At 30.1% G+C, this 63,104-nt stretch overlaps 1 protein-coding gene across 1 annotated transcript; it reads left to right on the forward strand.

Moving 5' to 3' along the window:
- The first annotated feature begins 15,582 nt into the window (after nt 1–15,582).
- LOC111620262 (neuronal membrane glycoprotein M6-b-like) lies at nt 15,583–51,827 on the forward strand. The gene is made up of 7 exons (XM_023362157.1): nt 15,583–15,814; nt 25,582–25,750; nt 37,571–37,730; nt 43,400–43,556; nt 47,938–48,224; nt 51,409–51,474; nt 51,558–51,827. The coding sequence occupies exons 1-7, from the start codon at nt 15,730–15,732 to the stop codon at nt 51,684–51,686; spliced, it is 1,053 nt and encodes a 350-aa protein (XP_023217925.1). The 5' UTR covers nt 15,583–15,729; the 3' UTR covers nt 51,687–51,827.
- The last annotated feature ends 11,277 nt before the right edge of the window (nt 51,828–63,104 follow it).

The raw sequence follows: 63,104 nt of genomic DNA on the forward strand, positions 1-63,104 counted from the left end.
TATATATATATATATATTGCTTTAACAAATATTTAACTAACAAATAAATATAATAAAATGATAAATGTTATTAGAGATTAAGTGGAATACAATTAAAAATAGCTTGTATAAAAGGTCTTCAATTATAATTTACATATTAAAAATTCATAAGAGAACTAATATCAAATAAATATCAAACTAATAAACAACCTTGTGCTAATTCCGAAGGAAATACATTATAAAACTTTTAAATCATTTATTAGAAAATTATTTATTAGGATTGTTTGAAAATTTGAAAGAAGAATAATCTTGCTTATTCATTCTTTAAAAATATTATTGATAGAATTTTCATTCATTATATGCATTTTAAAAAGATATCAAAGTTTTTCGAAAAAATATTAGAAATGGTAAATATTTATTTATTTATTTTAAAAGTTAATTTTGCATGTTTTTCTCAATAGTTTAAAAATAAAAATTATGATTTAGACAATACAAATTTTCGAAATGTCGATACAAAAACATGCCAATATATTAGGTTTGTATCAATATAATCAACATACGAGTATTATGTAAAATTCAAAGAAATACTTGTGTATACGTATATACATATATACAAGTATATAAAAATGATTTTTAATCATATGTGGCTGAAATTTAAATAAATAAATATTTATTTATTTAGAGTTTAAGAATAATATTTTTAGTTATTTGTTTAAATTACATTATTTTTGTAAAATTGAATTAGTTTTTTTTATTATTAATTTTGTAAATTACTATTCACAAGATTAATAATATAAGAGATGTATTCAATCTAAAACCAAGTTTAAATCGTACGCATTAAACAAAATAACTCTTAACGATAACAAAAATATAATCAAAGACGACAAAAATTAATTCATATTAGAGATAAATACCTACATATTCTATGAAATACAAAGGACGAAAAACTATTAAATTTATGATTAGTCATAATCATTAATACAAATACACTATGCAATTATTTATATTTGCATAATACGTTCGCTCTTAAGTTCCATTAGAAAATGTTAAAATACATTACTGAATAAATAAATAAATAAATAAAATACATAAATAATGTATAATAAAGTGAAAATTGCATTTACTGGTCGCACACCATCGACTTCGGCATCTTAAGTAAGGCCGCCAGATCAGCCACAAGCGTGCCGCAAAAACTGTTCTCGATAAGTTTCTTTTTCATCTCAATTGTCGATATTATAGCTTTCCTCTTACACTTCACTGCTTCCACACACTTCTCGGATCCATGATTAATAAGTAAAAGTTATATTAGGTTGAACAGGTTTGTGCATATATTGAACAGCTGTAGTTACTTAACGTGAATATATGATTTAATTATAACAATTTTGAACTTGAACACATTATTGCTAATGTGATATTCAATTCCTTGTTTAGAAGCTTATTTTAAACTTTTTACTTTATATTTTGTTTGAATAAAAACTAGTTAAAATGTCTTCGGATAAAAATAATATCAGACATATTAAGCTTTGTGAGTTTCGGAAAGGATATAACATCATACACACAGTAAAAAAAAAAAGTAATGTGTAGAGGAAACATGCTCTTAAATTTCGAATGTCAAATGTTTAAAAAGTTCCGTTCGGAAAATTTTGAACTAAAGGATACAAAACATACGAGCAACCAAAAGCTGTCGACGAATAAATATTGCAGGAAGAAATTATTAAAAATCGACGAACAACACACAATACAGTATATATAACTAAACACACCAAAAATAAAGCGAAAAAGCACTGAAAACATGCGTAACGACGCCAGAGCGAGAGTGCACAACAGACTGCGTTTACCCTTGAGAGCATTTTTTTCACTCCAAAGCGAAGTTTTGTCAAATTTAGCGTTCGAATTTTGATTCGTTTGAAGTACGAGGTACCACTGTAATTACTGAAACCTTTAAAAATAATTCAAAATTAGAGTAAAACACGTAGGCTCTATATTTTGGAAAGAAAAATTTCAATAAAAAGTAAAAATTAATTTGTTTAAAGTGTTTTTGAATTATGTTTTAATTATTTCAGACTAAAGTTATTTAGAGAACAGAGATCCTTCATTAAATTAATTTTGAATTTCTAAATTTAATTATATTTTATTGTCATATAGTTTATTGTTAAAAAATCCAGCAGCGAGTTGTGTAACTTTTTTCGGAGAAAAACATTAAGATATATTAACACAACATTAAAATTGTTCGTAACATCATCTGTTATGAAAGTTTGTTAAAAAAAACATATTTTATTATTAATTATTATAAAATGACAAAGCTCTTAATTTTGAAGGTAAAGATGAATTTTATTTAAAAAAAAAAAAATAATAATAAAATATTGTAAATGCTAATGACGAGTAAAATCTTTATTAAGTCCCACCCCATTCCAGATATGACATGTAAACCCCTCTATCTACCCACCCCATCAACCTTTAACCACCGAAATTTAATATCATAAAACCTCTTATATACAAACTACCATGCCAAATTTCGTTTCTTAACCACGTTCTGAGATGTTAAACGAAATATACGCCAACACACCTACACACCTACATGCATATATACTAAACATGTCCACGGAATTTTTTCCTTTTTTTTACTTTTTGGGTTCGGGAGGTCTCAAAAGACCTGGAGGGTCAAATTTAACATTATTCCAATACTTTCCTGTATATTCATAAGCAGTGCCGTTACTAGGCAGGTGCAACAGGTCACCCGCACAGGGCCCACTTGGAAGGGGACCCAAATGCATGTATTTGTTTTATTATTTTTCCAAACCTAATTAATTAAGGAGCCTAAATGCAAATTCTTGCACAGGGCACAGGAATGGCTAGTTACGGCACTGTTCATAATTCGGAAAAGTAAATTTCTGTTGAAATTATGTATTCTGGAAGAGCTTTATTACTTTGTTCTTCTTTCAAGCTCTTTTCAACGTGTAAGCACTAAAAGAAAGTTTTTCGTATTCACCATGGGTATGGCAGGCCCATAATGAAGACATCGAAGATGCTCACAAGTGATAAGGGATAGGATCTGACATATGGTAAAAAATTCTTGGGGTTTCTCGGCCAGATTCTATTTCGAGTCCCCAGGGCGGTGGGTTAACCCACTGTTATTAATAGTGGATCCAGAAATCTTTATAGGGAGTGAAGAAAGGAAATAATATGCCTTACAAAGTTTTTTTCGAGGTTCCTGCCTTTACTCGAGAAAAATCCGCAGAAGGAGGATGCAGCTGCGTCCTGCCCGCTATCCCTAAATCTGCCTTTGACTATTAACTCCCATAAGAGTGGTGCATTTATTCTATATATATATATAAAAAAAAATAGTATTATCTTAATTTAATACAGCTGCATCTGCTAGAGATAGTTTTTAAATAAAATATTATCGTAGATAAAGTAAATATTCATAAATATTCGTAATAAACAAGAAAATTATTAGATATTTTTTAAAAACAATGGATTTTCTTGTATTTGCAAAGGAATCAAAGAATTCCTGTACTGCAAATTAATTCTATACATATAATAAAATTTGGTTTTAATGATTTTTAAACATTTAAATACTTGTTTTTCCCGATTTTATTTAATACATTATACCATAAAAATCTCTACTTCTCAATGAAGCAGTAATTATAGCCTCAAGTAAATAGATCTATAAAAAGTAATATCATCAACTGAATCCATACAAATCTATAAATAACGTATTCATAATATAAAAACAGATTTTGGATATTTTTAGAAATTCTATTTGACTTCATTTTGAAATGAATAATGATCAAATATACACGTGAATAAACTATAATGTTATGTCAATCAACTCTATATTTCAAGATTTTCAAAGCATAGAAATGTCAGAGATTTTTTTAAAAATCAAATATTTCATCAAAACAATTTTAAAAATATTTTAAATTTAAAATAATCTGCACAACTTGAATATTTTTTGAGGGAAAAAATAAACACTTAACACTAAAGTTTGTATGGTTCGTTTGACTAGAGTTTTCAGTTTAAAATTTTAATTTTAATTGATTCGTTTAACTCAATTAAAACTTTATTTTTTAAAAATCCATTTAGACTAAATATTATTAAATCATTATTACTAAATGCTATAAAAGTATTATATATTAAGATAAAAAATAAATTTATAGTTAAAATTTTAATGCGTATTCTATAATGTTTTATTTAAATAGTTTAAAGATTAAAAGTAAAGTATATTTTACAAAATGATCATAAAAACATTAAAAATTTTTCCATTATTTTAATGAATATTGGAAAACTAAAAATGTATTTTCAAGAAATAGGTTTTTTTCTTGTAAAAATTCTGAATTTCTTAAATATTTCTGAAAATTATAATTGGTTACTATCTAATTATAAAACAATAGTGAATAGATTTTTTTTCAAGTTATAAAATTTAAAAGAATATTAGCATTTTCTTACATTTCCTTAATAAGTTCATTATTATTACTTAATATAACTAACATTACATTTATATTACTAATATCTGAAACTTTGAAATAGCAGTTATTAGTTTATTTCCATGATTTAAAAGTGAAATTGCTTTTTTTCTTTTTTTTATAGTGAAAAACAGTTGTAATGAACTGTTTTTAGATATTTTCCATAATAAGTCCATGCTGACTAGTTAATACTTTTCCTTATGAAACTATTCAAAACGTATTATTTCTTTGAAATATCTAAATTCAGAAGGAATAAGATAATTATAAAGAGTATTCGTTATTTGACCCGTCAGGATTTTAAAATTAGAATACAAAAACCCTATCCAAAAATTTTCTTTACAACTTCTAAACATTTTGACCTATTCTATGTACTGTAATTATATTTTAAATAATTTTATTAAATTTAATTAAAAGTCAGATGGCTCATGTTTATTCCGACATAATTTTTAATTTATATATATTTTGGAAAAGAAACGTATTAATAAGTATTTTGTAATCAATGTAGTGCTATTTATATTTTGAAATTAATGTCTATCAATAAAAAATTTTATTTTTAGAAGTAATTAAACATTAATAGGAGAAATTATTTTTATAAAATTATGTTTCCAGATCATAAATGAAATTAAACGAACAGAAAATATCAGTAATTTACATAGCATAGCTTAACTTTTTCTTGTTTAATTTACATAATATAATTTGATAGGATTAAATTATTAACTCCAAATTTTCTGTATTTTTAATAGAAATAGTCGATCGTATTTCCTGTAATAGCGTAGAACAACTTAACTGTTTTTCAATATAATAGATAATATGCACTGAATCATCATACTATTATATTTATATATTTGAAAGAAATATTTAAAAAATTCTATAAAAACCTCATTACATATTATTTATACTTAATGTTAACAACAAAATTATCTGGCAATAATCATAATAATTTGTTTTTTTAATGTAAGAGTGTATATAGTATTTTTCTTATTTTTTACACCAATTTTTAATTATTTATCGAACGTAAATTTGAAATTTTCTTCACCATATATAGAAATTTTCTGGGATAATCTTTTATTTTTTTATTTTTTGTTAAATTTTTCTGCTTTATCTTGATTATAGTAATCAATAAAAGATATATAAATAATAGTTGGTCATCTTTCTACTCTCAACTTTTTTTCTTTCTAGTAATCAAAAGAAGAAGGATCGAGTACAGAGTTGAAGAAATTTTTTTTACTCTGACTTTGTACAGATAACAAACAAAATCAATAGGGCTTTTTTATGCATTATTTTTTAAAATTATATAACGTAAACTTAAAAATCTTTCTTACAATTCGAACATTAGCATCTTTAATAATTAAAATAAAAGAAATCATTCGTATTGTGGTCAAAGTCTTATTTCCGAGCTTTTGTTTAGCTAGTATAAGGATTAAAATTTATATGGAACAGCTAAGAAACGCACCGAAATCACGAAAATTGGTTTATTTTTTGATATTTACATCATATTTTAAGCTGACAGCATACTGTACATATTATAAGAAAACCCAAAGCAATAAGACAGTTGATTTTAACCATTAATAGACAAATTTGTTCAGTGAAAAGTGAAAAAAAAATAATTTTGCCTACTTTAAATATCATTAAGTTAACTATCTGCGAAATCTACATACAATATTTCTCAAATGAGAAATCTATAACAAGGGAAAGATTTTTCTCTTGCGTGAAAATAACAGATATAGTTTAGAAATAAATTATTACAAAATTTATGTAAAAATTTTATATTGAGTTTTTTTTCTATTAGTTTTTAAAGTATTAATTTCTGTTTTATCCAATTACTATTTTATCTCTGTTTACAATTATACTATTGGAAAAAAAAGCAATTGTTTCTTCCCTTGTAAAAATTCACAGTGATTCTTATATTTCTGATGTTGTTGAATTCAAATACGATAAACCGATCTTTCCAATAATCATAAGAAAGTAGTAGTTAAAAAAGTAAAAATTTTCTTCTTATTTCTTATTCTATTGACTCTATGAAAACTTTTTATCAAGTTGAGCTTAATTCGCTTGTGCCAACGATAGATCTGACACCTAGCGGTATTAGTGCAAACTACATAATGGTGGCTACTATGGGTATAAAGTCTGGGGTCTGTTAGAATTAGAAAATGTTCAACATACAATGGAAATAATAAATACAGTACTGCTATGTATATGGATGTATGTCTAAAGGTTCACCAAATTCAGTACATATGCACACATTCCCAAAAGATAACTTCAGTTTTATTTTCCACTTTTTTCGCAGTAATTTATCACTCCAGTTTCACCAACATCTAATTGTGCTGAGCTTAAACTTCCTTTATTTTCACAAACGTTTTCAACCTATCTAATATAGGCCATCGTCAGGTTTAATATTATAAATGTTCCAAAATGAAACGTACCGTTTTCAAATATTTTACATACAGTAGAGCGTCTTTTATCCGAATCAATTGGGAACTGGGGTTGTTCGGATAACTTATTTTTCGGATAACCAATTATGTACGAAAAAATATATTAATTTATCCCGTGTTGAAATTTTTCTCCGTTGCGTGTCGCTTCGCATTGAATTTTCGCCGATGTTAAGCCTAACGAAGACTATTGTATCGTTAAAAATTATATTACTAATATCTGAAACTTTGAAATAGCAGTTATTAGTTTATTTCCATGATTTAAAAGTGAAATTGCTTTTTTTCTTTTTTTTATAGTGAAAAACAGTTGTAATGAACTGTTTTTAGATATTTTCCATAATAAGTCCATGCTGACTAGTTAATACTTTTCCTTATGAAACTATTCAAAACGTATTATTTCTTTGAAATATCTAAATTCAGAAGGAATAAGATAATTATAAAGAGTATTCGTTATTTGACCCGTCAGGATTTTAAAATTAGAATACAAAAACCCTATCCNATTATTTTTTTATTTTGTACAAACAAAATAAATATATTGAAAAATATAAAGACAATAAAAAAATTATACTTCAGAAGTTAATTTAGTATCAAAAACGTAAAATATTTGAGTAGCCAAAGATTGCAGCACCACAGCACTTGTGAAAATTTAAATTTGCCGGCTGGAATTCCTTCGGATAACCGACGTTTAGAATAACCGACCTTCGGATAAACGACGCTCTACTGTATTTAAAATTCAAAAAAATAATTTAACTTTAAAATAAATTGAAAGAAGTGTGTATATTAAATAAAATAAAACTAACTAGAAAGAAACATAATTTAAGGGATTTTAAGTCCCATTCTTTTTACTATTATATATTTCCATGCTGTTGGAAGCGCATTAGCATCCCTAGCATTTAGGCAATGGTTTTTCATTTTACTTTTATAAATTTCCACCTTTTCCATATCTAACGCAACGAATGGAGAGTACACCGTTTTAATGACTTTCGCCTCTTCTCATTTTACAACCGCTCCTTCAGTCTGCGCTGTAACCGCTAATATTGTGTTGTTGTGTCCTTTATCTACGTTGTATCTATGTTCTCGCAGATGTACCACCAGGTTTCTTCTAGTCACACCTACATAATCTTTTTTGATTCCTAACTGTTGATTTTCAAATGGTATTTTATATACCTCAGCTGTCTCTTCCTTTTTTACAGTCTTTATTGTTCCGTAGCAAGCTATAGATATTGGATGTTCTTTTATAGATCATTCTCGAGTTTTTATAAGAAAAAGAGCACACAATATCTAGAGCTTGAATTTTAAATATGTAAAATATTCAAAAACGGTATGTTCCATTTTGGAACATTTATAATATTAAACCTGACGATGGCCCATATTATATTGGTTGGAAACGTTTGTGAAAATAAAAGAAGTTTAAGCTAAGCAAAATTAGGTTTTGGTAAAACCAGGGTTGTGGAGTCGGAGTCGGAGTCGTGGAGTTTTGATGTTTTAGCCGGAGTCGGAGTCGGAGTTGGAGTCGGTAGATTTTTACGCGACTCCACAGCCCCGGGTAAAACTGAAGTGAATTATTCGCTGAGAAAGAGGTGGATAGATATGAAGTTATCAGTTTTAGCATTTCCTCTCCTTCTACAAGACATCTTTCTTGATCACCCACATATTCTAAAATGTCACAAAGTGTAATCATCGTAACGTAAACAACTACGAAATCAAATAGGATTAATGTCGGACAAAACGTTTTGACTACAGAGAGAAAAGTTATTACAAAGACAACACACAAGTAACTCTCGTATGTTGTCAGGCGCTCTATACTCTTTGTGGCAGCTACTTTAGTCGACTCATACGCCACATATATTTACTGGCACAAGCGAATACTCTGTATGCAGCAAAAAAAAATTTTTGATTTATCAATTGAAAGTGGAAATCCCAGTTTACATTTCTTACATTGCTACGAAGAAGTCTTGGAGTATTTTCATTTATTTTCGTTGGTTCAGGTTTACAAACCAGGCTTTCCACGAATTATCTCATAACCGAAAAAGTGGGTCAAAATTTGGTTTTGCTTCGGTGTGAGTTATACGAATAATGGAGAGCTCCTTTTGCGTCCAAAAACAAAAGGCAAATGGCGAAAGTCATAAGTCCCTGTCGAAGATATATTAGATATCTTAATTTTTCCAATGATACGGTCTGGAAGAATAGTGGGTCCAGGAAATGGCCCTTACATCTTACACGACTTTCTTCTGCCTTTGAAGAATCTTCTTGAAAGAAATAGTCCAATTTGGAAGTAGTGGATAATTCTTTCACTAGGCACTCACATGTTCGCCATCAAACTAAAAAAACCAAAAATAGTTTAATTTACTGCTTAATTTAAGGAGCATTCAAGGGGAAGGTTAGTAATGTAACACTATTCCCATGGAAAATTGTAAAATAATAATAACAGTTCATTGGCTACCAGTGTTTGCCCATGAACTCGTTAATAGACATTTTTTAAACTTTGGAAGAATCATGAAATCTGAATTTGTAAAATTTACGTTATCAGGGCTGCAATACGTACTTTACTAACAAACAAAAAGAAAATCTGGTTATAATTCAAACGGGGATAATATCGAGAATATTCCTTACTAGCAGTCCCCGCCACGCCTTGTTGTGGCTCAAAATGTATCTATTATAAATGTATAACACTTCCCCCGTGGGGGAAAATTTTTCGAAAAATTTTTTCTTAGTGTACATTCTCTTGACGTACCCTATTAAAACGCAATCAAAAACGCAAAAACCCGCGTCTAAAATAGTATAATAGAAGCCAAGTTCTTCACAGTAAGCCTTAATCCTGTTCCTCTCTCCCGCGGGGGGAATATCGAAAAATCCCTTCTTAGTGTACATTCTGTTGACGTACTCTATTAAAACGCAATCAAAAATGCAAAAAACCGCATCTAAAATAGTATAAATAGAAGCAAAGTTCTTTTTAGGCTTACCGTAAAGAACTGTCCATCTCCCATGTTTAACGGAATAATATACAGCCCATGTCCACCCTGAAGTTCCATTCTAAATATTGGTGAAAGAATTTTTGAAATCGGATGAGTAGTTTCGGAGATTACCTGCTGCAAACAAACTAACATACATACAAACATTACTCTTTATAATATTAGTATAGATTTCATTATTGCTGAGGGTATGGCGGATTCAATAATTATAACCAGATCTTCACAATGCAATTGCTGCAAAATTTTTAGGCATATAAGACGAAAATATATAGCAGAAATTGCGAAAAAGCAACTGTTTTTCGGGCATCACCAAAAAATTGCAATTTAAACATATATGCTATGTTTCTCAGGAAAAGGTCCTCCTGGGATGACGTTGTAGATAAATACTGTAAGAAGAAAAGGAAATCTCCCATAGTGAAGAAACAGAGCCTGCTAAATCCTGTTAAGCTTCAGAAAGACAATAGTCTTAAACTCTGAGGCATAGAAGTGACTACATCCGTTAATAAAAAATATTTATCCCAAAAAATTGTCCGACAAAAAAATCGTCGGGCATCTTGCCCGACGAACAACGAAAAAAACGTAGAAAGAAAATAAAATTTAGTCCAAGCATAAAATGCTCTAGAAACGGAAATGTACCAAGAATTATTAAAAGTTACGAAAAAAACAACGAAAGAAAAATTTAGCAATGACTTTCATAACTTTCCCGGCTATTAAGAGATTTTATTTTAAAAGTAACTTATACTACTAATCATAATAAATAAAATTGTGTGGCGTCATCTGTTATAAGATTTTTTTAATAAAAATTTTTATAATATTAATTATTATAAAATGACGAAAGGATTAATGTTGAAGGTAGAGATTAGTTTTATAAAAAAAATGTAAATGCTAATAACAAGTAAAATCTTCATTAAGTTCTACCCCTCTGAAGATGTGACACGGCACTACTAAATGTTTCTATCTCCTCGACCTTTAACTACCAAAATTTAATAGCATCAATGCCCCTTATGTAGGTGGGCAAAATGCCGCAAAATCTGGATAAAACCAGAAAAATTAAACCGTTCAGACATGTACGAAAAACACATATTTAAATTTTGCAGTATTCGGGGCGTAAAGAAATACACAGAATACTGTATATTTTTGAAAACCAAGAGAACTACAGCCTTTTAAACTTGTAAAATTGTCTAAATCTCTTGAATAAGATCTTCTGCTAATGATTGAAATTATTGTGTAGCGGTTGGTAACCGAAATTTGTATAAAAGCGTATATTCTAGCTGGTTGAGTTGGACTATGTTTTTGTAAAACTTGTAAAACTGCCTGTTTTTTTTCTACTTCTTAAATAAAGTTTGAATTAAATTTCTTCTTCTTTCAACGTATTTTTTGGATGTCTAAATTACCTAATAAAAATGGACAAACATCTTTTCCGATGAAACTACTAAAAACCTGTTATTTCATGTATTAAAAGCGAACGAACCTCATAAACTGCATAAACACAAACTGACAAGTGAGTATGTTTACGATGTTTCTAAAACAAGTATAAACTTTTACTTAACACATTAGAAGTTACTATAAAAATTTAATTATTTCAGTTTTGTTAGCCCGAACAGCACTCTGCCACACCGTGCACCGTGAAAATCCGAATTCGAATCCCTCCAGAATTTATAATAGGTAGTGTTGTTTAGAAATTAATTTCTCATCTTTCACCCGCAATGGCTGAATATTGCGATTCTAGCCCATCTACTGTATACTGTAATAGGTAAAGCTCGATGGAAGAATGGTCAGAACAGAAAAGGCCTACCGTTCTGCGGCCTGGAGTTTGAGGCCGTGCCGCCGTGACAGACACCTTAGGAATTTTTCATAAGTGATGAAGGACGGATTTCGATAACTTCATCTCTCACCATTTAGCAACCTTCATTGTGAACCTAATCAACCAAGATGAATAGGATTAAAAAGCTATAGAGTTAAAAAATAAAAGTAAAAATAAGTGAAATCATAGTCATATAGCATTAACATACTTCACGTTAATCGATAACTGTTTAAAATGTTTTCAATAAATTATATAAATATTGAAATGCCATCACCTAATATTTAACGGTAATTTTAATTTGCCATGTTAGGATTATTTAGAATATTTTCATTTATCTACCGCTAGAGGTTGTTTGATCGTAGGAAGGGAGAATGTTTACAGCTGGGATACATATGTGATTTTAGCAATGAAAAACAACTTGTTGATTGATTCAACAACCACTTAATTTTCTTAGGCAAAAGTAATTCTTTAAAATTATGCAAATTTAATCGTTTACAATGTAATGTATATATATTTTAATTTATTTAATTTATTGATATTTGATGTAAACATGAAAGTAACGTAGAACACTCAAATAAACATATGAGAAAAAACATTTCTGACTAAAATATGGGTAAGATTTATTTTTACTTTTTATTATGTAAAAAATATTAAATGATATAAAATATATATGCTATTTTTGCGTTTTTTAAAAATATTATTAGCATATTTATACAGTTTTAATTGTTTATTTAATTACATACTTCATCATATAATTATTTAATAAGGACTATATTTAAAAAAAGTAAAGTATAATAGAATATATATTATCACTTATTGATCAAATATATGATTCATTTATGAAAAAAATTACTTTAATTATATTTAACAATAGTTGTTGCTGAAAGTGTCACTTGTAATTTGTTCAGTTGAATGAACATAGTTGCAGATGCACAGATCGTTACAGGTTGTTGACAAGAATTTATAATTATAAAGCTATTAATTTTTTCTTCTATTTTTCCACATAAATCAGTAGTGTTATAAACATATAAATAATGTATACATGAATTAAATCTTATAATTTAATTTAAATAAACTAATACTGGTAATAAGAATTTTTCAGTTGTTTTTTTAATGAAGATGAATTTTTTTTACAATTATTAAAGTTTAATGTTTTAAAATTAATTTAAACAGATCAGAATTATATAGCGCTATTTTTGTTGTTTTAATGATGATCTGTAAATGTAGAAAAATAACAAAGCTCAAAGTCAAGTTATTTTAAATAAATTTGTATTTAATACATTAAATATTATAGCTAAAATAATTTAAAAATGTGAAATATTGAATAATTAAGATATTAAACTAAATTTATACATAACGTAATTAATTATATGAATAAAATATAAGATATTTGTTGAATGATTAGAGAAAAAATTTTAAATTGCTGAATAATTTTTGTAACAATATTTTCAAATAAATGTCTAACTTTTAAGTTAAAAAAAGGTATTAAAAATAGAATAAATTAAATACTAATTATATACATACTTTGTTAGAATTAGTAGAATAAATATATATTAGTAACAAATTCAAGACATTCTAAATAAAATATTTTATTTAACATTGCTTGAAAAGTCTTTAAAAAATATTCAAATTATATTTTGGATATTTTTTAAAAAATATTCAAATTATATTTTGGATATTTTTTAAAGAATTAATTTTAATATAGTCTTTATTATTCAAAACTATATTTTAAATATTTTTTGAAGACAATATAAACTAGCAAAAAATAATGTTTAGTAAGTTGATCAATTTTCATAATTTAAAAATAGCTGTTTAATATCAGGTATTTGAGACGTGGTTATTTAGTTACAAATTTAGATTATGGAATAACTATTCAAATTTCAACTTGTTTTTAAATATTTGTTGCTTTAAAAATCGTGTAACTCACCAAAAAATAACATAGTTAATTTTTAAAATACATTATATATCTCGTAATATTTTAATAATAATGTCTTTTCTGTAGCGTATCTTATTTAAAAATTTAAATTTAACTAAATACCTGCAAGGGAATCTTCGATATTTCAATGAAATTTATTTTAATTATATTTTGAATTAATCTTCAAAATTTATTAGAATCAAATGAAAAAATTATATTTATATTAAGTAAAATTTTAATAAAATTTCAAAAAATATTAAATTATGAAAAAAACTGATATTTTACAATTTTATAATAATCATAAAATTTATATTTATATCACTTCATTCTTAAAATTTATAAATTAAATATATATATATTTCAAATAATACTAATGTCAAGGGCAAACTGAATAATTTCATCGGGAACTAGTAATACGCTCTGATTTAATTAGCGTGAATATTCACACTTTGCTAAACCTAACATCCGTTTTGACTTCCCAGTTTGTTTAATATTTGTAAAAAAAAAATACTGTAAGATTTTAATATGGAGAATTAATTTATATGAATAAAAAAATCCAATTTCTTTCAATTAAATCACTAGTTAGCATCGTCAATGATTTTTCAATGATTGAATTAAAAATGAAATTTTTTATATCATTATAACCGTATTATTTTATTTGTTGACAATTTTACAGGTGGTTGATCATAACATATGAGATATAGTAACCTCCGTATTTATCCAAGCGCTTCATTTTGGGTCAAATATGATATGCTTGACCTAAATGTTTCACTTTCATCAACTTGATCGATGAAGATTAAAAATCGAAAAGAAATTTTTCTTATACATCTTATAATTAAAAAATATTTTTTAATACTCATTAATTAATTACTTATAAACATAAGTAAATATTTACGCTTATTGCTTTTTTAAATAGGTTTAAACAAGGAAAACTGTAAAACGAATGTAACTTATTAATTACGACCGAATTAACATACATTTTTAAAATCCGTTAAATTTAATGTTAAAAATAATTCCATAAGAATGTTCAGTATGTACTGTACATGGCTTCACTGCTGCAAAATCAATAAAATTAGTCATCTCGAAAATATTCAGTTCGGGTTCTTTATTTAATTTGGTAATACAGTATAGCAAATCCTTTTAACAGGAAATGCGATATTTCGAAAGCCTTGCGAATGTATTATTTTATTTTATTTGTTTTTGTGAAAATGCGAGGAATATGTGCCATTTGCATTATATTTATTTTGTGGGTTGTTACGTAGCGATTATTGGCAATTCAAAAAATATATGATACATATTAAGCTGGTCTTTGCATAGATATTACCTTTACAGTCCAGCACGCTTTATTTCGACCGTATCGTTTCGATAAAGGCTTGTTGGATCGGTCATCGAACCTTCTAATGACTTCAAATTCGGTTCACGACGGACAAATTATCGTGGAAAAAAAGGGCTTAACAAATGAATGACCACCACTTTTTTCTCTTAAAAGCTATTTTATTTAGCAAAATTTTGCTATTTTCAGTTCGGTTTAAAATTTTAAATGCTGTAAACGTATATAAAATGAGTAATTCTCATTAAAATAATTTCTCAATAAAATAAATTTTCGGAACTAATTACGAAAAAATTTTAATTGATCTTCGTTTTCTTTATTTATTTATATTGTAATATCTGTACAGTAGAGTAAACACACACGATTAAAACATATTTGCTTTACAGCATTCATACGTTATAATTTTGTAACATATTTAGGCTTATAATAGATTCGACATTCAAAAATTATCAAGCAATAATTTAAATATATTATAAATCTTTGCTTAATTAATTAAAAAAATAGACGAGATAGTATTCGCTGTACATAGAAAATATATAAAATACGCTTCTAAATTTGAAATTTTGTCAAACCGAAACTAATATTTGAATAAAAATTATGTTAAATTTGTTGGATATATTATTTTTAGCGTTAGAGTAAAACAACTTTTTAAATTATTTGTTTACTCTAGGTAAGAATTAATGTTTATTCCAATAGATGGCGTTGTAGAGTTTGTTGTCTGAGGCGTTGATGTTAGGTAACATTTCCGTTGGATGGTTTTTAAACTTAATTTAAAAGTTGATAATTTGAATCGTACCGTCGTTACACCGTAATCAATTAAGAAAAATCATTAAGATGACACGAATGTTCAACAAGAGCTATTCGTATTCTAGTATATCAGACAAAGGATGTCGTGCACGTGTTTGTTGCTGTGGGGACGGTGAGTTATTTCTCGTTTTTCTTGTTTTAATATCTGGATATTAAATTCCAAGTATTTTACTCTCTATCTAATAGTTGTTAAAGTACGCCACATCTATATATTCTTAGTATCATTGATGGAGATTATTAAATGACAAATCATTGAATACAACAATTTTTTGAAATAGATTGTTGAGATATATTTTCTCTTATTAAAGAATAAACCTTAAATATTTTGCCTTGCCATCCTACTCAGTTTGTAGGCTATCCCTATACAAGAAAAAATAAAGGAATATGTTACTGTAAGTTCAAAACAAATAGGGATATTGTTAGTGGTATAGCTTTGGGTAAAAATTGATGGACACCTGGCAGTAGGTAGGCAATAGCTACTCTCGAAAACAAGTGAATAATTCTAATTGATTAATTTTATTGAATTATCATTTATTGAACGTTTTTTTTTTATTATTGATCTAATCATACTTGTGACTTGCATACAGTTGTCTCTCTTGTGGACCTGGATATGATGTATATGATTAAAAATAAAGGTCTTCATAGAATTCAAAGAAAAGTCAAAAATAATAATTGAAAAAGAAGTTAGACTATGGCCTTTTATATATATCCATTATTGAGGATTACATAAAACTTCATAGGACCAACGGAACATGATGCATGTGCCTCAGATTACTAACGGTATGTGTGTGTAAGGATGGATGATATATGCATATATGCACAAAACATGAGTACACCTAGCACCTGCAATTCTTACTTGACTTTTTTTAAAACAAATTAGAATATTTTCAGGTAAAAATAGGCAAATCAGGTTATTTTGAAAAAATTTTCCGATTGGGATGAAAAATTTCACAAATCCAAGCATTGGGACATATGACAGTTCTAGTTTGGAGGTACTCTTCATGATGTGATTTTCTAAAACTTCCTGTAATGTTGAATGATTTGCAAAATTTGATAAAAATTTTAAATTAATAACAGCATTGGAATAGTATTCTAAAACAGTATTTAAAATTAATTTTTTACTCTGCAAGAGTAGGGGGTTAAATATACAGTAAGACCCCGCTTAATGCGGGGATGCATTCCTGGACGACAAAGCGCTAAACGAGGTCACTTTAACATAGAGTAAATAGGGATAGGGGAACACGCGACCGAAAATAAAAAAATTTTACTTTAATTTAAATTATTTTTATATTAATTTGTATAATTATATGTGTTAAATAACACATAAACATATGCACACAGAAATGTATAATAATATATTAATTAGTTCATTTTTTGTGACAAAGGTCCTGACTTTTCTGAAATTCTTGTTCTTTTTTTTTTGCAATAAAGTCATGAAGTTTCATTTGTTGCTTTTTTCTTTCCTTAAACAAATGTTGGTAGCGGAAGATCTCATCCAAAATGCCTCATTTTACTTTTGTGCTCTTTTCAAAATCTGGATTATTCGCTACAATTTGATCAACAATTTCGGTTATCGTTACCAAACTTTTACTAAGGAAATCTGTAGAGAAATTTTTTGGGTTCTTTGTTTTCAGAATTTCTGTTTTCCAGTTCCACATGAATTCATTGTTCTGCCAGTTCTTGAAGGTTGTTGTTGATAAAGACTTTCAGACTTACTTCTAACCTAAAACCAAAAACGGTGCTTAACTCGACAGTACGTCTTTCACTCTAAGCACTGTTTTTGGTTTTGGGTTAGAAGTAAGTCTTATATTTTGCCGTGTGTTTTGATGTGTTTGTTATTGATAAGACTTTCACCAGAAACTTGCGGTATCTTGTTCGTCTACATCTAGTCCTGCTGTATTGATTAGGTTGAGTTTGATCAATCTAACGATACAGCGATAGGCTCTTCTCATTGAGAATTTTTGGACACCTTCAGCCATAACTTCTTTCACACTTCGTTCATTCATTTATCAGTTAATTCTTGCCAAGCGAAGCCAATATTGCCTGTGGCATACGTGATATTATATTTTTTCCAAAATTCCACCAAACAAACATAGATTTAAAGAAAGTACACCTTTTTGCTAACTTTTTCTGATTGGTTTGTGTTCAATAAAACACCTTGATAATTTAAATTGGTGTAAATTTTGGGCTTCTTTTTTTAGGCTTCGAGCAGAAGGCGTTATATCGAATCAGTGTTAACTGGAGTCTTACTATACTTGATGTAATGATATTTATGTGATATGAAGCATATTGCCAACATGAGGTTATTTACTAACATAAATTTAATGTACAGTATTGATGCTGCATTGTATAGTATTGCATTATAAGTTTTGCCTTGCATGAGTAAAACGCATTAATCATTTTCCATTGGTCATTAAACTGAAAAAAGAATATATTGCCATTAAGTTAATATGTTTATGTTGATTCTTTTGTCAGTTCTCTTACATCCTATGTTGATGACAGCAAATCTTGATTGTACAGTAATACCCCGAACTTACGCGATAGGTGGGACTGAGCGATAACCGCGTAAGTCAGGGTATAATTTCGCAATTTGTGTAAAATCAAAGTCGGTTGTATGTAAGCTAATAAATGTTCTCGTTAATCTTATCTCGTCTTTTGATTCATTCACGGTTACAATAAATCACCACATAGTCTCTCAAGTCTCCGTAGATATCACAAACACAGAAATAAATAACACAAAATAAATTGAAGCTATGTGTCGATTCCGTGCGACACGTCTGAACATGTAAGCTGAACACTAGTGTGGGGGGAGTGAGTAATCAAGAGTTGCGTGGCGCTCAAACAAAAGACGAATCGACGAGAGTTGAAAATCACGTAAGTCGGAGTACTCGTAGCATAAGTCGAGGTATTACTGTACTTTTATTTTGCAATAAACATTAAAATGATTTTAAAAAGTTTGCACTAATATTTTAATTTTTAATATAAAACATTCATTTTTATAAAATTAAATTTTAATGATGATCAAAAGAGATGTAATATAGGTGATAAACTTTTCTTTGGGCAATTTACTTGGAATTTATTAGCTAGAATTAGGTACGTGCATGTGTGGAATACATTTACCAAAAGCTGTATAATTTTGAATATTTTGAGTAACTTTATGAAAATGGCTATTTATTTTAATTTTTTCCTGTTCTAATGGATTTTCTGCAAAATATCATCCTCAAAAATGACAGGAAATTAAATTACGGTTTTTGTTGACTTTTTTTTTTTGTGAAAAATTTGCCTCAGTTTTTGTCGGTTGCCTCAGATTTCATTGGTGTGCCCATGTGATCTCGCTGCAAATTTACAAAAACAAAGGGCAACCCATGCTTTTTCATGCTCAGTTTGGCATTGTTTCTCGTTGTGGGAATGTTAGTCTGCATCTAGCCAAACAACTCCTATATGACAGCCAGTCAAGGTGGCAGCCTACCACTCTGGAGGATTCGGGATTGAATGCTGAAGGAAAATCCTTAGGAATTTTTCGGAAAGTGGTCCATCCAGATATGTCGGGCCCTGTCCCTCACCACCTGACTGCCCCATTGTGGGCTTGGCTGAACCCATAATGGGCTTGCTAAAAGAGACCTTCTTAGTGCCTGCAGGGCTGAGAGAGGTAATATAAAGCCAAACAATTACATTGCTTTTCTTACCTTTTAGCTCCGTCATGGAACCAAAGAAATTTTCCAGAATCAGCAGCCCCTTTGAATACCATGTTAAATGTTCGTTCATTTTTTACATTAGTCTTATGTTCATTTTGTATTAATTTCTTATTGTTTTTAGTATTAAACATTATATTTATTCTCTATAAAATGTGTTTTTGGTCTGTATTTTGGAGCGTCTAGAACAAGTTAATTGGATTTACATTGATCGGTTTTGGATTTTTCCGATTGTTTTCGGATGGATTATTGACGAAAACTGAGATACACTGTATGTTTGTTGCATCGATGTAAGTACATATGTTTGTAACTACATTTTTCAAATTTCCATTGCAAGAGGGCACTTTACCATAGTGCCATCTGATTTAGGCAGGAAGTGTATAGAATTCTTATATACAGGACTATGTTTTTATTTATTTGGCAACACAAAGTTATAATTAATTTGATCTGAGAAGAAAAACTGCACAATAATGTGTTACTGGTGATCATGGGTTATTGCATTTTTATAGTATCCTACTTAACTCTTTTAAGTCTATGTGAGTGGTCTACACTCATAAATTTCTGGCTAAATCCCCAGAAATGTTAACCACACAAAATTACAATAATAGAAGAGATTAACTCCTAGCTTATTTTTAGATTTAATCTCTCTGTTACAAACTTTTAAACAGCTTTTCTTTTATTTAAAGTAACCAAGAGCCTCTTTAGAAAATATGAAACTCCTTTATGAATTGTAGACATTCATCTCATCAAAATTTTTTTAGAACCATCAAAGATGTTGTACAGTACAAAACTAGAGCAAACTAAAGACATCTAAAGGCCTTTACTGTAGCTCTCTTCTGTTGCATTCTCTCCCAATTCTAGTTTTCTTTTATTTTCTAGGCATCAATTAGTGCTTTAATTTTTATTTTTAGGCATTCCTATTTGAACTTGTGTCTGAAAAGATGATAACTTTCAATAATTTTCCTTTCTCTATAGGGTCAATGTGGGTAAATATGAGACAATCCTAAAAATGTGAAAATATGAGACAGTTGTGAAATTTGACTTAATCTATGTCTGATCTGTCCTGTACTAATACAAAATAAAGTTTATTTTGTGCTTTTTAACATATAGCTTTTCTGAATGAAAATGACTATGGTTTCATTGAGTCTTTAATTTTTAAGAAACACCACAAAAATAGGTGCAAAAACTTTTCTGTCAGTTCAACTAACTTTTGCTCTGTATATGTCTGCAAAAGACATGGATATTTAATTAGAAATTTGTAATATATAAACAGAGCTTTCAGCTGCTAGTTGATTTTATAGCATATATTATCTTTTGTCTGAGTTTTGTGCATTTCAAAATGAGATAAAAAATGAGACATACCAGATTTTATTCACCAGTCATTACTTTTCATGAAACGTTTTTACTTTAGTTGTTCTGTATCATAGTAAAAATATTTCTTTGTTCTTATAGGTGTGAGTTTTGAATGAAATAATAAAGATGCCAAACAATTATCAGAGAAAAACTAAAAAGTAGGGTCAATATGGATAAATATGAGACACTTTTCAAAACTGATGAATATTTAATCTTATCTACTTACTTCTAAATATCATGGAGCAATGTTTTATACAGAAATGTCTTGCATTTAACCTGTAGTACTCATTATTAACCTCCCTGTTGGCATAGGCAAGTCCTTATGGTTATATAATTTCTCATTTTTCACCTCCCAGTATCTCATATTTTACCTTCAAAAGATAAAATATGAGACAGGAAAAAATTTTTTGCTCAACATTTCTCATACATATAGAAAAATTGAATACTCCATTAGATTTTAACACCATCTGTAGACCTTGTCGTGCAAAATACTTATGCTTAACAAATGCTGTTACAAATGCTTTGAAAAGTGTCTCATATTTACCCACATTGACCCTATAATAAGTTTCAGGGAACTAGAAGATTTTGCATAAAGCAACATAAACTACAACACGGTTTCATCAGAATCAAATAGAAGATTTTATTTAAAAACTGAATGATTAACTTTTGAAACTATATTAGTAGATCTTCAGCAACATTATTTTGTATTTTTTTTAGTTTATTTTAGTATTTACTATTATTAATATTATATATTTATAGGCTAACTAAAGATGAACTTTTCAAAGTCATTTTTTGAGAGCAGTTAGTGTTATTAATGATTAAGATATATCAAGTGCTCTTTTTATTGCTAGCATTAAATATTTATTTTAAAATATATTGTTATATTGTTAGATTTAATGAATGAAATGAAATAGTTTTTGCATTGATAAAATAGTAGTTGATTAGATGATTTTATAATAAAACTTGCTGCAAGGACCCGCTTTCTGGGTTTTTATTTGTTCGTACATTTGTATGTAATATAGTTTTTTATATATATATATAAAAGACTGTTTTTCTAAGTAATCTAGAATCTAGCTGCAAGGACCCGCTTCGCTGGGTTTTTAAAAAGTAATGATAGTGAAGATTAAGATAATTACATTATAGCCAATCTTACCTGTTTTCACAGAATGCAAGAATTAGGTCCCCCATTTCCAGTCTAATTAGAGACCTGCTCCCGATTTGATTTCTGAACGTCTCCTGTTCACGTCAAGTCAAACGAACTATTTTCAATGTTTCTGGAACGTTTACAATCATTCTATAATCAAACCAATATTCAAATTTTATGTTCGAATTTAATTTAAACAAAACATTCAAAATAGAAAGCCACTTTCAACCACTTTCAAGCCCATATCTCCCGCACCCTTATAGCTATCGAGACGCAACCACCCCTATGCACGAATGGAGACTTGGAGACCACCACATACAAACACCATTCATGTGCGATGTGTAGTTTTTGCGGAAAAGTGAAATATAGGGACATACACGTCCATTTTTATATATATATATACATAGATGATTCAAAGAACTATAAATATTTCAGAAAATTCATTTAAGTAAATCATTAACATGTTTTAATTGAAAATTATAATATATAGTATCTCTTCTTTAGTTTTCTGCTAGTTATAACAGGCCCAGTGAGCATGTTTTTCCATGTTACTTTATCGTGTGCTCTTGTCTTTAGCTTCTTATAACTACCCTCTTTTAAGTCATCCACCATTTTAATTTTCCTTGCTCATTCCTTTCTGCCTGCAATCATTCCTTCCATAACATCATTCCAAAGCATTTCTCTTGAATCACATGTCCCATCCAACTAGCTTTTCACCTCTTTATTATCTCTAATATGCTCCTTTTTCACCCACTTTTCTTAGAGCAATAAAGTGAGAAATGAGGAAGTCCTATCTGATTTTCTTTATTCTTCTCCACAGCTACATCTCTAGGGCCTCTATTCTCCTAATGCTGTATTGTCTCAAAGTCCAAAGTTTCAGCACTATAGAGGAATACACTCCATATATAGCATTTTACCAGTCTTTTTCTCAGTTTTAATTCCAGAGGCCTGTATAAAATTGTTTTCATTTTGCCATACTGATTCTTCTCTTGATTTCTTTCCCATCTCTGCATTCAGAGTCAAGCCAAGCACCCAGGTATCTAAACCCATTCACTTTTTCCACTTAGTCAACATCCACATAAGTGGTGAAAATCTTTCCTTCTCTCTGATCCATAGCACCTTGATTTTGTTAATATTAATTTTTATTTTGAAGGCCACACATTTCCTCTCCTGACCATTCAGGATCTTTTTCATTTCACCCTTGCTCTCTGCCAGAATTGCCATATCATCAGAATACCTTAAACACTAAATCTGTTTTACTCTTCATCTAGATATTCCATAATCATCTCTTCCAAGTATATGTTGAAAAGAAGTGGTGATAAGTAGCAACCTGCCTAACATCCTTTTCACTCCTGATTTTCTTGTTGTATTGACCATCTACTTTATTGCTTTCTGATATTTGTACAAGTTGAATATTAATCTTCTCCTTTCTTTCTCAAAATATTCATCAACCTTTCCCAGTCAATTTTGTCAAATGCCTTCTTTAGATCTATAAAACACACCAACATTCCCTTTCCTTTTTTAATGTATTGTTTTCCTATGGTTCTACTTGGACTAGAGTTCTTTCTTCATCTTTATCCATATCACTTTCTTCTTCTATCTTTTGTATAGATCACTTATGTATTTGTGCCATCTGTACAGGATATTCTCTTTATTATTTATACTCTCTTCATTTCTGTTACTAATAGTTACTATTTTAGCTCTTCTGAACCAGAATGCTTTAACTTTATCATACATGAGTTCAAATCTTTTTGATGTCTCCAAACTTTCAATTTCATTTTCTTTCAAGCGACACTTTGGCTTTCTCAATCATCCTTCTTTTCTTATTTAATTCAATTTTCTTAGCTTATTGTTCAGTTCTCTGTACTTTTGTCTTTTGTGTCCAGAGTTCACATTCTTTTACCTTCATTCATTTTATTCACCATTTTATTTCCTACTTACTCACCAGCTGTGGCATATCTTTTCCTTCATTGATATCCACAATTCATTTGGTACTTCAGCATCATCTTCATCTATTTCTTTAATTGTCTGTCTGTCAGATACTAATCTAAAAATTTCACTATTTCTTTTCAAATCTTCTAAATCCCATTTGTCTTTTTCCTCTTTATTTTTATTTCTGTGAGTAAAATGTGATCTGAGTCTATATCTGCACTTGGATAGGTGCTTACATATTTAATAGAACTCCTGTATCTCTCTTTAATTAGTATATGGTCTATTTGATATCTATTGTTGTCCCTAGGATCTTTCCATGTATATAATCTCTTGTGTTTTTCACCATAGCATTCCAATCTCTTAATAACAACAGGCAGGCATTTCTTTCTTCTTTTTCATAATTTCTTTCACCTGTTCATATATTTCCTCTATCTTTTCATCTAAATGAGAGCTGGTAGGCTCATATATGGGAATGAGTACCAGATCTTTTGGTTCTGCTTGGATTCTGACATTTATGTAATCAACTTTACTCAGGATGCAAATTCTCTTTTCAATGCTATCCTCACTTCAATTGTTGCTTTCCTTCCACCTAAAAAGTAAAGCTTGATATCGTCACTCACTAATTCTACAGTGTTTTCTCATCTCACTTCACTTTGTCCAACTATGTCTAATATATTTATTTTCATCTCAGTCTTTAGATTTTACAGCTTTCCAACCTTTCTTAAGGTCTGACATTCCAAGTTTCAATTCTTGAGTCTCTGTGGGAAGTTTTACAGACTGACAATCTAGGGTGCTCCCTTATTTTCCCTACCGGGGGCAAAGTGTTGCAGTTGGAAATTATTGCAACTCTAATGCTGTTCTTCTTTCTACTTGTGCTCATTTTACCCATGGAGATTGCTACATTAGTAATAATGCATAGTGGTTTTCTGTTGCTTTTTATACTTCCTCCTCATGTTAAATCACAAGTTAAAGTTTTACTTTTTGTTAATTAAAATGTACAAAATTTTATAAATCTGCTGGATCATTTGAAAATTTGAAGCAGCAATTATGTTATTGTTTGAAAATAGGTTTAAGAACATTGCCGTAAGGTATCTTTAATGATCATTTATAGTCATTAATCGTAGTAAATATTTGTTGTTTACTTATAAAGACAAATTTAGAATAATTATGAACTCAATCTGAGGAAAATCTTTAAAAATTAATACCTTTTCATCATTTAGATCTAATTCTACAATTAAAACATACACACAAACGATCTCAAGCATATGTAATATATATTTTATAAAATAAAAACTTATTTCTATCAAATATTAATTTGTAAATGCTTTAGGCAAATAATATCAGAAAATTTATTTAATGTTTTAAAACATAATATGGTTTGTTTGTTTAATTTGTCATTCTGTCTAATAAATCATTAAATAAAAATAAAATTGATCACTAAGATTTTTATTGATCATAATTGTGATAAAGCTAATTGGATTAAAGAGAATACATATAAGTTCTGGAAATTTTTTCTGAAAGCATTTCAACTGTAACTTACTATTAGATATGAAGTCATCAAATTTAGCTTTATATTCATATCCAATTCCAAATTATCTTCTGTATGATGATAGAGACAAATACTGTACATCAGGTAATTTTAATCCTTAATTAAACATGATTTTTACTTTTATATATCAAATATAAAATTTATTATTATTATTAAGTTAAAAATTTTAAAATGTAATATGATTTTTAATAATAATTTATTTTTAACAGCTTGCTGCAGTGGTGGATGCATGAAATGCATGACAAGAATACCCTATGCTACTCTTATTGCAACAATTCTATGTTGCACAGGTGTTGGAATCTTCTTGGGATCATTTTATAGAGCAATTGCTCTTACCCTTAGAATGTTTGAAGAAGTATTTAAATATCGATTTCATTGGTAAACTTTATTATATAAATCTATTTTGAAAAATAATAGAACTTACAATATAATAGAATTGCATTGATAATAGAACTTAACTCTTAATAAAATAATTTACATTGAATTACAAAAGTTGAAAGTTATCCAAAATTTTTAAATTTGATATATAAATATAAAATTTTTTATAAGTTTAAAAGTTTATTTTTATTAATAAGATTTAAATTTTAAATTTATATTTTATTGATTTTAATTATATATTAATAAATGAATAATTACTATATATTGATACTTTTAGTTATAAAATGCAAAGTTTGTAATTTGTTAAAAAATGAATTATATTCCTTTTTGAAAAATTGGAAATGGTAAAAACATATATTTTTTGGCTTGTTTTTTGAAATTAAAAATTAACCAGTAATTATTAATGCTTTTATAAATAAAAAAATTATTAACATTGTTAATTTTAGTTTAAATTTTTTATTAAACTGCATTAAACATTATTGCTTAATTATATAAAATCTTCAGAAAAATATTATTTACATTTGTTAATTACTTTGTATTAATCTTTAAATTAGTAGAATTATAGCTCAAACATTTAGGTGATCGTTTCGTGAAGTTTCTATTTACATTTGTTTTAGGACTTTGGCTTCTTAATTAATTGACCAAAATTTGATATTAGTAATTGGCTGATTAATGAAATGACAAACTGCTGATTATCACTCATTTTAATTCATTTTCAATTGTTTTAGCCAATTATTGAAAATATAATAAAAACAGTGAATGAATGCAGGTATCTCTCATATGACACAGCATTCCTATAACTCTGTTTTGCTCTAACGTGATTTCTCAAACCGTGTTAGAGCAAAACAGAGCAATATTGGAGACATCCTTGTACAAAACATCACCTTTTTTAAGTATAAGCATCATTCAATGGGGTTTTTTTTTAAATCCAACATTTGTGTTGTTTTCATATTTAAAATTTCAAGTTTCTAAAATCCATGGGCAATGTTGTTTCATGCCTTTTGCCAAGTTTTCTTTAATGAGAACTGATTGTACATTATTTCTTTTTTCTTGTCTTAGCTTCCTATTGTAGCTTTCCTACAAATCAGATGTCACTGTGTTTTGTTTTCACAGATTAAATTGAAAGTTACCACATAAAAGGATTAAATTTTTAAAGATCTCTTAGGCAAATGCAAGCAAGTGAAAATATCAAATTTTATGAAAAAAAGGAGAGAGAAATCAAGATGTTACTGATAATTCAGATTAAGGTCAACAGGAAATCTCAGAAGATGACATTTTGCCAAAAAGAAAACATTCTTGTTTAATAGTGTTTAGCAATGAAGGAAAAAATATTAATGTGTAATACTTTAACAAAAGTATACTAATTTATACTTTTATAAAACTTTTAGAATCTAACCTTATGTTTTGTTCTAGTCCTTTTTTTCATATAGCATGGATTTTCATGATAAGGCACTTTTTCAGAATGTAACTACCATGTTATGTTACGGTTACCTGTATATTTTAATTTTATTTGTATTTTTATCTTTTGTATTTGTTTACTTTATATTTTTATCAATTTGTATCTGTTTATTTTTGAACATCCTATTTAAATGCTTGTAACACATTCAATTTTTAAACTATTTGTTTATGATATTCTTTAATGTAAACTGAGGAAGACTCATAAAGTGAATTGAAAAAGTTTGTTTTGTGTATAAAGCTTTCCATGTTAAAGTGGTGTTCTTATTGCTAAGTTTATCAGTGAATGACTTAAAAACTTCATGGCACTCAACATCAGAGATAATATAAATAATAGGCAACTCTATCATTGTTAATGAATTTAATGAAACCAAAACTAAAATCCAAAAGTCTTCACTAGTACTTTCAACAGTTTTTACATCTGTCATCCTCAGGTGAAGAATTTGAAAATTGAATGGATTGTTTCAGATTGGAATAAATTACAAATCAGTTTGAATAAATAGAACAAAAGCGCAGTACTTTTAACCTTTGTTCTATGCAAGAAGCTTATAGCTTATATGCCACTGTACCTGAAATTGAAAAGGAGGTGAAGACACTGGATTGTTTTACAGCCAAATATCTCCGATGAAAAAGTCTTAAAATATGACAGTATGTGACTTAGATAACACTTTCTGGACTGTAAAATTGGGTACACTAAGAAGTGTCTCAGGGATAAAATGACACCCTTTTTATGAGAGTGAAGAAAGAAGCATTTCATTCTTATGAACAGATTTACTTACATGGATAAACAACATACTGATGATTCCAGTGATTCACATTCATAGAATGTGAATCACTGGAATCATCAGTATGTTGTTTATCCATGGAAACTCTCTTCCAGTGATTCACATTCTATGAATGTGAATCACTGGAAGAGAGTTTCCATTTTGTCTCTAGAAGTATTAGGAGACTTTCCATTTCTTCTTTGAGCAAAGGATCCACCTTTCTTTAAGAAGATAGTTTACCAGGTTTCCAAGACTTTCCAGCTGAGTGGATCAGTTACACTATCTAAACTTCTTTGTTATTTAAACTAAATATTCTATTTACTCGCATATAAGATGAGGTTTTTATTAGTGTTGAAATGAATAGTATATTCGGCCTCAGGCTGAATACCGAATATTCAGCCAGGAGCATGGACGAATAGCCGAATATTCGGCCAAACTATTCAGCTTGATTAATGCACATATGAAAGTTGGTGCGCAAACCGCATTATGGCAAGGACCCTGCTCTCTATTGGCCCGCTATCACTACGCTTCACCAATCGCGTTAATTCTTGACAGTTGTAGTGGACAGACAAGAGCATCATGGCAGTATATGATAAATGATGATATCAAATGTGGATAACAATGAAATGACCTACACATGCAAATAATGGAAAAAGAACAGAGAAGGACCACGAAAATGTGAAAATAAATATGAAATTGAGTTGATAGCATAATCGAACAAGTCAAGGCAGCTTATTGCTGCAAAATTCACAGCTGTCAATGCCAAACAATTGTTGTACTTTGGACTTCGGAAAGCTAAATGCTTGTAATGAAAGTCACTTAGTGTGCACGAGCAAAAGCCTGGGGCCGTTCAGGCTACCAAGCTATCTCGAATCAGTGAAATCATAACTGTGACTTATACCGACATCCTATCTGTCTCTTTTCACCATTATCACCAGGCTATGAGTCACATAATTGTAAAATGGGAAATCTATGACGAAAAAGTGATGAATCAAAAGTATCGTGAGCGTGTATTATGATGTATGTATAGGCATACGTGGACTAGAATGTTAGAGAAAAAAGAAAGGAAAGAGCAAAGACGAGCGCTTAAGAAGGATAAGCAGGGTCAGACCCTCAGATGTGTGACGATTCTCAAACAAATAGGCGTGTACATGTGCTGATCTTTGTAATTATAAATTGTGAATATATGTGACTAATATTATTTTCTTTTTTATTTTGTGCATGTTATAAGTTATAAATAAATATAAACAACAACACTAACCTGATAACATTAAATCTAAATATCAAAATGATTAATTTACTGTGTTTTTGTTATTTCGTACTTCTGTTTTTAGGTATTCGGTATTCGGCCGAATAGCGAAAAATAGGCCAAATACTGAATAGTAACCAAATATTCATTACATCACTAGTTTTTATTCATTTATCACAGCTTCAAATTCCTAGGTAGCAATGCGAGCAAAAGATTCTTTGCATTTTTGCAAATAATTTTTGTGAACTGTGTATTCGCAATTTTTACTGGATGCTTACCCTCTTGTATTTAAAAATATAAGTGTTTTATCCGGGTCGTTTGAATCATTCTTGTATATTGTCAGGAGTAAACATGAATAGCATTAGGAAAAGCAAAGCTTTTGAATTGAATTCCATATTGGAATTCCAAAATCACACAGGAGCACGATATAAGTTTTAATCCATTCCCACATGAAAACATGATTATTCAGAAATCAGAATTCGGAGAAACTCATAAGTGTAATTGATGGAGCGGATTCGATTGTTAAGAATTGGCCAAAAAAAAAAAAAGGTTCCCGATTGTTGAGCTTTATGTGAACAAATTATGTTGTCGATTTTACAAGATTTTTCCTTAAAGTTTAAAATGACAGTAATTTTTGCAGGAAAATGTGTGCATTTATGTTCATTTGATATTTATTTTACTTGTGATTAAACTAAAGAAAATTATAATTGTATTAATAAATCTAATTTTCTTTATTTTGATCTATAAAGTCACACCTTGTCCTATGTACGAGTAAATATGGTATTTTTTCTTCTTTGCCCTTAATCCAGTGAATCCTGGGTTGGGTCATGGACCAATGACCTTCATCTCTTTCTATCTTTCCACCATTCCTCTGCAAACACCATTATTATGTCGTCATCCTTTTTCTTAGGTCCTCAGTTACCTTGTCCATCCACCTCTTCCTGGGTCTTCCCCCTAGGTCAGGGATGATCAACCTGCGGGCCGCACCGCAGCCCACTTAATATTTTTATGTGGCCCACTGCACCCAAAATTTTTTAGGTACATTTTCATTTATTTTGGTAAAGTATGTTGTAAAAATTATTCTCGTTTCACTGGATACACTTTGATGACATAATTGGTGCTAGAAAATTGTTTTATCTAGAAAACTTATGCATGTGAGGTAGTACATACTGTTATGAACAATCCTTTTCATGCATGAAAACATCAAAACTGAAGTAGGTTGAGTGATTCCCATTTAACTAACATTCTTACAATTTAAACTAGTACCATAAAAGTAGATACAGTAGAATGTCGTTTATCCGAATCAATTGGGGACTGGGGTTGTTTGGTAAATCAATATTTTGGATAATCGATTATGTACGAAAAAATATATTAACCTATCCCATGTTGAAATTTTTCTCTGTTGCGTGTCGCTTTGCGTTGAATTTTCGTTGATGTTAAGCCTAACGAAGACTATTGTATCGTTAAAAATTATTTTTTTATTTTGTACAAACAAAATAAATATATTGAAAAATATAAAAACAATAAAAAATTATACTTCAGAAGTTAATTTAGTAAAAAACGTAAAATATTTGCGTAGCCAAAGATTGCAGCACCACAGCACTAGTGAAAATTTAAATTTGCCGGCTGGAATTCTTTCGGATAAACGACGCTCTACTGTATTGACAATATTATAAAAGGAAGGCAATGTCAAAAATTGCATTGAATTTTTTTACTGTCAATAAATAATACAGTATTTTTTTGTAATTATATATATTTGTTATTAAAATTTGATATTCACATTTTGAGGGCATACAAAGCTTTAATTAGGAGGGCTTTTACACATTCCTCTACTCCCCAAGCTCTTGCTGCTGAATTGCATGTGTGGAGGCTATGCACTGTTTATACAGTGCATAGCCTCCACACATGGGTACCCCAACATTACCCATAGGTTGACTGAATGTTGTTACTATACACACTCAGCATACACCCCACAGTTGACACAGTGAGCTGTAATCAGCCGAGGATGAAGAACAGGTCCCTATTACATTTAACCCAAACTTAAAATCATTATGTATTGAGATTGCCAAGAAATGCCTGGTTTATGTCAACTTCAGAAGGTGCCTGACTTTCTTTGACATCCTCTGCAATGGGAAGGACCCTCCCAACCTGAACAGACTACCTGGAATATACAGTGTTCCCATTAGAGACAATGGGTACGATAGGTACTGTACCTGGTTTACATCAGCTCAACTAAGTGCTCCTTGGGAATCAGATTACACGAGCATCTTGCAGATATGCAACCTGCGAGAACTGCTGCAGATCCAGATATCAAGGCAGACTTCAACTGGGTGCAGCTCATCCTTGCTTCATCCCCATGGAGCACCTAAGATGGTTGGAGGCTGTGCACATATTTAAATCTAGTTTCATCTCTACATGCATTAATTATAAGGAGGAGATGATTTTATTGATGGCCTGTCAGGCACTGATTGACACTTCTGTTTAAACGTTGGTCTCTGCTAGGCATCTGAATGCAAAGCGTGACGTGGCTCTTTTAAATTTTCTCCTGTGTCTGATTCAAATGTTTGTATTCCAAAGCTTTTGCGTTCCATTGGACATCCATTTAACACCTGAAGAACTCTGGGGAGTTCAATAAAACTATGAAAAATTCACATGAATTATACATATTTAAACAGTTTCAAATATTAAAAAGTGTTTTTCTAAAACATTATTTTGTCCATTGTCTGTCCTTTCTATTTTACACACGCACACACACATATATATATTAACACAGAAAAATTAGATTTTAGAATTTCTTTGGATGCATCCCTCAGAATTGTTCCAAGCTACATAAAAGTAATGCCTGAAATTTTATCTGAATAGAATAAAAATACTCTGTTACTTATGTAAAGGTGAAATTTTTAGATCATTTTTTTTAAGATCAAATTTATTGAATCGACTATTACATGGCTACTACTTTTGAGGGGCTGAAATTCAAGCTAGAATACAAAATACTGAAACACTAGCAGAAGTCCAACTGATCTCTAAGTGAATAAAAATAAAAACACAATCAATTACAGTAATAGTACCCATTTGGCACTCCTATAGAAAAAAGGCAACTAAGTTGGGGCCCATTAGCTATAGGAAAGCAAAATTTAAAAAATTTTTTATTTACATGAAAATCAAGTAATAAAGTGATTTCTTTACAAGTTAAGATGAAGATATTTGTTTTTTTTTAATAACACAGGAATATTCTTCCAGCTAGAAGCACAATGTAGTAATTTATTATGCTAAGGGGATCAAAGTATGACTTTAAAAGTAGGTTTAAATTCTAATCAACTGCCATATTTCAGGTGTGATAGTAAAAGTTCTGCAGAAAAAAGCAGTCTGTTTTCTTTAACAGTTTTTAAAAAATATAAAACTGGAATTATATGAATTTTTATATTTAATTTTCATATGTGTTCTTATTGAAAAAGATTCTGGCAAATGTTGACCTGTTGTCTGTGAAATACTAGTGTTGACTTTTACACAGGGTCNTATAGGAAAGCAAAATTTAAAAAATTTTTTATTTACATGAAAATCAAGTAATCAAGTGATTTCTTTACAAGTTAAGATGAAGATATTTGTTTTTTTTTAATAACACAGGAATATTCTTCCAGCTAGAAGCACAATGTAGTAATTTATTATGCTAAGGGGATCAAAGTATGACTTTAAAAGTAGGTTTAAATTCTAATCAACTGCCATATTTCAGGTGTGATAGTAAAAGTTCTGCAGAAAAAAGCAGTCTGTTTTCTTTAACAGTTTTTAAAAAATATAAAACTGGAATTATATGAATTTTTATATTTAATTTTCATATGTGTTCTTATTGAAAAAGATTCTGGCAAATGTTGACCTGTTGTCTGTGAAATACTAGTGTTGACTTTTACACAGGGTCTATTAAAAAATCCAGATTTTTTGGCCAAAAATAGAGGGCCGACTTTTACATGGGATTGACTATTACTTGACTATATACAGGCAATAGTGTCCCAAGCAATGAAATATTTGATACATGAGATACTTTTTTCCAGAAACCCTGCATCATGCAATCTGCATTGCTCTATTTCCAGAAATATTGGGTTGAACCAAAAGTTCATTTGGTTTTTAGAAAGAAATAAAATATACTATTTTGAAATAAATAAAAATGTTTAATCCACAATGTATTTACCCTTCTGTTCAATAACCTTACGCCACCTGATGGGTAGTTTTATAATTCTGTCTGTGTAGAATTGGGTGGGATTCTGATTGAAGAAATTATCAATGTGATTTTTGATACCTTCTAGAGATTGAAATTCTATGCCATTTAAATTATTCTGCAATGAATGAAAAAGATGATAATCTGAGGGAGCAATATCTGGAGAATATGCAGGGTGACTCAAACATCCCAGTTAAAGTCTAGAAGTTTTTGGCGCACGTTTAACAATATGTGTGGTCTTGCATTATCATGATGGAATACCACTCCACGTCGATTTGCAAGTTCTGGACGTTTTTGATGCACTGCAGCCTTTAGTTCATCCAGTTGGAGACAATATTTATTGGAATTAATTGTTTGGTTGTTGGGTAAAAGCTCTTAATAAAGAACCCCTTTCCAGTCCCACCAAACTGAAATCATTACTTTTATGGGATGCAAACCAACTTTAGGTTGTGGCACTGGAGGATCACCTGGCTTACTCCAAGATCTCTTGCGTTGAATATTGTTGTAAATGATTCATTTTTCATTGTAAGTGATGAAAAATGAATCATTTACAACAATATTCAACGCAATTTATTAATTGCTTTAAAAAGGGATCATCTTCGTTGCGTTTTAAAAGTGAATCACATACAGAAACACGCTCAATAAGATTTCGTTCACTTAACTTATGGGGAACTCAAACATCATAACGGGAAGTGTAGCCAAGGCTAGCCAAATGTCTGACAACAGATGTTTGGGATATTTTTAAGATGTCGGCTATCTCTCGTGTTGTTTTATGCCAATTATTTTGAATTAAAGCCATTATGGACTCATCTTCTATGGTTGAAGGTCATCCTGACTGAGGTGCATCTTCGAGAGAAAAACCTCCCTCCCTGAATTTTGAAAACCCTTTCTGGCATGTTCGATCAGTAACTGCATCCTCCCCATATACAGCACATATCTTTTTTTGAGTTTTTGTTGCATTTTTTCCTTTTTGGAAATAATAGAGCATCAGATGTTGAAAATGCACCTTCTTATCTTCCATTTTAATGTTTTTTTTTTCTTAAAAGTTAACAAAAAATAGCTGTAATTAAACTTATGTAATAAATAGGGAGTGAAATATGATACATTCTTTTTCTTGTAGTTCAAACGGCCCTGTTCAAGCACATCATGATGTGCTTGAACAGGGCCGTTTGAACTACAAGAAAAAGAATGTATCATATTTCACTCCCTATTTATTACATAAGTTTAATTACAGCTATTTTTTGTTAACTTTTAAGAAAAAAAAAACATTAAAATGGAAGATAAGAAGGTGCATTTTCAACATCTGATGCTCTATTATTTCCAAAAAGGAAAAAATGCAACAAAAACTCAAAAAAAGATATGTGCTGTATATGGGGAGGATGCAGTTACTGATCGAACATGCCAGAAATGGTTTTCAAAATTCAGGGAGGGAGATTTNGATATCGAAAATGCACCTTCTTATCTTCCATTTTAATGTTTTTTTTTTCTTAAAATTAACAAAATTTAAAAAATAGCTGTAATTAAACTTATGTAATAAATAGGGAGTGAAATACTTGGTCACAAGTGTCAAGAACAGATTGTTCTACAACTTCATCTGCAACTCCAGTCTGAAATTTTGACACATCTATGCCCATTGATCTCTAAATCACTTGAAGAGTTGCACATTTGGATTGGATGCTGATAATACAAACTTTAATGAAATATAGTTCAGTACTGTTTCCAATGTGCCATCAGCAAGGCAAATAGCAAGTCTGTCTCCAGGAAAAGCTCCAATAAAACACGAGCTCCTTTCAGGTAACATGTGTTAGAAACAGTAGTGTCATAACACAAATTCTTAACTTTCTCACATGATCAAATTTCTTCCATCCTTACTTCAATGTTATGTAATACTATTGGGTTGAACCAAAAGTTTGTTCGGGTATTTACATAATCACTCGTCTGTGGTGCCTCTGTTGTGCTTATCAAGTTTTAACTTGTTTAGGTTGACGAATATCTGCATATTTATTACATAATTCGAATGGCCCTGTTCAAGCACATCATCTTAACTTTATTTAATAGTGGCTCGTTTCCAATAGGGAGGGAAATACGATACATTCTTTTTCTTGTAGTTCGAACGGCCCTGTTCAAGCACATCATGATGTGCTTGAACAGGGCCGTTCGAACTACAAGAAAAAGAATGTATCGTATTTCCCTCCCTATTGGAAACGAGCCACTATTAAATAAAGTTAAGATGATGTGCTTGAACAGGGCCATTCGAATTATGTAATAAATATGCAGATATTCGTCAACCTAAACAAGTTAAAACTTGATAAGCACAACAGAGGCACCACAGACGAGTGATTATGTAAATACCCGAACAAACTTTTGGTTCAACCCAATAGTATTACATAACATTGAAGTAAGGATGGAAGAAATTTGATCATGTGAGAAAGTTAAGAATTTGTGTTATGACACTACTGTTTCTAACACATGTTACCTGAAAGGAGCTCGTGTTTTATTGGAGCTTTTCCTGGAGACAGACTTGCTATTTGCCTTGCTGATGGCACATTGGAAACAGTACTGAACTATATTTCATTAAAGTTTGTATTATCAGCATCCAATCCAAATGTGCAACTCTTCAAGTGATTTAGAGATCAATGGGCATAGATGTGTCAAAATTTCAGACTGGAGTTGCAGATGAAGTTGTAGAACAATCTGTTCTTGACACTTGTGACCAAGTATTGCAGTTCTATTTGAGTTTTTTGTAACAAAGGAAGTGTAAGGATGATTAAAAGAAATTCCTGTAGCTCACTGTAATTTTTCTGGGGAGGAGTCCACTTGTGAAACTCCCTTCTGCTACCCAGGTGCTTTCCGTCATGCCAGGTAGATGTCAAAAGCAATATAAAGCTTAAAAATATTCTTCTTTTGGAAACAATTCCATCTGAAAGATGTAGAAGAATGAGCACTTACAAGGATAACCTGGCAGTTTGTAATCACCAATTTTGATGAAATTTTGTAGACATATGAATTTTTATATTTAATTTTCATATGTGTTCTTATTGAAAAAGATTCTGGCAAATGTTGACCTGTTGTCTGTGTGAAATACTAAGTTTGACTTTTACACAGGGTCTATTAAAAAATCCAGATTTTTTGGCCAAAAATAGAGGGCCGACTTTTACATGGGATTGACTATTACTTGACTATATACAGGCAATAGTNACCAGTGCCAAGTGATTCCGTTCCTCGAACACTGGGAGTTCCTTCCGTTGTGGGTTCATGCCTTGCCAGGATGGGCTGGCCACGTGGAGTTTTCTGGGTTTTCTCCATGTCTGTAATGCCTGAATATGGGCCAGTTACCCTTAAAAAGATCTCCTGGAAGGCAGATTGCTGAAATGTTGCATTGCCATAACTTTAAAAAAAAAAAAAGTTTACTTGTACTTAAACTCTCTGACCCACTATTCAGGAAGTCTCTAGAAAATTATAACAAAAGTATTTCTACATCTATTAATATCAATATGAAAGACTGATTCACAGAGTTGTGATGTAGCCTCACAACTCTGTGTCTAAGTATCACATGTGAAGATTTATTTTTCTTTACATGTATAATTTAATTTTATCATTTTTAAATTTATGTAAAATTTTTAAGCTTATTGAAAATATATATTTTACTTTGATCATTCCATTTTTAAAAAGTATATATAACATTGTAATCACATTTTGTATTATTTAATGTAATGTAATCTAATAAAGACTTTTAATTGAAATACTACAGTCATACATAAAAAATGAAAAGATTTTATTAATAATATATTCATAGGGTAGTAACAAGTTCTCAAGTTTCAACTTCCATGTGTATGAATTTACAAATGATATATAAATTTACATTTAAGCTTTTCTATGGAAGAACATGAATTTATTTATATGTTTATTGTAGTAAATGTTCAATAATAATTTATTAAAAATTTTTTCTGTAAAAACTTCTGGTGATAATTTTATTTAATTAATTAATAAAAGTGCATATTTTGAAAGATCAAAACAATGTCCTTGTTATAATAGTGATATATTTTTTCCATTCAAGTTATTAGCTAAATGAAGTTTAAATATGATTGATTTAATTTTATAACAACACAATATAAAAACTTATCTTTTAAAATATACTTTAGGTTGAGTGATATGCATATTATATTTATTGGAATTGGTGCCACTATGGGAGGATTAAGCTTAATACTTCTATTGGTTGGATTCCTTGCAACCGGTGCAACTAGGGAAAAAGTTTATAGAGGATGGAAGTCAAGAGTTGGAGGCAGAATTACATGTGCAATTGTAAGTTTCAACAAAAAATAATAATAATGTTTACTTTAAATTTTATTTAAAATTTATCATTTTTTCAGTTAATATTTATTTTTAAAACATAATTAAATTAGTTTTGTTTTATCAGGTTGTAAAGGTAAAGTTTAGACATTTTAAAAAAATCTTTATTGACAGTTAACTCAACAATAATTACAGTTCAGTCTTGTAGGTAATCACCATCAATATTAATTACATCTTGCTACCTTTCCTACAAACTTTCAATCCAGTGAGCATAGATTGACTGGGGTGTTTCTTTGAAGAAAGTCTCTTGTCATTCTCACATGGGCATTGTCATTGAACTATATATTGGTAACATGGTTCTTCAGTTTATGAAATAGATGGTAGTTAATTGGTGCCAAGTCGGGGCTGTAAAGTGGATGAGGTAGAACTTCCCCAGCTTCTCCAAGATCATCTTGCTCTGTGTGCTGGCACATTTCCTGGTATTATCAGACTTTGTCAATTTTTAGAGTTTATGGGAATATGCAAGTTGTTGTTCTAATTCTCTGGTGGTCAGCCATAAATTATTGTCTATCAGTTGCAAGAAAACATCATCAATAGTGAAATTGTTACCTAGTTGAGGTTCATCTTAAAGTGAGAAATCTCCATCCTTGAATTCCTTGAACTAATTGTAGCAGGTCTACTTGTTGACTGTGTTGTTACCAAATACTTTGTAGATGTGATCGTGAACATCCATTGCATTGTGACCTCTTTTGAAGTGATAGAGCAACAGCACACCAATGTGTTCTTTGAAACTTCATATTGCCAGACATTGCTGATGTGTCTATTTCCAATGAAATATGTGATACTAAATACTGAACCTGTTACCGGTGTAATTTGCGTAAAAAATCTTCTTTCCACAAACGTTTTCGAGCTTTCCAACTAGCTCTTCTGCAGGTAGACAAAAAATTCCGACGAAACACTTAGAAAAATGGAACGTAGATATTTAAATAAAAAACCGAATCCAAAAATAGAACGCAGATGTTTAAACAAAAAATATGAAACTCGCATAATGAACGATCATTAAGATGGTCATGCGCATTCGTGCGCTGATGTTGCTATTTATAGATCGTTGTTTATGAGGGCCTGCCACGCTATAGAAAGATTAATCTCATCCTTCCGATTTATACATGTGGTCCGGTGGTTAGCCTTACAGATGGATATAGCTTCCCGCCATTTTAGTTGTTCCAGGTGGGGCGTAGTGTCGATGATGTCAGCTTTGTCGAACTCCGGTTCTATATCGGGATCAGATGCAAAGGTGGTTAGGGCCGTGGTGTACCGCCCATGCCGAAGGTCTGCTTGATGCTCTTGCACTCTGGTATTTAAAGATCGCTTGGTTGAGCCGATATAGACAAGGCTCTCGTTACATCTGTTATCTTTCAGCGGGATAGAGTACACGCCAGGAAGCCTGCTACGAACTGGACTGCCTTTTCCATTTCTGAGGATGTCGTAGATTGTTGGGCATCTTCTATAGGCTATTTGTAATTGTTGTTTTCCGGCGATCTCAGCGTATATCGCTTTAACATATGGGTTAAAGGTGACTGGGAGGCGTGTACGTTCATCCTGGTCAGTGTTGGTCTTCGTACGCGTAGTGGGTGCGTATTGTGAGCGTTGATGTCGCTCAATTAGACGGTGTGTTAGACCATGGTAACCGTGCTTGGCTGCTATCCTCTTGATATAATTCAATTCGGTGTTGAGGGCTTGCGTGGTGGACGAGTGGGAAAAGGCCCTTTTAATCAAAGTATTAAATGCTGCAGCCTTGTAGGTGAATGGGTCAGATGAACCTACCAGTATGTATATAGAGGCGGCATAAGGTTTACGGTATACCGACGTGACGATGGCGGATCCTTCTACTTTAATGTTTATATCCAAAAAATGGACCTCAGTATTGCTAGATTGTTCCATTTCCAGCGTTAGGCCGTAGGGATTATCGTTAACGGTTTGTACGAAATTTGAGATGTCAGGTATTGTCTTCCACATGATGAGGATGTCGTCCACATACCTCCTATAGAGTAAGATGTTCGGGAGGAACAGTGGAAGTATTTTTCGTTCAAGTTGCCTAACGACCATTTCGCATAGGTCCCCGGATACTGGGCTACCCATGGGGACTCCTCTTTTTTGTTTGTAGACTTCTCCGTCAAACGCAAAGATAGAATTATAACAGATCAGATGGGCTAATTCAATGACTTGCTGGTGTAATGCTTGTTCTTGAGTCAAATTAAGCAAAAAGTCCCTAAGGGAGCAAAAAGCTGGAGGGAGCTCCACCGATGGGTACATAGATTTAAAGTCTAGCACAGTAATATACTGCAGCGTCGAAGACAAAACCCGAAGGAGGTGAATGAGCTCAACTGGGTTATCGATGGTATACGGGTAGCCCTTGAGGTGGGGAGAAAGTAGGTTGTGAATGGCTTTCTCCAATTTTCTTGTGGGAGCTCTGATTTTATCGACTATTGGACGTAATTGTTGGCCCATTTTGTGCGTTTTGGCAAATGCAAAAAGTCTTGGTGTATCCGGGGAATCGACTATTATGTTGCCCAATGCAAGGCGTTTTGCCAATTTGGAGTTTGCAAATCTCTTAACTTTATTTTGTATTTTGTCCACCACGTTTTCATTCTCCTTTTCGCATTGGGTGATACTGATGTATTCCTTTAAGCCTTGGCGGTAGGTGCTGCGTCTCATGAGGACTAACGTTTTAGATTTATCCGCCCTGGTGAGAATGATCCCGTTACGTTGCATCCACTCGTTCGTGCGTCTAAGTTTATTTCTCAGCTCGGTGACCTCAGGTTGTTCTTTAGTTTTTTTCATTCTTAGCGTGGCTAACCATCTGTAGGACTTTTTTTGTGTATCTGGTAGGCTTTTTACTAGGAGTTCCAAATCTGGAATGAGGTCCTTATATTTGCTTATAAAAAGCCTACCAGATACACAAAAAGAGTCCTACAGATGGTTACCCACGCTCAGAATAAAAAAACTAAAGAACAACCTGAGGTCACCGAGCTGAGAAATAAACTTAGACGCACGAACGAGTGGATGCAACGTAACGGGATCATTCTCACCAGGGCGGATAAATCTAAAACGTTAGTCCTCATGAGACGCAGCACCTACCGCCAAGGCTTAAAGGAATACATCAATATCACCCAATGCGAAAAGGAGAATGAGAACGTGGTGGACAAAATACAAAATAAAGTTAAGAGATTTGCAAACTCCAAATTGGCAAAACGCCTTGCATTGGGCAACATAATAGTCGATTCCCCGGATACACCAAGACTTTTTGCATTTGCCAAAACGCACAAAATGGGCCAACAATTACGTCCAATAGTCGATAAAATCAGAGCTCCCACAAGAAAATTGGAGAAAGCCATTCACAACCTACTTTCTCCCCACCTCAAGGGCTACCCGTATACCATCGATAACCCAGTTGAGCTCATCCACCTCCTTCGGGTTTTGTCTTCGACGCCGCAGTATATTACCGTGCTAGACTTTAAATCTATGTACCCATCGGTGGAGCTCCCTCCAGCTTTTTGCTCCCTTAGGGACTTTTTGCTTAATTTGACTCAAGAACAAGCATTACACCAGCAAGTCATTGAATTAGCCCATCTGATCTGTTATAATTCTATCTTTGCGTTTGACGGAGAAGTCTACAAACAAAAAAGAGGAGTCCCCATGGGTAGCCCAGTATCCGGGGACCTATGCGAAATGGTCGTTAGGCAACTTGAACGAAAAATACTTCCACTGTTCCTCCCGAACATCTTACTCTATAGGAGGTATGTGGACGACATCCTCATCATGTGGAAGACAATACCTGACATCTCAAATTTCGTACAAACCGTTAACGATAATCCCTACGGCCTAACGCTGGAAATGGAACAATCTAGCAATACTGAGGTCCATTTTTTGGATATAAACATTAAAGTAGAAGGATCCGCCATCGTCACGTCGGTATACCGTAAACCTTATGCCGCCTCTATATACATACCGGTAGGTTCATCTGACCCATTCACCTACAAGGCTGCAGCATTTAATACTTTGATTAAAAGGGCCTTTTCCCACTCGTCCACCACGCAAGCCCTCAACACCGAATTGAATTATATCAAGAGGATAGCAGCCAAGCATGGTTACCATGGTCTAACACACCGTCTAATTGAGCGACAACAACGCTCACAATACGCACCCACTACGCGTACGAAGACCAACACTGACCAGGATGAACGTACACGCCTCCCAGTCACCTTTAACCCATATGTTAAAGCGATATACGCTGAGATCGCCGGAAAACAACAATTACAAATAGCCTATAGAAGATGCCCAACAATCTACGACATCCTCAGAAATGGAAAAGGCAGTCCAGTTCGTAGCAGGCTTCCTGGCGTGTACTCTATCCCGCTGAAAGATAACAGATGTAACGAGAGCCTTGTCTATATCGGCTCAACCAAGCGATCTTTAAATACCAGAGTGCAAGAGCATCAAGCAGACCTTCGGCATGGGCGGTACACCACGGCCCTAACCACCTTTGCATCTGATCCCGATATAGAACCGGAGTTCGACAAAGCTGACATCATCGACACTACGCCCCACCTGGAACAACTAAAATGGCGGGAAGCTATATCCATCTGTAAGGCTAACCACCGGACCACATGTATAAATCGGAAGGATGAGATTAATCTTTCTATAGCGTGGCAGGCCCTCATAAACAACGATCTATAAATAGCAACATCAGCGCACGAATGCGCATGACCATCTTAATGATCGTTCATTATGCGAGTTTCATATTTTTTGTTTAAACATCTGCGTTCTATTTTTGGATTCGGTTTTTTATTTAAATATCTACGTTCCATTTTTCGAAGTGTTTTGTCAGAATTTTTTGTCTACCTGCAGAAGAGCTAGTTGGAAAGCTCGAAAACGTTTGTGGAAAGAAGATTTTTCACGCAAATTACACTGGTAACAGGTTCAGTATTTAGTATTTCATCCCCGGTGTCAGAGTGAAGTTTAATTTACTTGAAATATGTGATGAAATGCCTCCTGGTTACTCTACTTATATTGTATCCCACAACAAATGTTCTAGAACACTCATTGTGGGAATACAGTTTGTTTTTCCAGTCATTTCTAGAAAATATTGAAATGTCTAAATTTCACCTTTACAACCTGATATGATTATTTCAATTTTGTTTCTTCAGTGAATATATGTGTATTTTAATCTCTTGAGTATGAAGAATGATAATAGATTATAACAAAAACTGTATAGTGAGGAAGATAAATGTATTTTATTTCAATTACATGTTTTTCAAGATATTTCACATATCATCAGGATCAAACACTTAATGATATAGATTTGAATGTAAAATATAATAAATTTTGATAACTTGTAACAGATTTAAACATAGATTTTTGTTTCATTTTTAAAGTGAAACAAATCCATGTTTAAATCATATTTACAATGGGCCAATGGCATGAAGTTGTTACCAGTAATTATAGATTTATAATTAATCATAAAATTTTATAATAATTTTGTTTTCTTAAATAGGAACTTTCTTAGTAATTCTAAGCCATTTATTTAATAATCAAGTTACTGTATATGTTTTTTCATAATTTATTAACATTATTTGCTAATTTTATTTTGGTAAATGTATGTTCAAATTTTATTTTTTCAGTTTATGGTGATTACTTACATTTTGGAATTAATATGGCTGTTAGTATTGATATCTATGGTTGTCATTACATTTATTTGTTCTATGTGGTGGGGAATGTGTAACAATTTGAACAAGGAAGCAGATCCCAATTTACGATGTATTGATCTTAGGCAATTTAGTAAGTATTAAATTTTTTGAAAATATTAAAAATACACATGTGGATGTCTTTTTGTGTTTACAGTTATACATACCTCTACAGCACAGGTTTTCAAACTTATTTCAACCACTGCCCACTTTGACATTAAAAAAAAAATCTAGTGTCCCCATATTTTTAACTTACCTTTTTACATTACCATCTATTGCATATCTTAAAAACGGTTATTGCAAATATAACGTTTAAACATGTATTATTATGTGGATAGGGTGTGACCCATATCCTATTTCTGAGATCAAAGAATGTTTCAATGAGAAGAAATAAAACTCATATTTAATCACTGAGCCTTCTACTGCCCCTCTGAAAGCCTCCAGCACACACAAGGGGGCATTATCGTTACTTTGGGAAATGCTGCTCTACAGCAATATTTAGTGGAACAAGAAAAATATTTTTGGTTCTATGCAAAACGTCATTTTTTTCTGCATAGAACGAACTTAAGAAAAATATTGTTGCAGAAAGATTTATTGTTATAGTAAGAGTTTTTAAAAAATACCTCCTTTTTTATTTAACATTGTAGGATATAAAAGGTTATTTTTATGAAGTTAGAAAATATTAGAAAAAAACATACAATATTATTAATTTCCTCTAGTATAAGATTTTATTGTATATTAATATTTCTACAGTATATGTTAAACATCAAAATCCAAAATTGGTCAGAATCTGAATCTTTATAAGTAAAAATGAACTAAGTAAAAGTAAAACTGAACTAATTTTATGATATAATTTCTTAAGGAGAAAGCTTTTTGTAATTATAAGTGTAATTTGTAACACTAAGACATCACTGAACACTTTCTAAGAGAACTAATTTTTAATTGTAACAGTTATATAGTGTGATCTAATCTAGCAATCATTTAGTTTCATTATAGGCAAATGAATCTAATAGTTTGTGAGATGATTATTAATAATTAGGCTTGGTGATTGTTTATATGCACAATTATATTAGTCTTTTTTAATTAATTAACTTAATATATTGAGCCATCTAAAGGTTCGATNACAAACCCGATGGGAATCCGTAAAACAGGAGATCAATTACAGCAAGCTGAAATTTGATATGTTTATTTTGCGTTTTTCGTTTCAAATAACCTGAAATTCGACGCAATTACATCATTTGTGGCAATTTAAAAATATTTTGCACTGTTTAGCTCGTCACCACTGTTGTCAGATTCGTGTTAAAGTAACGAATTTTTATTGTATTATGAAAAGAAACTCTTTGATTTCGATTGATATATAACAGAAGATTTCTGTTTAAAAAGCAATTAAAATAACAATAAATATAATAATAAAAAAATTATTGGTCATCAAAGAGATGCTCTTTTTGGTATCATGTTACTTGTATTTAACATTGCTTTTAGCCAGCCCACTTTTATTATTGTTTGATAATGCATGTTATAAAATGGCAAATAGTGCAGTTATAATGGGTTATCTCAGTCTGTTCATTGTTTATAGGTATATTAATGCTATGTTATAGTTTTGGTTATTAGAAAAGTTATATAAATGTTAGTCAATAAATTCCTGTTTTAGAAATTAAATCACTTATATTGTAATTATTAAAAATTATATTTTATTAGTTGTAATGAAGAAAGAACTCAATAATATGGAATTAAAAAGCATAGTGAAAATGAAAATTGTTACTTTAGAAGTTAATTTACATTTCTGAAACAATATTATACAGTCAACTTGCATTAATACAAATTGCTAGGGCACAGTAGTTTGTTTGTTTGCTTTATTGAAAATTCATAATAAAGACTTTCAGAGTCAAAATCAAAATAGCATAATTTAGGGAGTTAAGTCTTAATAGGTGATTGAAATCTGTAAATTATAATATTTTGAATTAGTTTACTAAATACTGTAAAGTTAAATAAAATTAAATTCATTTACAAAAACAAATTTAATATTGTCAATGATTTTCAAATCAAACAAAATCAGAAGGAAACAGTACTTGCCATTTAAGTTTGGAGCAGTATATCAGAATGGTTAAACAAAACTAAGCTATAATGAAGATTGTTTGAAAAAATAGAAAATAGTCAAACTCATTTAATTCAAACTTCAAGGAAAATGCAAAATAATTTGAATTAAACAATTTCATTGATAATTATTAAGTACAGTCGACCCCCCTATAATTACGGTCCCTATAGTTACGATTCCTATAAAACTACGAAAAAATTGCTACCGGTATCCGTAAAAAATAGTAAAAGTTCCCTATAAACACCTCAAACGTCATCGGGCAGCCGAACTACTTTCCCGCCGTCCGTAGCGCCACGCTACGGAGAGATTTCTATCGTCTGGACAGTATTATATAAATTATATATAAATTAGGTACTGTACATATAATTATATATTAATTATATATAAATTAGGTACTGTATATATAATTATATATTAACTTATTGTAACTTTGTTATAATTAAATATATAATTTCCGCCGTCTAGCGTGGCGCCACGCTACGGAGATTTTTACGCTAACTATCGTCTGTCAGTATGTAAATTAGGTACCGTAAGTCTAATACAGTACTGTAATTTTATACATTTCTTGTGAAAGAAACATTTCTTATTCAACGGCGATTAAAATTATTTATATTAATGATGTCTCCGAAGTTCTACGAAGTTTTCACAGAAAAATAAGTTGTTAGAAATCGGCCGCTCTTTGCTGAGCTGTTCCGCGACGAAAACAATGTTGAGCAATGGCAATGTCGAATGGTGACACTCGGTAAGTAATCCTACAATTTTTTGTTTATAGCGTAGTTTATACGGATTATTCCCAAAAAATATATACGTATTTTGGAAATGTTGAGTCGGATTAGTCTAGAATCGATTAATTTTATGGAAGAAAATCTTTCAAACAGCCGTAGTCCGTAAACTTGATACGTGTCGGGTTGTGATTGGAAGGATTCGTAAGAAAGCGGATTCCTAGAGAATGGAACGTATCTCTATCTTATAGGGGGGTCGACTGTAATACAGATACAATGTAACTACTTTGGTTGTCACATTTTTTGTCAAACTTAATTCACACAGAGCAAATTGCTGGCGAAAATGGGGGGAAAACAGTTAATAACACGTCATACATGACATTGTTTCCATCAAATTTTACATTTCACAAATCACTCAGAAGTTTGAAACTGTTGAACTTTTTTGCTAGAGAAAAAATTTTGCCACTTATCACAGTGTCATTTGTTGTCAGGTGTTTCTAGTAGTTTTTAAGATGGTTACAAAATCATCACACAACAGAGATGATGTCAAAATTAGGGTAATAAGGAATGAGACCTGATATATCTGGGACAGACTTTTTATGAAAAATTCCAGGGGAATTGATCATCTGAATTTAATTCTGGGTCACCAGAGTGGTAGTCTAACACTTTAACTTCTTTGGCCATCTTAAGTAGATTCCTATACAGTGGGTGATCGGTTAACGAACAAATTAGATAACGAACACTTTCGCGAAAGATTTTTATGTTCAGACAACGAACACTTCACAGAACAAACACAAGAAGAAATGATGTAAAATAATGAATACTGATTGGTCTTCCCTTGTCTTCAGGCAACAATTTGAAACTTTTTGGAGCGCAGGAGACATCAACATTGATGCTCAACCCGGTATATACTGATCGGAAAGTATCCCTCCGAAGTTTGAAACTCTCTCTTGTAATTTCAGTCTTTTATTTTTCTGACAGAAACAATTCTTTTATAGTATTTGCGAGACTGTTGGGCAGGTACTCATTAAGTTTTGCATTGGTTTTTATTTTCGAAAAGTGAGAGTATAATAGCAAAGGTAGAGAATGGGCAGAATATGTCTGATGTTGCTGAGCAGTATGACTAGAACAGGTTGACAGTGGGCTGCAGTTCAATCTTATCTAAGAAAGATACAGTAGTCACTTGTGTCAGTAAGTATAGGTAGCGTATGAGTCGACCAAAATGGCTGCCACAAAGGGTATAGCGTGCCTGACAACATACGAGAGTTACTTGTGTGTTGTCTTTGTAATAACTTTTCTCTCTGTAGTCAAAACTTTTTATCCGCTTTTGTGTCCGACATTAAACCTAGTTGATTTTGTAATTGTTTATGTCACGATGATTACTCTTTGTGACATTTTAGAATATGTGGGTGATCAAAAAAGATGTCTTATAAAAGGAAAGGAAATACTAAAACTGATAACTTTATATCTATCCAACTCTTTCTTGGCAAATAATTCACTTCAGTTTCACCAACATCTAATTTTGCTGAGCTTAAACTTCTTTTATTTTCACAAACGTTTTCAACCTATCTAATATAGGCCATCGTCAGGTTTAATATTATAAATGTTCCAAAATGGAACATACCGTTTTCAAATATTTTACATATTTAAAATTCAAGGTCTAGATATTGTGTGCTCTTTTTCTTATAAAAACTTGAGAATGATCTACAAAAGAACATCCAATATCTATAGCTTGCTACGGAACAATAAAGACAGTGTAACAAAGGAAGAGAGAGCTGAGGTATATAAAATACCATTTGAAAATCAACAGTTAGGAATCGAAAAAGATTATGTAGGTGTGACTAGAAGACACCTGTCGGTACGTCTGCGAGAACATAGATACAACGTAGATAAAGGACACAACAACACAATATTAGCAGTTATGGTGCGGACTGAAAGAGCGGTTGTAAAATGAGAAGAGGCGAAAGTCATTAAAACGGTGTACTCTCCATTCATTGCATTAGATATGGAAAAGGTGGAAATTTATAAAAGTAAAATGAAAAACCGTTGCCTAAATGCTAGGGATTCTAATGCACTTCCAACAGCATGGAAATATATAATAGAAAAAAGAATGTGACTTAAAAACCCTTAAATTATGTTTCTTTCTAGTTAGCTTTATTTTATTTAATACACACACTTCTTTCAATTTATTTTAAAGTTAAATTATTTTTTTGAATTTTAAATAGGCTATGTAAAATATTCGAAAATGCTATGTTTCATTTTGGAACATTTATAATATTAAACCTGACGATGGCCTATATTAGATAGGTTGAAAACGTTTGTGAAAATAAAAGAAGTTTAAGTTCAGCACAATTAGATGTTGGTGAAACTGGAGTGACAAATTACTGCGAAAAAAGTGGAAAATAAAACTGAAGTTATCTTTTGGGAATGTGTGCATATGTACTGAATTTGGTGAACCTTTAGACTTACATCCAAATACACAGCAGTACTTATTATTTACCATTGTAGGTTGAACATTTTCTAATTTTAACAGACCCCAGACTTTATACCCATAGCAGCTGCCATTATGCACTAATATCGCTAGGTGTCAGATCTATCGTTGGCACAAGTAAATAATCAAGAAGACTCAGGCAGCTAAAGGAGTAATAAAAATCACATCTGAGAAATAAAGAACATTGACGAGCTCATAATGGAACCTGACGATGGAAGAATGCCAAGAACTCTTGAATGAAGAATACGAAGAAACTCAGCGAGATTTATTTTCTTCTGAAAAAAGAGGATTAATGCTGATATATGCTATTAAAGATCTTTTGAAGTAGGAGGATGTCAGAACAACAGTCTTAGAATGTCATCCAAACCAGGTTGAGATAATAGGCTTGGGGATCTCTATGATGACAATGCGATTAATTACTTCTAGAAAATCATGAAGAAGAGAGAGAAGCAATCAACATTGTGGGGCATTAAAGAATCTGTCCAAACAGAAAAAAACATGACTAATAAAAATGCAAGATTGTGTATATATGTATTCTTATTATTACATATAAATAAATGTAGTAAGAAAGTATATATTTTTTATTTTTGGGGGGTCTCCAGAATGGATTAATCAAATTCCCATAAAAATCTATGGTAAATTGATAATTGGTTAACAAACAATTCAGATAGCAAACAAAGTCTTGGAATAGATTATGTTTGTTAACTGATCACCCACTTTATATAACTTTTTGAATTATTGTAGCTGCACTTCAATGTTTATCTATTAATCATCTTGTGCAGTCATTAAAATGGAAAAATTATTTTTTCATCACTGTGCTTTGCATTTAGCATTCTCAACGCTACAGTTGGTATATTTCTGGATAAGACATCTCTTGAGCTCTGGTCACACTATGGATTTCCAGCTGTGCAGGCGACTGCAACCACGACAGCTGTTCCCGTTAACTAGTAATCCCCCTCAAAAACTGGCACGACTGCAACCGCAACTAGAAACAAAAAGTTTTTCTACTCACGACGGTTGCAAATGCGCATCCAATCAGCAAACATCTTTGAGTCACGTCATACAGTGACAACATTGAAAATAGTTCATCCTCATGGCAGATAGTTAGAGGATTTATTTGAGATTGATTGAGCTTATTCAGGCTCACAAATACCTGTGGGATTTTAAAATCTTCGATAAAACAAAGAATTATCTTTTTGTGTATTCTCACCAGCTATATCAAAATAATTGCCTTTTTTTCTTTTATTCATTCCAGAAAAGGAACTGCTTACCATTTTAATAAGAAAAGTGGCTAAAATTCTGTAAATACTATGAAGTAGAACGTAAAATGTCGGTAAACTCATGGAAGTAATCAAAAACAAGCTACTATAATTTTATTGGTTTATTATAGGGTCATGTTTTTCAGAGTTGCAACGTCAACAAATACAATGTGTGACCATGAGAAGACACACATGATTCACGCTTGTTGCAGTTGCGGTCGCCTGCACGGCTGGAAATCGCATAGTGTGACCAGGGCTTTACAAATAAACCTGAACAACATTTTGGATGATTATGATGGAATTTTTTTACATCACATAACAGAATTGTATGAATAACAAAACTTGTATTTACAAAAAAAATATATTTCTTGATAGACTCTACATATGGGTCCATGTCATTCGGTCCTTTCACACGCTATTGATGCAATAACAGTTCCACATAAACTTAAAAACAAAACTTGTATATTTAATGTAGTTTATTTACAATTTTATTTATAATGACAATACAGAGTAGCCAAAAATTAGTTAACTGAGATATATTTTAAGATTATTTAAGAACTATTAAAAATTATTATTTGTAATTCAGTTACTTCCTATGAAAGCAAGCTGATCATAAAAGTAACTTGCAACTGTTCTAAATCATCTAAAAATCAGTTAACCAGGATATTTTTCAGATCATCCTGAATACTAGTAGTAATTATTTAGATTTAATTTTTCGCTCATTTATCACATTCACAATTTAGTATTTTTCTATACTCTGAAACTAATCATGTTTTTTTTTTCTCTCATTATAAGAAATAGACTTATTTAGATCCTTATTGCAGTGTTCCGCAACCGGTGTGTCATCACATGATGAAAGGTGTGAAGTGAACTTTTACATATTCTGTTAATTTCAAGTTTTATTTATATATTTTTATCACAGTTGTTGTGTTTCTTATGCTTGTATTTCATTCTCTGCTGCAGCACTGATGAAATAAGATGATGATTGTTTATTCTTTATTATAAGCCACACATTTTTTAAGTATTCAAGAAATTATATGTAAAAAATATTTGCTCACAGGTGTTGATGTCTGTTTAATAACAATAATAATAGGTTAGTGGCATTACGTAATTCTATTAATAGTATCATATCATACATTTTTGAGGGGAATAACATTTCGGTGTGCCGTGTTGAGTCATGGGTGTGCCGCAAGTAGAAAAAGGTTGCAGAACACTGCCTTATTGTATCAAGTTTCGCTTATTAATCTATACAATATAGAATTTAAAAACTTTTCAAAGATCAAAAGAAATAAATTTAATTTAGAAACATTTATGATAGTCCATTTATTTATACCATAAATTTATATATATATAACTGTTTTTTTTTGTTTTTTTTTTAGGTCGAACCATCTGAAGTGCTTTTTATTCTTTCACTTGCATCTTCATTATTAGTAGTTATTAGTCTAGTAAGTGGGTTCAGAAGTAATTTTATTTTTGTTAATTTTGCAGTTAAATATAATTATTAAAAATCAATTATTTAATTGTTTAGGTGAATTATTTAATGTGTTTATCAGCTAATTACGCTCGTATTAAAGATAATGAAAAATTTCAAGATTTGCAAGAATTACAATATTTACAAGAAACTGAATTGGAAACTCTGCCAAAAGATCGGTTTTGATGCCTGCCAATATTTTGTCAATTATTATTGAATAAGGAATTAATTTTTCTTGTTTTTAAACATTACATTCCTGTAATGGTAATACAGAAAATTAACTTTCAGATTTTTTAACTATAAATTTATAAAGAAAAAAACATTTGATATATATATTATTTAAATTTTATCAAATATATATATAAATATATAATTTTTTTTAATTTGATGTTTCAAGATGATAGAAATAAAAATAGAAGTAAGATAGTTTTAAATTATAGAAGTTTAATATTCTGTGTACATTAAGAATTTATCTTAATGTTTTGATAATTTATTGATTTAGCAAGTCAATAATAGTAAAAAATAAAATTATCTTCTTTTTTTGATATATATATTTTACGACAATTTTCTTTTTGTCGTTATATATAGTATTCATTTTTTATTAATCTATTTTATTTTATTATTTTTTATAATAAATTTTTGAGTAATTCATTTCAAAAACATATTGAAGACTGTCATCCAATATAAAATGTAACTAATACTATAAGTTGTGATACATTGTAAATATTCATTTTTATAAAACAGTATTACTATGAAAGTAATAACCTTCTCATGCATAAAAATATCTAATAAAAACATCATGTTTAAATATCATTTAAATAGTTTTCTGATTTATACAGTTTCCAACCAAAATATGTTAAAATTATGAATTATTAATTATAACATATGAATAAATTTAAAACATTTTAAATTTTGTTTTTGTTTTAATTAATAACTGTATACTGTAATAAAATTTTATGAAATTTGTGTTTTCTCAAGTGTACAGAAAAAATACAGTACATTTCATGAATTTTGGCTAGTCTGCCTGCTATAACAGTAACAAGGATGAGAGTATGTTAATATGGAAGGGTGCAGGCTACATGGATATATCTGAAGCTTATCTCATATTTTCAGAATACACTCTCTTTAAATACTTCAATGGTACTTCTTTAAATACACCTGTATCCTTCCATTACCCAAATAGATGGTCTATTTGGGTAATGCCTAGCTCCCAGCCAGTATTTGTGAAGTGACCTGTAGTTCGGTTTACTTCATTAGTTAACATAGATAATTTTTATATGACATTAGAAAAATTATATGAAAGTTTTTGTTCTCAGTATTAATGTTTGAAAAAAATTAACATTGATCAATTTAAATGTGTATTTAAAATCGTAATTTTGCATTTAATTTGACTTTTTGTGTGTGTGTGTAAGATAAAATATAAATTATAAATTAAATGTTATCCATTATAATATGCATCCTGTCACTGAGCTTGTTCTTTGCACAGTGGCAAAATCAGTACTTTTGAAGCATAAGCAGTATAATAATAATATTATAGAAGTTTTTTAAAACTATATATTTTGGATATGGGTTTTGATAATCACAAATATATAATTATTGAATAAATGTTTTTAATATTAAACAGAATGTGCTCAGCAAATAATTCACTTATCACACTACACCTTTTTTTTTTTTTTGCTGTAAATGTTTTTATATTAAAAATTTAAGTAAAGATTATGTGTTTAAGAATTTAGTGAGAAATTGGACTGTTTAATCTGCACTGAAAATATTTAAATTTGTATTATTGATAATTACTGAAAATGAATTGATAGTCTCTGAACGAACATTTAAAAATTAATTATTATTAGATATAAATTACTATTTGCTTATTATCAGATTTAAATCAGAACTGAAATTATATTGTTATATAAATAACAGGGCTGTAAGAAATAGGAGGAAAAGTGGTCCAGCTTAAAGAAGAGAGCATTTGCCACAGTTACAGCCATGGTTTCCAAGTTCTTTATATTTTACTTTCAGTAGTTAGTTGTTTCAACTTTTTTAATTTCTAAATTTTGCTGGGTAGAAATGTGTTTATAGGGAGAGGGAAAGTAATACCCTTTTCATTTAGAAAAGTCTGATTAGGAAGGGAGGATATTGTGCAAAGTTCTAAAACCTACAAAAAATGCCAAAATTAAATAATTTAAAGTTTTATAGTAATAACAACTGTCTTACAGGTCTGTGATTTTTCTCCTTTTCTGTATCATAGGTTGACAGCTGTTCTCCAATGTCTTTCACATGAGAAAGTATAAATTTGATCTTTTCTTGTGACAATCACTTTTTTTAATTTCTGAAGGGCATAATAGCATTTTTACAATTAAATCTTTTTGTAATTAGAAAAGGTTTCCAGATTTCTGCTTTAACTTTATAGCTTTTCAAAGTACAGCAACAGATACTGCAGAATATGACATATTTTTCAAAAACATAGTATTCATTAGTTAAATCACATACTCTGGAAGGATTGTTTCACTATGGTTTTCTTTCCATAAGAATATTTTGGGATTGAAATTCAGTGGAAGGCTGATTCGGCCTGTTATCTATATTACATACTTTGTCAATATTAATAATAGACTTGTTAAGTGACATGATTTCTTGAAACAAAAGAAGATTCAGCTGCTTAATAATCAATTGTACAAATTTTGAACATTAAAATGTTAATTAATAGTAATTTTTCAGAATTAGAGAATATATTGGTTTGACAGTGTTGTGTACTAGCACATGATTTAAAAGAATTGTATTCATAATAATCTTGGCAGCAAAAAGTGGTCCAGCCATGGCTAGGCCAGCCAGACTTCTTCCTTAGGCTTGTGTAACATAATATGAGGGCTATTTTTTAAATAAGGTCCGGTTTTTAATAAGAAGAAAAATACTTTAAATATCATTAAAATATATTTTTTCACATATTCTACATACTTTTATCTACTTTTCTACATAATTTCTATTTTCGTTCAAACATTTGTCATACTGTTCAAAAATTTTTTAAATTCCGAATTCAAAGAAATCTGCCGCCTGCCACCAGAAGACATTAGGCCACACCGCTTGTCTTGTATGGCGTGGCAGACACACCATACAAGACAAAATAATCATTTGTATTGTTTCATGTATTTGCAGTAGGATGATTTTTAATCTTAATATGAATTGTTAATGTATCAGTTCTGTTTTAAAAGGACAGAAATGTTTGCTGTTCAAGTGGTGGGTGTTTTGCTGGCTTTTTTTTGTAATTGAGTTAATGTATCAACTAGAAAGAGAATGATCAGCTATTTTGAGTTCTTGGTTTCTTTAAATGATTAGTTAGAATTATGCTAACAGTTTAACTAAATAATTTACAAAATCATAAATACATTTATCTTTATAATATATTTTTACATTTTGTAAGAGTATAACTCCTATTTTAATTTATGGTTCTAGCTGTATTTACAATTGATTTATTTTAAACTGATGTCTTGCTCATATGCTTTTATAAATTTCAGTTTTAATATTAACTTAACAGTAGCTCAATATTTGAAAGATTTATTAATAACTAAAATTTGTGACATTCCTTCAAATTATTGTAATTTACAGTGACTGTTCTAATCTAAATTCATTTCAGAGATGAAATTAATAATAAAATATTTGCTAATTTACTTAATATGATATACAATATTAATTTAATTAATTTAGATTGAAACTGGATATTTATACAGCTGTTTATTTGATCAAATTGCATAAAAATAAAAAGAATGTGTATATGTTATGAAAAGAAGTATTATATGCAGAAAGAATTTGAACTAGGTAGTATACTTGTAGTATACTGCATAATTTCATAGTTTCATTAACTTGTAAATTTATTTATACATAAATTTACATGGCATAATTTTAAATCTATCAGTCAAATAAAATAATTTTAAATAATTTTCAGTATTGCATTCAATTAAAATTCTTCAGTATTGAATTCAAATAAATACAGCATATACTATCAAAATCACTGATTTATTATTTTTTGAAAATGTTTGAATTTTTAGTGTTATAAATATTGTGAATTAATTAAAACAAATTATGTAGTATTTTCATTAATATTTAATATACAAATGTTAGTTTTACTAGAAATATTTGATTTCTTATTTTCCACTTATTGTAAAAAAAAATATTTTGAACAATATTGAATTTTACCGAAATGCAGTAATATGATATTTATAATTTTGATCTGCTGAAAGTAGATATTTTAAAACATACTACATAATATTCGTATGCATTTTAATTTTGTAATTATTACAAATAGGAAAAGTCTGGCAAAAAAAGTAGTCTATATAATGTGGGGAAAAATCCAATATTGCATTTAGACATTATATTGGTGGAGTTGTATTGCATATTTTTAGTTTGTAAGGTATATCAATCTATACTCTTAAGTACACTAGAAAGCAAATACATTTAAAAAATTTTAAATATTTCTAAATAAAATAAATGATATTAATTTACTTGTATAACTTTATCTTAATACTATAAATTTTTTATATTATTAGTTTGTTGAAATTTTTATTTCTTACATAAACAAAACAGCATAAATAAACATCTTTCTTTTCTCTGTAATCCTTACAAAGAAGTTTGAGAATTTCAATACAGCACTTCTAACATCAAGACTTTCAATGATGACGACTTAACTACCTTACTCTAAATTAAATGAGTAAAGCATTATTTTAATTGTGTAAAAAAATATTGGAGTAACATTTAATAGTGTGAAATAGTGAATGTTTAAAATTGTTCATTTAACTGTAACAACAAATTAAATATATAATAAAGTTATCATCATTGAAAACCTTTGGATGTTAGAGTCCTGTATTAAAATTTTCAAATTTACCTGTAAGGATTACAGAGAAAAGAAAGATAGAATTACAGCAACCCTTATCCATGTAATAAATTAGAATTTGCTGAAGAAACATTTATTTTACTATGGTTATCTATAGGAAAATATTAATATGGCAAAGTGGATATTTATTTTTTGGATTTTTCTGGGAAATGTATGTAAACTTTTCTTGACTAGTAAAAGTGTTTACAGGTATAATTGAACTTGCAAATTTTTAATATTAAAATAAATTTAACAATTTAAACTTATTAGCTGCTCTTTAACCTGCATTATTTAGAATTTCCAGAATTTATCATTAATATCTTATGCTTTAATTTGAATGTATTTTTAAAAAATTGTATACAAAAATGGTATAGCATATTCAATATAAAGTTTATAAAATGAAAATATAATTAAATTTTATTCAAATAATTGAATAATTTTTGGTCAAATGTTTGATATCTTTGGATTCAAAATTTATTTTAAATTAACTATGGTTTACAATTATGTATACATTAGTGTTTCTTCTCTAATTATTTAATTAATTTAATAAATATAATTTAATAATTTGTTTTATATAACTATTTAAAATTTGAAACATTGAATAGAAAAACAGGTATCTTTTGCTTAATGCAAAATTTGATTAATATTATAATAAAATTAATTGCTGCAATTTATTTTTATATGTGGCAAAAGTTTTAATTAATGCAACTTTAATAGCCATCTTTACTTAACATAGATATGTTTTTCTTGGCAAGTAAGGTGCTAGTGAATCTGCTATTTGCTAAAATAAAAATATTTGTTATTTATTGGAAATTTGTTTTAGCGGGTGGTGATTGTTCAGTCAAGGTATCAAGGTACCACTACTTGATTAATGTGATTTTAATATACATGATAGCATTTGAGGGATTAATTAACTACATTAATCAAGGGATATCTGTATATAAGTGTTCTATTTGTTATAAAATTTCTGCATTGGAAATATGTTGATTAGGCTTATAATTTTTTTTGATTGACAACCTTATTTTTTCAGTTTCTTAAAATATAAATACTAAGATGCTTTCATTTAGTATTATAATTTATTTTTACTTATTGTATAAAAAATTTTGTATGCATTTATCTCTTTATTAGATTTTTGTGTTTTTACAATTTGTTTTCAGTTTTAATGTAATGAATATATTGTCTATTAGATGATGATGGATGCATTTCTTTATTTCATGATTGTTTTATCTCTGGCACAACTGCTGTTTCTAAATGTCAGTGGTACTGATTATGCAAATGTATCTTTTTTATGGAGATCACATGGCAGAATTAAAAACCCATGATCACTTTACTGTGATTTTTATATACCTAATATTTTTGCATGTCATTAATATCTTATAAAATCCGTCCATAAAAATATTGCAGTGTATTTTTATAGAGAGAGAAAGTTTGTTCAATACATGCAGAACTATAATATAAAGTATATACATATTTGAAAATAGTATATGTATAAAATAATATAAATTGATTTTTAATCTAATTAGACATGTTATAAATAAAAGGGCAATTAGATAAAGAAATACATCCTAAATATACATCTCAAAGTTTGGCATCTAATTTATTTTTACTGTGAATAATAATTTTGTACATAATTTTATATATGGCACATCAGAAAAATTGTTTGATGAAATGTTGAAAATAATAAATTGTGAAAGTTTTGTTTTGGAAGCCTGTGCACTATTTTTTATACTGTTAAATTGTCATTTAAAATATATATTAGCTTGTATGATATATATACATACATACAGTATGTGTAAGTTGATCTCAGTTTGTAAAAAGAATGAAACTTCTATAATAAAAAAAGGGTACAGCATTTTTACATTCCATTTAAATTGAAATACCAATATTAAATAAAAATATGTGAATATTCCCAGTTTGGTACGAACAAATTTAAAATATTTTTGTATAAGAGTTTTGTATTTGTATGTAATATTGTAAACATTGTATTGTGGTTAAATCATTGTTTCTTTATAGGAGGTTATAAATATTGTCGTCAAATTAATAATAGATTTCAATATGATCTGAATTTCTTTTATGTATAAAAGGTTTTAAATATCTAAGCTAATTCAGAATTGCAGTTCATCTATAATCAGTGCATTGTTTGCTCAAATATGTCATTGTATAAAGTCTTCATAGTGAATATGTCTTATAATATTTCTCTTTTTGATTTAAAAGAATAAAGTGTTTACATGTAAAATTGAGTTAATTTGAAGTTTCTTTTATCACAGTCTGATTTTTTTTTATTAAAGTATTTCACTTTTATTGTTTATTGCAAAAGCATTTAATTAATAAAGTTGTATATAAAATATTTTTTAGATTATAAAAAAAGGTATTGTAAGTTATTGTTTGTGTGGGAGTTTTTTGTCAATATATATATTATACACCAGAAACATAATTTGCTTAAATTTGTGCTCCAAAATTCATGCCTGCATACAGTTTTGAGTTTGTTTTCTTTTAAAAATAGTTTCTCAAACAGAATATACTTTAGTTTGGTTTATTTTTTTCATTTTAACAGATTGAAAACCCAGAATTAAAAATGTCACATGAATTGTCACTTTCCTTGGTTGGAATAGCTATTAAACTGATTTTGGTGTATCTCTTAGAGAAGAGTTATAATAATAGAATGTTATCACTGTGATTAATAACCAGTGACTGTTATCTTAAATAAATACCTGATGTATAATAAAAAATTATATCATACCACGTGTGCCAAACTGCCATAGTAACTTTGATTATGCATGCTACCAGTTTTCCGTTCCTAGTTTAGATATTGAGCATTTTACAATTAACAGAAAAACATTAGTAAAATTTAAACATTTTATTGGGTTTTATAAAGATAATTTGCAAACTGTTTTTAAATTAAATGATTAGATTGTAAAATTGAGCAAACTTGGAACTTGTTTTGATGATAATATTTCAGATCAAAGTAACCATGCGGTTACTTTGATCTGAAAGATGCAAAGTAACCTTATTAACAAACTGCATTTTTGACTCGTTTTAAAGATTCCTTTTCTCTCAATATACAAATCAAATTTTCATAAATGGTATACTCATACATTACTAATTCTTTCTATAGTTTCTTACATTACATTGCTAATCCAATTGGAGTCTTAAAGTTTATTATTAATAATTATTGAGTATTAATTTTAATTATAATGACAATGATTAACTTACCCTTAACATAAAAATGCTATTTTCAGTAGTAGTCCAGAAGTACACAGAGGCGGAGACTAATTAAAAAATTAACAAGTGCCCTTCATTAGCATGGAGATGTGGTGGAAATATTAAGGATCAAAGTTGCCATATTGTAGCATGCCAACAGATTGCTTTGCTTATCCAACTGTATAAAGGTTACTTTTCCAGGCAATGCTCCTGTTGCTCTACATATGACTTTCTACAATTGGATTAAAAAACATTTAAAAATGATTAATGCTACTACTTCACTTTACTTCACCCCATTATCCCAAAAAGTAAAATTGAATGAGTTTTTATTTAACTAATCATTCTGTTTACATTTTTAGATTTTGATTTAAAGATTATAGTTTTCACATTGACTATAAATAATTTTAAATTCCTAAAATTTCCAATGGTAAACTAGCTTTCTATGGAGAAAGGATAGGTGCCTAATTTCTTTATCTTTTAAAAGGAATGGAAGAGTGCATATAATATATTATATTAATTACTAAAGCACATTGTATCTCCACATGTATTATACTAGTATATAATTCCCATAGAATGATGCATATAGACTACAGCAGAATGCCAAACTGGTGAAGGAAGTTTTGTTATTTTCATAAAGTTTTTATTGATCTAAGCAACATACAGCGTGTTTAATAATAGATATATTTACTTTCAAACATGAAAACACTTAACAAAATATAGAGACAAACAACGGAAGAAAACTTTCAAATTTGACTAACTTCTGTGAAACAGTTGCTTGGTGTTCGGATGATGTATATCCAGAATCAAGAAGTCCCTAAAACAGCTGAACGGATAACTTTACAATCCAGGTCCTAGGATGTAATTGTTTACATAGCTGTATTTTCAACATGACCAGAGTCAAATCGCACAACATCTTTATTCTTGTCTCAGATCGAGAAAAGGAAATTTAATTGAGTTCTGTAAAAGTCTTGTAATATGTTTGTTTCTTTATTCACAAGTGCAGTGAAAATAATACAGTGGGTGATCAGTTAATGAACAAATTGGATAACAAACACTTTTGCAAAATATTTTTATGTTCGGATAATGAACACCTCACAGAACAAACACAAGAAGCAGCAATGTAAAATAATGAATGCCGATTGGTCATCCCTTGTCTTCAGTAAAGAATTCAAAACTTTTTGGAGTGCGGGAGACGTTGACATCGACGCTCAACCCGGTATATACTGATCAGATAGTATTCCTCTGAACTTTGAAACTCTCCCTTGTAATTTTAACCTTTTATTTTTCTGACAGAAACAAATCTTTTATAGTATTCGTGAGACTGTCAGGCGGACATTCGTTAAGTTTTGCATCGGTTTTTATTTTCGAGAGGTGAAAGTATAATAGCAAAGGTAGAAGGTGGGCAGTATGGTTTGAACCACTGGCGTGCCGTGACATTTGATGATAGGGAAGCTGTGTTTCTGTAAGAAGCAGACATCCAGGGGCAATCAGTCAATTGCTTGTCACTGATGGTCTAGGCTCTAGGGTCCATTGGTATCGTTTATTCAATAAGCCAGTAAAAACCGTAGACTTCTCTAAATGCATTTTTAATATCACAATTACATTCCGAATCGCTAGCCACGATATAAGGGCTACAATTAAAAATAAAATAATAAAAACTTACTTGGTGAAATAAAATGTGTGGTGGATATAACGGTACATATCTGGTACAAAATATTCTTCAATTGTATGAATATATAATTGCATACTTTAAAGAAAATTATAATTAAATATAACTTTGTAAAGAAACGTACTGTACATATAAATAACATAAAATATTCTTTACTTTTTAAATCTTAAAACAATCCACTTACTTGTTAGTCAAATAGCTCACTACCAGTGGCTAATGGATGGAATCGAAGACGGTTGCACAGCGTGCATACACGCGGACTGCCAAATCCCGACGGTGCCGATACCGGTCAATGTCAAATACCTCTTTTGTCGCATCACTAGTATATCTCAAAGGACGCGACAGGATTGTTCTAAATTTTAAACGTTTCTCACCATAGCTGTAAAAATCTAAATATGTTAAACTTAATAGATTGTCCGTCATTTGTTTTCTAACTAATTCGTTTTAGGGCCAGATGTCCACGGAAATTTCCAAATTTTACAACTTTTCGGTCACTCTTGTTGAACTGGAAAAACTTCTGTTTATATTACGTCTAATATTACGAAGAAATCAGTCCCCGCTCTACTCGGCTAGAGATTGGGTCGGTTAAGCTTTTAAGTAATATTCTGGTTCTTTCAGCAGGGTTTTATTTATGTCCCCAATTCCCTAATCTCTTAATTATTTAACTATTTCTTAAGTAGAAATAAGTCGAAACCAGTTACTTTGTACTCGAATATTTATAGTCTTGGGAAAAAAGTGGAAAGACAAATTTTTATGACACGGATACATAAATCGTAAATTTAAGGAAAATAAATTATAGAGCTTTTTCTGTACCTCGTGCATCTCATTCATTAAATTTAGTTGTAAATTATGCTACCAAATTAACAGTTAATTTTTTAACATTATACAAGAATTGTGCATGTTTTTTTTCTACATCCCCTTAAAGATGGGACATACGAAATCGTAATATCACTGGTTTAACATTGAAATCCGTAATATAAAATCGGAGAGCGGAATAAAAATATCAAATATTTTAACGAATTTTTTAAAACTGTTAACTATACAGAAAACTATCATAAAAACATACAGGTAAATTCTTATCGGTCGGGTTAAGTTATAAATCTACTCGTGATTCACGTAATTGGGCGAGGGCGACCAAATATCTAGCAGGCGGGCGGCTAATAGCCCAGAACCGGTCGTAAATGGAATTGGATGCGTTATACGTGTAGCAGCCAGCCGAGGTCCTAGGCTTCCACCGGCTAAACCGGGTGAGGTTGGTGCTCTGTAAAGCACATGCGCGAATCTGGCATTTTGGATGCTGACAATACAGCGTTTCCACTCCGCTACTCCGCCACTAATATTCGAATATACAATAGCAATCTTATCTTTTTTTCACGTGTAGTATAGAAATTTGTAATAAGATACGTAACTAGCAGGTGGGCCCGGCGTTGCTCGGGCAAAAGTAACAATAGCGAAGATTAAGATTATTACGTTATAGTTACAGTGACCATACGTCCTTTATTTAAGAGGACAGTCCTTTATTTCACTGCTCTGTCCTTTAACTTTATTTATTTTCTAAAATAAGCATTTTGTCCTTTATTTTGTAAAGATGATGCAAAGTTTAAAGAAATTTTTTTTAATAATATATTGAACAAGTTAGTTTTGTATACGCCATCAAGACCAGTGTTGCATTGCTACATAGAGCGCAGTAGTGCAGTGTGTTACCAACCAAACGGCCCACTGACAGTACCAGGGGTTTCTTCCTATTGTTATTAGAAAAGCGGTTTTAGCATTAGAAAAATCAGAAAATATACAAGCCAAAAAATGCAATGATGCTGTGTACACATTTTATCAAACGTGCATAGATTATCTAAATAATTGGGACATGTTTTTTTTT

Source organism: Centruroides sculpturatus, unplaced genomic scaffold (genome assembly GCF_000671375.1).
Source record: "Centruroides sculpturatus isolate CEXI.00-Female unplaced genomic scaffold, Cexi_2.0 scaffold4, whole genome shotgun sequence".
Classification (NCBI taxonomy): Eukaryota; Metazoa; Arthropoda; class Arachnida; order Scorpiones; family Buthidae; genus Centruroides; species Centruroides sculpturatus.

What these genes read in the sequence shown, in the direction of transcription:
- LOC111620262 (XM_023362157.1), top strand. Translation starts at nt 15,730, where the DNA reads ATGACACGAATGTTCAACAAGAGCTATTCGTATTCTAGTATATCAGAC. An exon ending in GCAGAATTACATGTGCAATT is followed by an intron (nt 37,731 to 43,399) that starts GTAAGTTTCAAC and finishes TTATTTTTTCAG; the next exon opens with TTTATGGTGATTACTTACAT. An exon ending in TGCGGACTGAAAGAGCGGTT is followed by an intron (nt 48,225 to 51,408) that starts GTAAAATGAGAA and finishes TTTTTTTTTTAG; the next exon opens with GTCGAACCATCTGAAGTGCT.